The sequence below is a fragment of the Tachypleus tridentatus genome, chromosome 11, assembly GCF_004210375.1.
Source record: "Tachypleus tridentatus isolate NWPU-2018 chromosome 11, ASM421037v1, whole genome shotgun sequence".
Lineage (NCBI taxonomy): Eukaryota > Metazoa > Arthropoda > Merostomata > Xiphosura > Limulidae > Tachypleus > Tachypleus tridentatus.
In genome coordinates, this window is record NC_134835.1 from 89,316,427 (window position 1) to 89,371,945 (window position 55,519).

The window sequence follows — 55,519 nt, forward strand, 5'->3', positions numbered from 1 at the left end:
GAAAGAAGTACACTATTTCCTTGTCTCATTAATCGATACGCCCGTCGCTAGTGCAGCGGTAAGTATCTGGATTTACAACGCTAAAATATGGGGTTCGATTCTCGTCGGTGGGCTCAGCAGATAGCCCGATGTGGCTTTGCTATAAGAACAACACAAACACACACAATAGTCAATACAAAAAGATTGGCTGATAATAGTTTTACATACAAAACTGTTAATTAGTTACATGCATTTAGTTACCGATTAATTTCCACTGCATGTCCTACATCATTAAAAATTTACTTGTAGTCTTTTGAAAATGCTTCAATACAATAATTAATCCATCGTGATAGATAGAGGGACGTAAATAAATACCTATTATTCGATTACAACATTTGATTAGCTATAAAAATATAAGGAGGTAGGTCCGCTTTAATAGTTTGATACATCACAAAATATAAGGCGACAGAAAATTTACTTAACAGATAAGTTATATGCATTTATATGCAATATACAGAGGGACAAACTTTGTAGAGGTAGAGTGTAAATAAAACCACTACAGCCACTGGCTGAAATAATCGTAAATTTAAAATTCTATTTATCTGGTTTTATCGTATAATAACCACTTTTCTTATACATAAATATCTATATTAAAATTTTAATATTTTACTAGTTTCTTTCTTTGTGTAGAACTCAGACTATAACATTTGTATTTCTATATTTCTCTGTTTACGCCTAGTGATACAGCTAGATCGCACGCATTTCCTTCATCGTGAATTTTAAATATTTTTTTGTTTTGAAGTTTTCTTACGTTCTTGTTAAATGACAAATTTTAACACAGATTTGTCATTCTCTAAAGTTACACTGTCGGAGCTATTTTATCGGTCAAAATATGTTTTTAGGGAAGGCTTTACATATGCATGGTTATAATGATGTTATCTTGCTCAATGAACATGAAATCTACAACAATATTTGTTACATATGTAAAATATGTTCCTATTCATTCTTTAATAATAACTTCATTAACCGTGTTAGTTAGAACGTTTAATGAATATATTTTATTGTTTTTACTTTTCAAAATTATGCCTTTATTATAGATGTTGTTTTGCAGTGCTAACTTTGGATTAGGATGTAAGAGGTATTATTGGGTTTACAGCCGAAATTATCGTTATTAGTAAGGGTATATTAATCAGTGAAATAATGCATTCTAATTCTTATAGAACGTGAGTAAAGTATGTCTAATTAACTGTTATCGTTACCGAGTTTATTTTTACTTTTGATCTCAGTGGGTAGCTTATTTTAATCAGTATTTAGTTTAATATACTATTATCATTTTTCAAAAAGCTATACTCACATTCAAGTGTAATGTGGCCAAACCGTAGTTATACCAAATGTAACTAAAAGCAATAAAAGTACACAGGTATTGAATAAGCTCTCACTTTCGAAAGCACTGTACAGAAGCGAGTTTTAGGCTGGTCACGTGATAAGGTGGTCCGTATAAAATGAGAACAGAGAACTGTGAAGAAACAAGTTTTGAGCTAGAACGAAGTGAATGAAGTAACAGGTGGAACTCAGGTCTATTGAGCTGTGCATTTATTCCTGTGTATAGTGAATTAAAACGTTTTCACACATTTTATGCAGTGTGACTTGTCACTATTATTTTCTTAAGTCTCAACAGAGAGTTTCTTCAATTTTTTGTTCGCTAAGCCTACGGAATTCTGGAATCACGTCGTATCACTGGGGTAAGATGTAAAACTTTATATAGTAAATTATATCAACTATACGTGTTTGCTCTCTTCGTTTTACGAACATGTCTTATAACAGTGTCTGATGTCACAATTAAACTGTGCGTTTCTTTTAGATTAAATTAAATCGTAGAACTCGTAGCTTCACATATTTCAAACGTACGAGGAAGTTTGGAAAAAAAAACTAGTGAACGTTCGTTTCTTGTTTATAGTTAATCATAAAGTTACACAACGAGTTATCTGTACTGTGTTCCAACAACTGTTATCGAAACTCTAATCCTAGCGTTATAAGTCTGCAGAAATACTCCTGCACCATTAGTGATACTAGTCAATAAGTTGTTATTTTAACCCTTGTCATATTTCGATGGATATTTATATTAAACTAGTGTTGATTAAAAAATTTACTTTGACTCAATGAACAGAAACTAAAGTTTAGAGATAATAATCGAAAGGCTGAACTGAACAAAGCAAGCAACGTAACGAACCTGGACAAATTTCTAACGGAAATGTTTTGCTTGTTTTTGAATTTCGCGCAAAGCTACACGAGGCCTTTTTGCACTAGCCGTCCCTAATTTAGCAGTGTAAGACTAGAGAGAAGGCAGCTAGACATCGCCACCCACCACCAAGTCTTGGGCTACTCTTTCACCAACGAATAGTGGGATTAACCGATACATTATAACGCCTCCACGGCTGAAAGGGCGAGCATGTTTGGTGTGACGGGGATTCGAACCCGCGACCCTCGGATTACGAGTCGATTGCCTTAACCACCTGGCCGTGCCGGGCCAATTACTCTTGATTTAATGATGAAAAGCCATCGAGTTTAACTTATATATAATACTAAAATTAACATCTCCCCAGTGGCGCAGCAGTAATTCTGAAGTCTTAGAACTATAAAAGATGGGCTTCAATACCTGTGGTAGGTACAACAACAATAGCCCATTGTTTAGTTTTTGTAAATACAAAGCTAAACAATGTTTACCTACAAACAAACAGCTTGTATAATTAATTAAAACAAGGATTTCTAAAATTTCTTGCAACGTTTACTCACATTGAATAATTATCTTTAGATAATCTGGTTACATAATTTTCTTAGAAAAATAAGTTTGTTTTCTTTCTACGTCATCAACTTCATTTCAAATATTATATAAACATAATTACACACAATAATATGTTTTTTAACAAATGGAAACTATCACTGCACAAACTTTTTGTTTCTATTTACTTCCAATTATGTGTATGAGCTTAAATGTTATGTTAAAAAAAACACCCATTGGGATCCGTCATGGCTAGGTGGGTTAAGGCGTTCGACTCGTAATCTAAGGGTCGTGGGTTCGAATCTCCGTCGCGCCAAACATGCTGGTCCTTTTAGCCGTGGGGGCGTCATAACGTTACGGTCAGTCTCACTATTCGTTGGTAAAAGAGTAGCTTCAGAGTTGGCGGTGGGTGGCGATGACTAGCTGCCTTTCCCCTAGTATTTTAACTTGGACTTAATGGCTGAATTTTATGAAACTTTATTCAATATGTTATTTTAGTGTAAGTTAAGTATAAGTAAAAATGTATCAAAATCTACATATTTCAGCATTCTAGATGACGAAATTTCGGCCTAACAATTTTTATAATACAGTTCATTTGATTAGAGGTAAAATATCAATATTTTAGAAATTTTCTTTTATTTCTTATTCAAAAATCCTTCATTAAAATTATTACTCATTTTAATTCTATTCAACAATACTTTGTGGTCTACAATGTCGCGTCGGTCTGCGTGTAAGAAATATTTATTTACTACTAGCGTTGTTTAACTTCCTGAGACCTCGATAGTTAAAAATAAATTAACCCTATGTAGCTCTCTGCTGTTTGTATTTATTTATTGATTTAAGTGTCCAAGTTTTTGTAAAGTGTTGGGTCTGTGATTATCTAATATTGATAATATTAGGGAGGGACGAATGAATGACTAATGTTGGGAACAAAAACTTTATTTCTTCTGTTTAAACGTTTACTTTGAAATTTAGTTTATTGTTTAACCTAAAGACGATGGATATTGTAGGAATGGACTTTCTCTTTATGACCCATAATAGTCTAAAACTTTGAAGGTACTGGATATTTCACAGTGACTCCGCCGGGAACAGGTATAAACTAGAATATTTTTAAGCCTATATATGTAGATTCCTCGTTTTAACGTACTTAATCTAATATACTTTTTTTTCTATACAGAAAACATGGAATCCTATTGGATATCATTGTATCTTTGCTTGGTAAGTTTCAGTTTTCTCTTCAGACTACGTGTTTCTTTTGTGTCTTTCGAATAATTAATAAAACATGCTGTTTCGGCATGGATCTATTATTATTGCAACCTATCCATTCTGGTGTGTTACCCTCTATAATCCCATTTATGATATGATGTCATTCTATTAGCAGGCTAAAGAATTTTACAGCGGCATTCACAAAGTGTTTTTCAGTGGCTAATAAGTGTTCAGGGTGAGTTGAATAAACGTTTTAATGGAGTTTGGAACTATAATATTCTGCTTAAGCAAAGAAATCAGTTACACTAAAACTTCAAAACTAATTATATTTCACACATGATTTCAAACCAATGCTGACACTGTCACGAAGGCGTCGACAAGAAACTGTACAAGAGAGTACGGGCATCATCTTATCCAATACACTTGATAAGTGTCACGTTCTAAGCTTAATATCTCCAAACATTGTTAAAATAATCAATTATTAGAGGTTTCATCCATTAGGATCCCTCTCCTTGTTTTACAAATATGTATATTAAAAAATATCTTTAACATCTTTGAGAAAACTTCGTAGTGCGTAAATTTAATTTGATGTTTATAACTAATCAGACGTCATGCTAAACTTATAACGTGTTTTCATTGTTTATACTTCTACTGAATGCAAAACTTTCACATTTTATTTATTCATGTTGGTGTCATGGTCGCCTGCTTTGAAGAGTATTTGGTCTCCAAGGCCTTTATGATAAAATGTTCCGAAGTGATAATTTCTAAACATATTCCATTTTACGATCAGAAACGTAGTAAGTTAAGGGTTCGGGATAATTTTACGCCTTTTATTGCAATTTATCTATAATTCACTCACATTTTTGTCTATAACTGATCCGTAGCCTTTTCCATAACTAATAGCAACTTGGAATGGACAAAATATAAGAAAAGGAAATTTTAAGTATGTTGTGTTATGTAAGTGTTCTTCTACTAGTCTTTCAAATGGCTTATTGGACAATAATGTTTCATAGATTTCTTGGAAAGAGAACTTACACATATTTCTAAGATAGAAATCTTGCATCGATTGTTTTGAAAAGGTAATCTTACACACATTACTAGGACAATAATTATACTTTTTGTTATGTCTTGGTTACTGACACGGAAAGCTTGAAGGTTTTACGAAAAGTTTTAACAAAATTACATTTACAATTATAATACGAATTAGCGAATATGATCGACACATTGAAAATGTCTCGTGAAATCACCTGTTGTTTGTTCCTTCTTGTGCCAAGTAGTTAGCGTGATCAGACTGCGAATGTGTGAATTCATGGTACATGTCCTTTTGCCACAACAGCAACATGAGTGACATCCAGGTTTCACTGTTCGGTTTGATAACAGTGGCCGTTGGTGCTGCTATTGAGGAGTTCTATTTCCTCGAGTCATTTGTATAAATTTCTTTGTACAAGAATATTGAAACAATTTTAAGAACATCATCACTTCTGTAATTTAATATGATACAGAAAGATAAAAAAAGCGCCACAAAATCAAGTTACGTTATTGATATACCTGAGATGTACTCTTACTATCCTGCTTTTATACTAGTGGCGTGTCGTACATACCTGAGAAGGTGTACACTAACTATCCTTCTGCTTTGACACTATTTTTGGAAATCGGCAAAGCAACTAACTATTAGTAATACTAGCTTAGCAGGTCGAGAAAAAGATCGAAGAATTTCTGCAGAGTTTAATACATTAACCAGCTCAGGTTTTGAGGACAAACATTACGTGTCAAAACTTAATGGTTAACTTATTGATGTTTAAGCAGATTTTTACTTAAACTATTAAAACTATAACCGCTACAACTTCGTGATAACTATTTTCTCGCGAAAAAAGGTATTGCAGTATTATAACCAGTGTCATACCTTCGGTATTTACGATGGATGATTAAAGAAATAGACAAAGCTATCTTAATGTGAACAACATAATCAGGTTATGTACTAAAGGCGAAAACTGAGGTTGTCTACTGAAAAAGGTACAATTACTCTGAGAGGAAATGTTATAACAGTACATTGTTTGTTTGAACAGTCTGTACCTATTTAATATCAAAACTAAATAGAAACGTATAATCAAACAGTTTAGTTTAATTTCAATACCCTTCACTCGTTACGTAATATTAGATTACACAAACAATAGATATTGCATATATTTTGAAACATGGTATACCATAATATATATTCCATTTCTTTTATTCAGTAGCTAAAAGGTAAACACAACTACTGGCTGAATCCACTTCTTTCTAAAATTATACGATAATATTAGTAAACCAAAACATTACTAACGCATATAAAGTCAGTTCTTGGAATGTGTAGCTTATTTATTGTTATGTTAAAATCTGTAGATCGTAAGAGTTCCTAGTAATTAATAGTAGCTTAAAGTAATTACATCTAATTATTTTATGATACAATTTTATTGTAAGACATCAATTTGATTGCACAGAGAGACAGGATGCGTTTATTACTTTATAAAACATTCAAACAACAGTGTTTATTATTCATCAATTATGACTCTGCTTTGTTTTAAACTGTATTGGTAGTACTTCAGTGTCTTCTAGTGGAGATTACCTTTCGTTCACTTTTTGAAGTAATGTGTCATATCTCTACGTTTAAAGATAAGTAGGAAAGTTACAGATTTTTTATATGCTTCTCTTACCGATTTACTTTTGTCAAAACAATGTAATATTTCAAAAATTACTAATATTAAAAGACACCTCGAAAAACATTTGGTATTAATTATTTATTAGAATAAAAAATAACATAAAACAGTTCAAGTGGCAATGGAATCTGCTTAATGCATATAATGTATCTTAGTCTAATAAGACTTCCTTTTTGACAAGGTACTATAATTCAACTTAACACCGTATTGTATGTTATTATAGATTCCCGAGTTTTAACATCGCCGCAATTCTCACACGTAAAGACACCTATGAAGAAACGGGACAAAAATTACCCAACATCTATCTAACATAATAAACCATGACGTAATACTAACAGCATCAACCTTGAACACTTTCACTGTTGAACTTAAAACCAAACATGGACATGTTTTTCCATGGTAACGATACCAGTGTTCATCAAAGCATACAAACTGTGTGTGTGTTCTCAGGGAACGAAGCCAAAGGGAGAGGGTTGGTGCTTAACTTTCTTGTAACAAATAAACCTGCTTTGTGTGATTTATTTCTCTTTCATCGACACAGGGATAAACGTTTTATAAGAGAAAGTGACATGCCTTGGTAACAAAATGAACAAATGGTTCTTCAAACAATACCTTCCCGAGATTTAACTTTTTGATAGTAATTTTAGAACAAAAATCAAATATAAATAATTCTAGGTAAAAATTAGACGTCAAACGTACATTACATTAAAATTAATAACCATATACAAGTTGTCTTTCTTTTCTCTTTTTTTTTTCAAAATTAATTTAAGTTGTATTTATTGTTTTTGACACAATTATTATTTTTACAGATGGCGTTACTAATCACACAAAGTGCAAGTCAAGGGAGTATTCAAGCTGGTAAGTTGCAAAGTTTTAATCTGAAAATATTCAGTGGGTGATGGACATAATAATGGACATAATAATTCATCAAATATGCTTAAATTAGAAAAATAAGACAAAATATTAAATAAGTAATACGGTTCCAAAAATAATATATAAACAAGAGAGAAGACTAAATATACATTTTCAATACAATTGAACAATTATTCTCCCACTAACGTATTGATATAATAAATAAAAATAATTGGTTAGAATACTAACTGAATGTTTTAGACGGCGCAAAAGACGCCTACACTTTTCTAGGAAAATCATTTTTTTTTGTAGATGGATAAAGTAGATTTTAAAAACATGAAAATAGTACTTATGATTTTTTAAGTTAATAAATCTTGAAGTGAGTGTGCTATCATCAGCTAATTTGTAATAATTGTTTACTATTGAACGTTACCATGGAAACGTTTTAAATGAAGAACAACTTGCAAATAAGAGCATGGAGAGAACGAATGCTAATTTTTTTTTTCTTCTCTGTAAATTTTGGTAGGATAAATTTTCAAAAATTACAGTTGAGCAGAGTGTTTATTTGGTGTAGTTGTTGTTAAGTCCAAAGCTACACTATTGACCATTTGTACTCTACCCAACACGGATATCGAAACCCGCAAATGAGCATTGAGCTTAGTCTTCACGTGCAAACTTACCGTTAAGCCAGTGAGTGAGGGAGCAAAGCAGAGGGTGTAATGCTCAGATTTTAACTTTTTTAATGTGATGCTTCAATAAACCAGTTATTCTGGAATTGGTAAACATACTTCAGCCGTAAGCAATATGTACTGTTTCTGGCGTTCTAATTCCGTAGAATAGTTTTAGGAATGAAACGATGTCTTATTACACACTCAAGTTAAATTTTGCATGTTTCAAATACAAGGTCACGACATGCATTTTGATGAACCCTTAGCCAAGCCAGACACAACACTCAAGTGCCATGGTTATTGGGACATATAAGGGATTGTTCCCTATTGTTGATTGCTACTGTTTTCATGAATTTTTCAGCACACGTAGGCCTTTCTTATCCTGTGCTCTCAGAAGGATCTTAAAGTGTTGGTTGATCGGTGGGCTGTCGTTATAATGTTTTGCTACTTCTGAGGTTTAGTTATTAGGTGATCCGTTCTTCTGGCCTCCTGGCTGTAGTTGTCGTTACAGTGTTTTGCTACTTTTGAGGTTTAGTTATTAGTTGATCCTTTCTTCTGGCCTCCTGGCTGTAGTTGTCGTTACAGTGTTTTGCTACTTTTGAGGTTTAGTTATTAGTCGATCCTTTCTTCTGGCCTCCTGGCTGTAGTTGTCGTTACAGTGTTTTGTTACTTTTGAGGTTTAGTTATTAGTTGATCCTTTCTTCTGGCCTCCTGGCTGTACTCTTGTTTACAACTCGAGCATTCATACCGTTTACTATACAATCATGGAAGTTGATCTTTGAAAAGGAAAAAAAAAAAAAAATTAACTCGTATTGAGATCTGAAAATACAATTAAGTTTCATTTGCGGGTCTTTACGTCGTGATTTTTGTGCAAGTTATTTCAGAAATTTGTCATTGAAGAAGAAGGTCGCTAGGAAGCTATGAAATTTTCATAAGTCTCTTTTATTGTGTTAGTTGTTATTTTGAACCTGAACGGCAACTTATGTGATACAATAGTTTAACATCCATGTAAGTGATCCTTAAGTTTCACACAGAGATACTCATAATTGAGAAATACTGACCAGAAGGATCACAACCAGTCAACAATAATCAGGTAGCGGATTTGACCCTCATAGGTATACAGCAAAAATGTGAGGATCGCGGCTCAAACCTTGAACCTTTTGATCAACAACCTTGTATGCTAAATGTGAGATCACGTCCGATCCGCTCACTTTTTGTCATGAAACAGTTGACAGATTTTCATATACAGTTTGTGCCAACGTCTTACTTGTATTTCTCGATAATATTTCAAAACTCGTCAACTACTTCTGAGAAACCTAAACCAAGCAAGGAAACATATTTATAAATATATATTTAATAAACCAATGGATGCTAAAATGCAGCTCTGGTTTACCTTGTATGTATACTAGAAATTAACCAAATTACATTCCACTCATGTTAATCTACAAATATTAATAAATCACGACTTTATTTTTATCAAATGTAAAAAGAAAGGTTTTCATTTACTTGAAAAGTATATATTTAAATGTTTCACTTAGTTTAATATCATATCAGCTTCCTATTGTAGTGAAAATGTGATAGCCTATTAGATCACATTAGTAAATGACCGTACTTTTGATTCAGATTCATATGCGACTTAGCCTATTTTGGAACCGATACACAAGATTAAAGTAATTTAAGTTGATCATCATTGTATAAATGGAACTTCGAACTCTAGGAAATTATTCCTTTAAGTTTTTCCTAAACAAACTAGGGTCTAATCCTATGAGGAAAAACAAACAAGTTATGTATAACTTTTACAATTATTCGTTATAGTTACCTTATACTGTGAATCTGGCAAAAACTATTCATTAATAATAATTTCGGAGCACAGGTATATTCCATTAACACCCATTTGAAATAAAATAAAACGGAGGTAAAATTTGAATAAGATCTATTGGTATCAGGCCTTAGATATCATTGATAGATCTAGTTACGTTAGCTAGCTATAAAGTAGCTTGGATTCTAACTCAAAAAAAGAAATCATTTTCTGATGCTGAACTAGTAAAAGAAATATTGGTTATGGTCATTGAAACTCTGTTGGAGGATTAAGATTTAAAAACAAAAGATGATATTCTTCAAAAGGTGCCCCACAGTGGCTCAGTGGTATGTCTGCGGACTTACAACGCTAAAAACCGGGTGTCGATTCCCGTGGTGGGCAGATCACAGGTAGCCCATTGAGTAGCTTTGTGCTTAATTCAAAACAACAACAATTTTCAAAAGATAAATAATGTGCAATTAAGTCGAAAAAAATTGTCCGCAGAATGCTAGAGTTAGCAAAAGAGATAGAAAATCAGTTGCTTTAACAACTAAAAGACTGTTTATATTTTTCTTTAACACTAGATGTGTCAACAAATGTTAGTAAGACTGCACAGTTGATATTTTGACATATTTAGAATGATTTGACATATTTTGCAAAGTTGAAGAGTTTTCTAGAAAATAACAAGGACTATAATTTCTCTGGCGCTAAAGATGATCTCTATGTAAACTGGATCAAACATCTATCTCAAAAATTTGAAGCACGTTTCTCCGAATTCAAAAATTTGAAATTGGTATTTGAATTTTTGCATGATCCATTTCAATTTCACTTAGAAAATTACAGTAAGGAAAGTACATCTTTTTGTATTTGGATAAGTGTGGATTTGAAGACGAAATGCTTACTCTGAAAGTTATGGAACACATAAAAGTTAAACAAAAATGTTCTATCGGAGAGATGTAGCTCATTCTTCCGATATATGAGTCTTCCAAATTTAAAGATGGCAATTTCAAAATAATTTTCCATGTTTCGATCCACATGGGTGTGCGAGTCAACATTTTCTACGCTAGATTTTCGCAAGTCCAGATACAGATCTCAGCTTACTGACATAAATTTAGAGGCAGAGCTAAGATACTCATTCGGCATAGATATTAAGCCAAATTTCACGAAACTTGTTGATGAAAACCTCCATCAATTTTCACATTGAAGGTCAGTTAAAATGAAATTATTTTGATTAAACTAACATCTTTCAATTTTTTTTAACAGTGTGGCCAACGTTGTTTTCATTAGCCACAGGTGTGGCCACTATGAACAATAAGTTGCCCACCCTTGCTCTAGGTCATTCTTGGCCTTTAACTTTTTAACTTTCTGATATGTGTATCTTGATCAGTGATTTTAAGTACATTCTAGTTCTGTTCTTTGATCATTAGGCTATATTGCTTAAAGTTCTTTAACCAATTTTAGTTTGTAAAATTTTATCCGCATCATCTGATGTGATAACAATTTCAGTTTTAGATAAGTTTTTATGAATGTGGTTAACTTCAGTTTGTTTGTTAATGTTTTTTCTGCTATCATTTGTGAGTATTCTTCATTAAGCATTTACTCACCTGCGTCAATTCTATATCTGGGGTCAGTATTATAGAGCTAAAAATTGAAGACAAGGCCTAGCATGTTAGTGCCCTCGATTCGCAATCTGTGGGGCGAAGAATCGAAACTGGTCGCTGAATGTTCGTGGTAGCGTTATAATGTGATGGTAAAATACAGTATTCATTTGTCAAGAGAAGCTCAAATGTTGGCGATGGGTGTATATCAAATTTAGATGCAGCTTAGCGTAGACAACCATCCAGTAGCTAACTTTGGACATATTTCAACAAACAACGACGAAACAAAATTAAATGCATGAGCACACAGTTCAACCGTAACCTAGGTAACACTTTTGTAAAAATAGAAAGAGGTCACAAATATTTAGTTTATAAAAAATAAAAAAAGCTGAAAATTTCCTTTACATACATCTCTCTTGGAATTTTGTGGAATTTCACCAACATACGAAATCTTAACTCGATATACGAAATAGGATGTTTTTAAATTTATCTTTGGTTGCCATAGTTCAAAGCCCCACTAGCATATATATTTACGAGTTTCGCTTACATTAGTTTGTCTTTTTAATGTTACTGTTTCTTGTGCAAATATAGTTGTGCTTGCAGTCTCAATAATAGATTTTTACAATGAATCTTCAGAAGAAAAGGGAGGGGGAGGACTAGAAACGAATAAAAAGTAACACCTTTTATACTTGCTCAGTATATGTTTGGAATTCTCTCCTGATAATCAGAAGTTTGGACAAAATCATGCATTTTTGTCGTGTAAGAATTCGTGTATTGTGAAACAATTTAATATTTATTGTGTACACCAAAAAAATAAAATAAAAACAAATCCAAAACAAATAGTTTCGTGATCATTGGCATCTGGGATGTCTCGTTCCTGTTGCCACCAGGGGACTTCCAAAACCTATCCAGCCCTCCTACGGCCATCCTCCGTGTCGATAATTCCAACAAACGTTTCGTAAAGGGCCTACAGTTTAAAGAGGTGCGTGAGGTAACACCTGGCGGTAAGACATTGAAGGTAACAATAAAAACGCCCACGCTTGGACTAGAATTCTAATTCTTAGAAGTGATAAATAAAAGGTTGTCTTGTGAGCTTTCCGCTAATTGGTTTTTGGAAATAAGTTGTTGACCTATTCTTTGAGTTTCCATGCTGTGAAGCTTTGTTCCATGGTGGCTCAGAGGATTTATAACACTATAAAAAGGGTTTTGAAACTAGCTCTGGACAAAGACAGAAGGGCCTGGCATGGCCTAGCGCGTTAAGGCGTGCGCTTCGTAATCTGAGGGTCGCGGGTTCGCGCCCGAGTCGCGCCAAACATGCTCGCCCTCCCAGCCGTGGGAGCGTTATAATGTGACGGTCAATCCCACTTTTCGTTGGTAAAAGAGTAGCCCAAGAGTTGGCGGTGGGTGGTGATGACTAGCTGCCTTCACTGCTAAATTAGGGACGGCTAGCACAGATAGCCCTCGAGTAGCTTTGTGCGAAATTCCAAAACAAACAAAGACAGATAGCCCACTGTGTACCTTTTGAAAACCAACAAACCAAATTTTTCAGTGAAGCACCTCCAACAAGTTACAATGTGAAAATCCTATGCACAAATATTAAAGTTGTGTCACTCGTCTGACTGGTCCTACTGGAGACAAGATAATACTCCAGAACTGCTTGGTTGTGTCACTTAGCAATTTGAACTTAGCTTCTCAGTTGACAGTGGTGTCCCCTACCACCAGGGAACACGTATTCAAGGTCGTGCGAACATAGTTCTTTTAAGAAGCAGTCAAAATAAAAGTATAAGTACGGCAAAAAAATGAAATAAAATACTGCTAGAAGATATGATGACAAAGAACATGATCTGTTGATGTTCAGTATATTTTTAAAAGCGGTGCTAACCAGTCAATAATTTTGCAGTTATTTAGTCTGTTAAAATGTTTAAACAGTTTATAAATTTGTTTGTTGAGGTGTTTTTGATTATCAGGTTTTTGTAACTCCTTAGTCAGAAGATATCAGAATTCGGAACAAATTGAACAAACCAGTCTTTATTTTTACATAAAAGTTTTACAGGCATTTGTATAAAAATGCCCTAGAGCCATGTTTCTCAGCCTGTGGTCTGTGAACCCCTTCAAACAATACAGAACTGGTTCGTTGTTGATATTTGATAGGACTTCACCCTTCTTAATCTTGAGATGGGGTAAAAAACTGACTATCAATAAAGATGTCCTAAAGGTTGAAGTACTTTACTATTTTAGCTATTAAATAATGAGTCCCCTTAGGTGTTATTGTCTTGTATGTATGTGTGTTTTCCTATAGCAAAACCACATCGGGCTATCTGCTGAGTCCACGAGGGGAATCGAATGTTATTGTCTTATACGTGAAAGTTTATTAACGTTCATACAGGTTATTTTGACTGTACCTGTTTAATTATAGCTCAAATTTAAAATATAAATAACTCTTTCCTTGTTATTATAGATTCTGAATATAACTTTTGAATATATATTGAAATGTCCTCTCCTCCAGTGGCACAGCGGCATGTTTGAGGACTTACAATGATTTAAACCTGATTTCGATAACTGTGATGGGCAGAAAGCTGATAGCCTTTTGTGCTCAATTACAAACGAATAAACAGAGACATTAAAATATTTTATTTCTATGTATAATGATTCAAGCACAATAAAGATGCATGGATTCAGGGTTAGATGGACGAGGATCAAGAAGATGTAATTCTCTTTCCTTGGTGTAGTAAGAAACATATTGCAGTGATAAAAAGCGTATACAACTTTGTTTACATAAGTGCAGGTAAAAGCTCAACTGCACGCAAAATATTAATGTAAAATAACATGCTTTACAAAATACGATTGATTGATTGTTATAAATATATGTTCACGTGATGAACCACGAGGAGAAACTGATTTTATTGGCTCTGTCTTTTCTGCAGGCTGCTATGAAACCGTGGAGATGTTTACTTATTAAGAAGGGAATGAGTTAGTTTACAGTTGTAAACGGTTTGAATGCTTATTGATATACACTCCAAGAACCTCATTATGTGAAAATGGGATTTATCGATGAATGGACACACAAGTAAAATTGTTGAAACATTATTTATTCATCACTTTCCTTTGATAGGTCATCATCCGTTTTAATGTTCAAAAGGATCGTCCTGCTGTGTACTTTGTAATAGAGAGGACAGTTAATAGCTTTAAGAAGAGTTCTTTTGTTAGAACATAAAACTCTATCTATCGCAACCAATGACTGGTTCCGATGACTACGCAGAGACTGCTATTTTCTCCAATGTCCCAAAGGATCCAGTTTTTTCAGCTGGGCGCTGGTCAAAATGCTAGATCGTGGAGTCTTAATTCTGTTATTTGCGTCCCATTACCAACCACATACACACACAAACAGAGAATCGCACTTTTTGGTTGGGGTGTATTATAAAGGTAGCGACCTTATCTCTATTTTTCCTCTACCTACCACTTTATAATTGAATACTGTTAATGTAAATAGCCTTTATGTAGCTTTGCACAAAGTTTTCAAAGTTCTAGACAAGTCTCGCTCATGCATAGGTGCGCCATAAAGTATTTTATTAGTAGTGAAATGATGTGAGAAGGTAGACATAAGTCCATGAAGTTGAAAATGTAGTTATGAAATCTCCCAGTTCAGTTACGATACTTACAGAACACAACTTTTCCCTCCTGTTCGGAGGGGCATGCTTAAAGTCATATGACTACATTTGTATATCTGATTGTACTTCCCAAAGTGTCACAAAAACTTTTCTTGTGTTTTTCCTTTTAGTTTTCTCTTCAAGAATCAATGTGACTGTTTCTACCATTTTGTAGTGCCAGGGGAGATCAACTGTTGGAAGTTGCATTTGACAAGACAGCAGCAATGGCGTATTATGAACTGTAATAGAACCTCTCAGTAGTTTAGTCAACTCAGACTACTGAGTTGTACTGTTTAGCCCAGACCATTTACTTTAGCAGATCATTGAAAATCTACATTTGAAACAAAATATTTCAAGTATGGCTAACAGCTAGGAGTAGTTTATGGAAAGTGATTTGGAAAATCGTTTTGTTTGTTTCTAGATTACAGGGGATGTTACATTTTAAAAAATATTTTATGTGGTATAATGATAGCAACAGAAGAAAAAGAAAGAAATGGAGTGTAATCCTCCTTCCCTGAATCCACCATGAGGATAAGGTTTGTAATAATACTCTTAGTTCTTGTCGTTTTGAATGTTTGTTTCTGATATTCGCAGAAAGCTTTACAAGGCTAGCTGTCTCATAGTGTTTTATAGTTTCAACTTATAGACTAAAAAGAAGACACCTAGTTAACACTAACCATCGCCAACTTCTAGGCTACTCTAATCAAATAACGGGATTTTACCGTCATTTTTATAACGCACTCAGGCCCCAAAGTGCGGAACGAAATTTAGCGGCAACGGAATGTGAATTACTGATGCTCGTATCCACTGGCCAGAACGTTAAACGACTAGGCTACGTCTTTTTACAGTTGAGATAATAACACGTGTTAACTTGGATGAAATATGAATGTTTTTCTGTAACAGTAATATAACAAAGTGACTGATGAAAGCTCATAAAAAAAATAATCACAAAGTTCTCAGAAAGTAGGCGTGCTTATCAAACAACTCATAAACTAAATGAACTCATTAAACTACACCATGAATTGTTAATACCAGGCTGATCTCACAAGAGGCCAACTGAAGTTGGCATAACAGCAGTGGCTACTATGAGTACATAATGATAAGATCGGGAAGTATCTTCTTCGATACGCCTCTACGGAAGGGTTTGTGGGATAAACGATCCAACACGGTCTTTCTTGCTGATCAGTAACGGTCCTACTTTGAGTTTATCTTATGTGTTATGATCAGAGATTAAGATATCCCGTACTTGACCGTGGTGTACGGTGTGAAGATGGAGCAGCGAAAGTTTCTACCATTCTTTCACAGGGTCGAGAACCGGTAATGGCAAGTCAGCGTACCTGAAAACTAGCATGTATTAGGAAGGGCATTGAACTAAATATCAAGTGAAGATGAAGCTTGTTGGGATGTGAACGATTTATATATTGTACGATCAAAGCGCACGCATACACTGTAGCTGATAGAGATAATAATTCTTATTTTCCTGTTTTAGTAGCATATATATACCCTATGTCTTTTAACTGATGTCCTCTATTGACCAAACTGGTTATAATAAACTATGTATGAGATATGCTTATAAAGAGCTGATTTCAACGCTATATCACTTTATAAACACGATATAAGCTGACAATAGCTGGGTGTTTATCATTGTTTTCGTGATACCAATTGTGTATGACAAATGTACTTTTCTTCACTTTTCAAACTTTGCTTTCATAAAAGATTAAATAAATAATGATAAGAGAATAGCTAACTCAAAAGTCGTGTTTTAAAACAATAAGTTTATATGATTTTATTTGATCTTTGCTAGTAAAACGTAATGAAAGTTAGTGATTTTTCTTGATATGATACAGTATTTCAAATATCACCCTGGTACCGATTTACACAGGAATTAACACGTTACTATCTATGGCTAAACGTAATGAGCTTCACTTCTCTAGTGGCCTGACATGGCCAAACGTGTTAAGGCGTGCGACTCGTAATCTGAGGGTCGCGGGTTCGCATCCCCCTTCGCGCCAAACATGCTCGCCCTCCCAGCCGTGGGGGCGTTATAATTTTACGGTCAATCCCACTATTCGTTGGTAAAAGAGTAGCCAAAGAGTGGCGGTGACTAGCTGCCTTCCCTCTAGCCTTACACTGCTAAATTAGGGACGGCTAGCACAGATAGCTCTCGAGTAGCTTTGTGCGAAATTCAAAACAAACAAACAAACGAAATCGCTTCTCTAAAATTTACAGAATAATTTATTTATTAACCCTTACGGTTAAAGATAGTGAGCTTCTTTTGTCTTTAATGGAAAGAATCAAACAGTAGAAAAGATAAACACTTTATGTGATATGGTAAATTCAAGTATATTTTCGAAACCTTCAGTTCAGAGCTAATGTACTCATGCAACTGTACATGTTGGATTTTTCACACTTTCGTGATTTAAGTAAATTAATATTATTAACATTTTAACTAGGTATTGTTAAAACTCTGCGATAAAGATTCCCATAGATTTCAAGTGTTAGACGTTTTCATAATATTACTGCTCGTGATGTGCACGTTCTCTCTTTGGTTTTGTTTGTTTTTTTCGTGGTTTTCAGATCGCACTAGCTTCTTTCTCTTACATTGAAACTTTGATTGTGTATTTTCATTACATAGTTTGATTTTGAAATAGAAACTAATTATGTTTTTTTTCATTAACATTAGCTACATTACTTAGTAATTAATATAGGTACAAGGGTGTAATTAATGCGCTTTGTGATTCAAGCCTAGGAAAATTATATGACGTTTATTTATGTGAACTATTTCAAAACAATTAGAAACCTTGTAGAATGTTCACACTTCATAAAACGCTGCCGAACAATGAAGCCATCACCGCGTGAGGCTCAGAGGACAGCTCATATGAATCCTGTACACTATTATGAATGGCTATTTTTCTTTGATTTTTAGATTCGCCTTCGGTACCTGGAGTTAACATTCAGTGTCTCAGCAACAACATTCAAGTTACCATAGCAACTGGAACTAACTTTAATGGGATGATTTATCCTAAGGGACTTTCCAAGAATTCCTCTTGTATGGTGGAGTATGCAACTGTCGAAGGGCATGTCACTTACAATTTGCCATTGCATGCTTGTAACACTATGAATACTGATCTAGTAAGTACCGACCCTCTTATAAAAACTTATGTAATACGACAGATACTGTTCTGGTAAGTATCTACTCTCTTGCAAAAACTTGTATTCTTCTAACACCACTAACACAGATTTGGTAAGTAATTACTACTTTCTTTTTGTAAGATTGTGAACATAGTATTGATATCTGTTTTCTTACAAAAACGTACATACTTGATGACTCTTATAGTGTCATATCACCAATGTGTCACCAGAACAAATGTTTTTTTCTTTAACTCATAAACTTAGTTTTATGAAAAATATTCAATAATATTTTTACTCGTTTTATCAGCTATTTTTAGACAAACAAAAACTTTGTGGACGCACTTACTAGTTAAAGATACAAATAACATTAAGCTATTTGTGTTAATCTTAAATAGTGATATATTGAACTTTTAGAAATTATGGGAATTTAAACTTCGTTAGTTTTTCATGACCACTTTTTTATACGTTTGTTGACTTAAAAAAAGTTTTATGGATACTTGAATTATGACAATACGGAGGCCAATTTAATTTGCATTGAGGTTGTTTGAGACTGATGTTCGGTAATCTGTCAATATTAAAAAAAACAAAAAACGTCTGACTTCACACTTGCAAACGCCATAGAAAAAAAATATGTAATTGTTAAAGACGTTCGTTCAAGTTACTGGAAATAATCGAATAATTATTTATTACTTATTTAAGGTGGAAAAGACAGAAACTTAAGATCTGTAGTGTTGTAAGCATTGGTTAAGAGTTTATGACTGTGTTTTATGTGAAACAATTAAACACGTATAACGTGTATATAGTGAAAGGTATAAAAAAAGACCATTTCCAGTGGTGTAACATTGGTTTCAAGAGTGTGAAGAGAATCCTTGAAGGTATTGTATCAAAATAGAAAAGTCATACAAAGGGTGGAGAGCATGTCCCCTTAGTCGTAGATATGTTGAGCTACGATAAACCAGTGACCTACTCGTTTATATTGGTTCAGTTGAACTAGTCAGAATACTTATGGTTGTAATTCGCTGAACGGACATTATAAAACAAATTAGTTTGGACCATTAATGCGAAATATTGTATTTTTAAAATCTATTCAAAATAACCAAAGTTTTTACAGAGTGCTGTCACTCCCGTAACTTTCTAGTGTTTTTCATTTCTAAATGCCTTGTCTGTTTCATGTTTGACTACGCAACTGAAAAAAAATGCAGATATAGACTGGCTTTAAGTATTATTCAAAGTTGTTAGGTTTAGTATGCATTCATGTTCAGCAGTTATGACTGGTACATCAACTATAACAAAATTCTTAACCTGATATACATTTTGTCATTATATATACTACAGAAATGGTATAGTTTCGGTTTTAAAATTTAGTTTGTGTTTGTTTGTTTCACAGAACGATGGCGTAGAATATTTCAACACTGTTGTTGTCCAACCACATCGAAAGCTGGTGACCAATCAGGGTCGAGGCTACCACGTAAGATGCCGATACCAGATGAAGGAAAAGAGTATTATTTCAAATTTCAATGTTAGGTAAAACTCATCCTACGTTTCTTGATACACAGCTTCAATTTTCGTGTCAACTAAAAAAAAAATGTTATATTAATTAAGCTCTAAGTAACTATTTTGTTTCATAACACGTCACTTAACAATGACTGTAGCCGTGACATGTAAAAACAGATACCCAAGGACGTGTGTTATTGAATCATAAATAACATCAGAGAGTAAACATTTACAGTATATACGTGTATATCTTTTCTAAAGAGAAGTAATTAGTTATTACGCTTGTATTTATAAATTTAAAAAATCACCTGTGCACTTCACAATGTACCAGTTCTTAAAAAAAAACATTTGAATCATAGATGTTTGCTTGGCCTTGATTGCGTGCGTAGGAGATCCGTCAAACAGAAGATGTGTGCTATTCTGTGTAAGTTTTTTCTGCTGTTTTCTTCAGTGCACCTTGTTAAATTTGAACGTGAACTTACATCCGATCATTCCCAACAAATTACTGTAATCATGATCGCCCGCCTGTGCTCATACCGGTCACTGATGACTTGTACCATGTAACCAATTTTTTTAAAAACTAACCAACCGCCTGTGTGTAATTTCTTTCAGAGGGAGGGGCCGAGAGAGGAGGTAATACTGGGAAGGAAAGTTATTAGCGTCCTTCATGGCGGTGAATATCCTTGAGACGCCGTGAAAGTTCATTCACATTCCTTGAAGAGGTAGTGAAGTCAACCAGTGAGGTTGGCCACGGTCCGGTGACGTTTGCAGTTAGCGAGAGCTACCCAGTCACTTAAGCGCGGCTGGTAGACACATTATCAGTTAGCCCACGCACATCTACCTCACAATAGTAACCATGAGATGACTGTGTTATTGTTGTTCACAATATTAATTTCAACACGCTATAGAAATGGCTCTTTCTGCACATTACATATTTAAGTCATCCGGAAGTGTGGATGCAAAATGTCCTTCAATGTCCGCTTCCCCCTTCTCTGGCTATTGTTTCTTTGCTCTGTTAAACTTGCGTACTAATATAATTATATCTCTGTCCTCGATGGGACTGCAGTACGTTTGCGGACTTACAACACTAAAATATGGGGTTCAATCTCTGTAGTAGACATAGCAGATTGATTGCCCAGTGTTGCTTTGCTCTAAAACGTACAAATAAATACAAAAGGTTTCACCTTTTAAATGTTTCAGTTACCTATTTTGATTTCCTACTTAACTGATCACTCAATTCTTTTGCTAATGATCACAGTAACTGCATCAGTAACTTTGTTAGTTGCGTATTTTTAGGCGGAGTCTTTGTATCAGTACGTTAATTCCAACTCCCAGTCCTCTTCTCAGTAAATAGTCGGTAGTGAATCCCACCTGATTATTATATTTCTTGTCTTACTTGGTTATTTCAGAACATTAAGTGAGGCTTTCTGGAGTAACTTGTTCATGTTTAAACATTTCTAACCATGGTTTCTCTCTAACTAATTTTAATATCTAGTTTCACATATTTATTGTATTTTTAGTTTAGCACACCTTGAGCAGCTTCCAACTATCTAATTTTGTTTCAACATGGTAAGAGAAACTTCGCTCATCTCTTGCCTTGTCATTTCATGACTACTATATTGGTGCATCTCAACAATTTTTCTTCTATACGTGTTTCACAACATATTATTGTATTAATTCGGTTTCAGCATATTGACTAAGGTTCTCATGGCACAGCTTACTTTATTTCATATTATTACTTTTTTTTACTTCATATTATCTGAGACATTATTATTTTGTAACACTTCTACTTTGGCTTGTTAATTATTTTTTTAACATTATTTACTTAAACTCGCTTAATCTGCCTTATAATCATTTTGATGTCAGTGTTTCTTCCTTGTCTATATACTAAGTATGGTTTTGTGGCAGTTTCTTATCTTTGCTTTAGGTTCGAAGTTATTATTACTGTCCTGTTTCGTTTCAGGTTATCAATTACGACATTCATGTTTCTGCCTTACCACTATTTCAGATTATTAAATGTGAGTTTACTTTGTTTATGCTATTCTTGTTTCAGGTTACTAGATTTCTTTGTGTAATTTTTTCTTTTTTTTTTTTTTTCAGTATGTTGGGTACAACCCCCATGTACGCTACTGCCCCAATGCCGGTCTGTACCATGAAAATTTTCCGAGGAGATTTTGATCATGCAATTGTTGCTGAAAATGTCAAGATTGGCGACCGTCTCACACTGGTCATCAACATCGATCTACAAGGTAAACTTTAAGTGTAGACTATATTTTACTTTATTACGTATGTTTAGACTTTTTATTTCACGTAGAAAGTAAATATCCTATTCATTTAATCTTTGTAATTGTTGTGTGTTTTTTGATATATAAGGCCAGGTGGAAATACAAAAATACTTTGCCATCATTTAGACATACAAGTTAAACCACATTTCCATATAAACAACTCTAAAAACAAGAAAGACTAACATAAAAAAATAAAATTTTATTATTTTTATACATGCTTAAAACAAATCAAATCGCGGATCAGCGTTGATGTTTTCTATTAATGGGTGATAAACCGTTGTACACGTTCTCTCTTCTTCTGAGACGGGAGGAGGTTACGAAACGTTTAATATTTTGTTATCAAGACGGCGTCAACCAATCACGACCCACGGAATGGCGGTATCTCGTGATCAAGTAATCCTTTACAGCGCTTTTAAGAAGTATTTCTTATTCCAGATATCTACGGTATGAAGGTGACGAACTGCTTGGTTCGTGATGGGTTAAATTGGGGAGAACAACCTTTAATCAACAACGATGGGTAAGTATCTGCATTTTTCTTTTCGCGAACCCCAGTGCACTCTGGCCAAAATATTATACACGATTAATCATTACGTATTGAATCAGTCAGCTTATCAACTAACACTATTTTAATATATTGTCATGGCTCGAGGATGTCTTACTTTAAGGTTTGTGTAGTGATGAATATACTTATAAGAATATGCATTTGAAACCATATAAAATTCTGGTTCAAGGACTCAACAGTATTCAGGTAAGATATCTTTGTTGTTTATTTAATAACAATGCTCTTGTAAAATTCTCAAGAAGAGAAATGAAATTATATTAGAGTTTTTCTTTGCTCTGCGTAACTTACAATCAAGTGTAGCGTCTGGTAGGGTTGATGTATATATTTTTAAACGTGGTTTTTTAGATATGTACTAGGGCACTTCGAGAGCAATGGAAATTATCCGCATTGAGATTTATAGGGTTTACAGTATTTTGATAATATTGTTTTCCTTTTAACAACAGCGACAAAAAGACTTAATTCGATTGCAGTTTAGTTTAAAGCTATGTAATGAGTTACAAAGCTTAACGTATGTAGTGCTAGTTGAAATAAGAACAGAGTAATAAAGTGTATGCAAAATTTCAGGAAGTCCAACGGTGAGATTCTGTACTGTTTATAAAATCCAAAGTATAAATAGTAAGACTTAGAATTCGTACTGCAGTTTGGTAATGAATTTTTAAATAACTAGCTCTTTTATTGTACAAGAAAGATTTGAAAGATTATTTATTTATTTTTGATGTGGCTTATTTATTTTGTGATTATTGTAGATGTCCAGTGGACACCGAGATAATGGGGCCTTTCGACTACACCGAAAACAAAACCCGAGCAGTTGTGAATTTTCAAGCTCATAAGTTTCCCTACACATCCTCTGTTTATTATCAGTGTAATATCAAGCTGTGCTTGAAGAGGGACGGAGGCTGTGATGATGTGGTAGGTTAGGTGTAGAATCTTCAGTTACATACAAACTAAACGAAATCTGCCTTGTAACACATGGCTTACACATAGGACAAACGCTTTATAGGTGTATCTAACAGAATGTAGTTTTCTTTAACAACACATTTACATGTTAAAACTCTGTACAGCATTTAAATTACCATATTCCCAGTGCTCTATTAGCAAGAATACACTGCAGTAATGTATTTCTATTTGATATCATTATTCAACACGTTTAAAACAGATTGTTTTAAATTTAGTGTAACTAAAACATTATACATTTTAGCAAGATGCAGATAATATACATTGGTTTAACGTGGTTTAGCTGTTGTTTTCGTTCACGAACAATTAGTAAAGTGGAATGCAACAATTTGAGTGAAATTTAGTGACTTTAAGACTCGTGTGTGAATCACGTTTAAACGTCACAATTTTGTACTTTGTTTTCGCCATTCTCTAGCCCCCGCAGTGTCACCCCAGTGGAAGGAATATCTTGAAACGCCGAAGGAAGAGGGAAAGTGAAGTGGAAGAAGATGGTGATCTTAGAAACTTGAGGCAAGAGGAGCAGGACGTACGTGATTTAAGTGTAGAGGTATTTTCTGGTCTGCATGTGAACGAAGCAGAAAACTTGAACACTGATGACGGTAAGTTATAACCATTGGTAAAAAGAATTACTGAGAGGATATCTAAACCGAATAATGTATATTCTTTGTTAATTTATTTATAAACTATAAAAGAACCAGAATATTTGAAAAGATAAAATGGCGGAAAAATAATGGATGTTTATCTGTACTTAAGAAGCTAGTTGTTTAGAATTATTTTATCTTTCTCCACAAGTAGGCCCGGCATGGCCAGGTCGGTTAAAGCGTGCGACTCGTAATCCGAGGGTCGCGGGTTCTCATCCCCGTCGCACAAAACATGCTCGCTCTTTCAGCCGTGGGGGCGTTATAATGTTACGGTCAATCCCTCTATTCGTTGGTAAATGAGTAGCCCAAGAGTTGGCGGTGGGTGGTGATGACTATCTGCTTTCCATCTAGTTTTACACTGCTAAATTAGGGACGGCTAGCGCAGATAGCCCTCGAGTAGTTTTGCGCGAAATTCAAAAAACAAACAAACAATCTCCACAAATAAAGCCTGGAATGTCGGGTCTTCCAGTATAATTAAAAAGCCTCACGAATAAAGAATCGGCTATAGTTTTAGGTGCTTCCAACAGTGATAAGCATGGTGTGGCGAGCGGCAGTAAAACTTTGTTCCAAATGTTGGGTCTGTGGGTGGGATATAAAAGCTACGTTAAACTCCATCATCCGAATAGAGATCAATAGCTCAAAATCTGCAGGTGTAATAGTTTGGAACAAACAAGTGAAAGAAACCAGTAGCTGAGCTAAAAGGAAAAATAACAAAAAAAAACACGTTTCAGGGAAATTTTATCTAAAACTGTGGTCTATTTTTGTTGCTCTAATACTTAGAACCTCACATTTATTAACACAGTCTAATATAGTTCCGTGGATGAGAGAATGGCCTTATTCTATTTATAAATATTCTCACTTTAATTGAGTCCTGAAACTATGAATGTTATCTTTTTTTAAATACATATAATGGGAAAATGATTACTCTTTTAATACGTTGAAAATATTAAGAAATCATTGTTATTTGGATCAGTTTTTGTGTTTCCACTTTAGATGGTAAAGAGGCATTGTTTCAGTCAGCACATATGTATGAGTGCCGTTAATGTCAAACATTCCAATTCGTACTCTTTCATGTTTATCCTTGTTGATTTGAATTTGTGTTTAAGTCACTAGCAGATTACGTTTCTAATGATAACTTCTATTTTCAAATAAAAGATGAGAGATATTTATTGAAAATATTTTGCGAATACGAATATAATATAAACTCCCAGCGTAACTAAACCATCCCAGTAAATATCTATCTTACTGTGTGAGATATAACGGTGAGGTTTCGCACTTGGTTTGAAAAATGTGAATTTCAGAAAACATTTTTATCTTGAATATATATAATTTGTAAAACTAACGTTATTCAAGTTACAACATTATATATTTTCACGTAAAAACTGTAGAAATGTCCTTTAAAGCCCCTTAAGCGAAAAATAATATTAACGTTTTCAAAATTCGTTCACACTTTTTATGTTGCATATTACTTTTACAACTATATTAATTTGTCAACAGATTTTGTGTCTCAGTATTATTGGCTCTAAAGAGATAACTTAAATAGCGTTTTGAACTTTGGAATCCATTGCTTAAAAAGCCACGTGCTTGATTAAAAAAAATCACACAGTTAACATTTTAATCATGTGATCTTTCTTTACTGAACAGAGCCTGGAGTAAAAGCGCAGCCTTCAGTTGCTGAGAATGAGTTTTGTGTTTCTACTAGAAAGTTTGCTATTGGTATTGCCATTGCTGGAGTTTTGTTAATGTTAGCGGTAATGCTGCTCGTGGCCTGTATCCTTCACCGCCGCCGCAGGAGAAAAGGGGCCAGCACAGCTGGCAGTTCTATCTATTCTGGACCGTACTCTAACGCTGCATACAGCAGAGACTGAATCTTGACAAGTACGAATGTGAACGGACATGGGAAGAGGTCAAAGCAACTTTCAATCCAAGCAGTTAGACTGACCCGTGATATTTATGGACAGATGTAATCTCGGTTCTCAGAAGTTGTTAATAATTTACAATAACTTAAAAAATAATCGGCATAAAACTAAAATAAGTATTTTGAAATTAATTCATAGCGAAAATTACTTTAAAATGTTGAATGTTGAATTTCGTAATTAGCTTAAAATCAATGCTCATTTTTTTATTTTTTTTATACCAGAAAAATGAATGCATGTACTTCACGTAGCATAGGTTTTAAAATATTCAACGGTGTTTTTGTAATTGTTCGGGGTATAGGTTTCCGTGGTGTTACTCTTCTTGTTCGTAGTGTACGTTTCCATGGCGTGTTGTTACTATTCGTGGTACAAATTTTGGAATATTCTACGGTGTTTTTGTCCTTGTTCATGGTATAGATTTCCACGGTGATACTGTTATTGTTCATGTTATAACTATAGATCTTTTCGGTTTCCTTGACTTTTTTTATAATTTGAGTTTAATGTTATTTGAACTTTTCAGTGTATACAGTATGAATAATTCTCTGAATTATAACGACAAACCTTCAAGGCTACCAAAAGATGGAGCTAAACCGTTTTTAGCTTTACACTCTATCTAACCAAACTTCGTGATTATTGGGAATAACTTATTTTACAACAGGTAAAGTTACTTCAGTCATAGTAACTTAAGATAAGAAGCAGTGCCAAAGTTATTTTAATTAATAATTACTCTTTCAATAAGTTAGCCTAAGATATTATGTTAATCAAATACGTTTTCATAGCTTATGGTGTCCTGAATGTTCATGTGAATTCTTGAGAAATATTGTCACTCATAGGCATATTATTACAATTAATACGATCTGTCTGGAAGGATTTTTTTTAACTGTTAAAAACGCCAATTTAAGATAAAGACTTTTTAACTGTTAGTTTTCTACCTTTGGGTATTGGCTGAAATTTTGAAATTAAAAAATAATTCACGACCGAAATTTGACACAAAAGCTGAAAAGAATCGTATTAAGTTGTTTTATAATATCCTGTTTCTGTGCTTCATATTTTATAAAGAGGAAACTTAAATGAAAAAATCGTGTCCTTTGAGATGCAATTTGTAGTTGTATACGAATAAAACAATCGAATATAATTTGGAATGATAAACGGCTATTGTAACAGCGACTAAATATTAGTAGATAATTGACACAAGGGTTTAATCTTTGACCATATAAAGGATAATTTCTTAACAATCTTAAAGAGCAAATTGTGTTAAGTTGTCATTAAGTGTGCACCACATTTAATTCAACATTTTAATACAGCTCTCTCTAACTGCAGCTTTAAAAATTTCTAAGTTAGCTTATAGTGTGTGACGAGCAGTTTTTTAGTTAACATTAACACAATGTAAACCGTAGTATTTTCTGTTGAAAGTCTAATGCGATATATAACTACCACACAGTGATGGAAAAGAAAGGTATAACTGAGATTTTAATAAAGCATAAACTATTATAGTGTCATAGCTGCTCCCTTAAAATATATTCATCTTAAAAAAGTAAAAATAAACTTGAAAACAAATGTTAGAAGTAGGAAATTGTGTGTTACGTTTTCTGCTAAATGTCTACAAGAAAATATACGGTTCTTTAACCATTATCTTAAATCATGTAAAAATAATTTATTTCAGTCCTATCCGTTTTTTTTAATAATAATTCGTGAAGGCTAACATTGTATTCGACAGTAAGTACCATTTTGTTGTTTGTATATTGAAATGAGAACCTGCAAAACTTGGAAATCTTTATTTTAAATGTGTATCCAGATATACTTCTACGTCACGAATAATGTTTCTTCTCCAAGAGTCGTTTTTTATTACATTTTTAGGCTTGACGTTGTAGTATAGAATTGTTTTTTTAGTTTCCAGACTTTTGGAAATCCCCAAATGAGACAATAGGCAAATAAAACGTAACTGAAAGTAAATGAGAATTGAGGTTTGTGATTGTATATATACATGTATAGTAGTCGGCCCAAACAGGCAGCTACATAGAGGTGAAGGGTTCAGTGAAAAAGCTTATTGAGTTACTCAAACATTCAGCTGTGATTTTAGTCTTAAGGATTGGTGTAGGCTTTGTTTATATTTTAAAGAAAGAATCTCTTCTGCCAACTCTTACAGCTCTTGCTGCAAAGTGACTGGTGATTCATATATTTGTCTTACCAGGAGGTGGTACGGAGATTTTCTTTAAACTCTATTTCTAGACTTTTTATAATAAATTTAAAGACAGTTTAATTTAATGTACGGAATTAGAATGCCCGGTGTTTTTTGTTTTTTTTCTGTCTTTTGTTGAGTAATGTTTCCATAACTATGGTGCTACGTGTAGTTGTACACAACTTTGGATGTAAGTTCATTATGATATGTGTAACATTTCAAATAAATTTTTACATTTGATTCGTTTCTCTGTTGCGTTTCAAGTGCCGTAAATTGCTATGTTTAAAGGACTAAAAATTGATGAAGTGTTTAAAGTATACTTAGAATATAATAATTAATTCTTAAAAACGCGTAAGTTTTTTTTGCAAACTCCTAAAACAGCATGTGACTAAAATGTCTCTATAAGTAACCAACTTTTAATGAAGGTTATTCTACTGTAACTGACAACTTATAAATGATATACCTATAAACTTGCATCATCGTAAAAGTAGAAAACAAAACATTGGTGAAGACTATTGTTTTTTGCAAATTACTTTACCTATTTTACCTATGAAAGACCTGATTTCCATTCTAAACCAGTCATTATACACTGGAAAAATGTCTAAAAATCATGTTGAACCTTAAGTTGCAATTATAATTCAAGCAGCTGTGACGTTAGATTAAAATAAATGTTGTGAATGCAATCACAGTTGGACTGGTATTGATGTTACATCGATTAGAACGAGAAGTCTTCCAAAATTTTAGGATCCGATTAAAAGATGACAATAAAACAGCGAAACAAATGGAGTGTAAAAGTAAGATACTTTGTTATTTTCATTGTAACCAATTTCATTCTCTTAGACTGTTAAGCGATCGACAGACTTAAATATAATTTATCAGATCTCAATCAACAAAAGTCATAAGAATTATTTTAAAACATTAATTTTTCTACTAAATATGCAGAATGTCTTAGAAGTCATTAATAGGTTGACATATTCTATCTTCATGAACATTGAATCAAAATTTTGGAGATTGCCTTACTTTTATCGAAGCAAGAGACCAAGTCCTAATTTCATGCACAATGTGATAGTTTTATATTGTTAAGTGCCACCAAAACATTGCAATGTGTATGACGACTTGCAGTTTTAGGGTTAACTCCAAAATAATACCGATCAAAACCCAGGGGCGGATTTAATCGTCAACTAAAGCTGATCGGGTCCCTATTTGTTTTTGCTTAATGTATAATTTTGATATGAACAGAGCCCGCCATGCCCCATATGTTTTTAGCTAACAAGGCACTTAGCTTAATAACACCCCTTGTAAAAATGTAAATTTATGATGTTCACTGGAATGTTGAATAAGATTTTGATAAAATTGCTTTTGTATTTTTAAATTAGTTATTTTAAGGGAAAACCTGAAACATTTTCTTTTGCTGTTTTAAATTAGATTTAATCACATGTCAGGTAGCACTGACTGATTTTATTATCAACTTTCGCAAACGTTTAGCATGTTTAAGTCGAGAGAATCATTGATGTTTCAACTATCCACTAAGGATTAATTAATGACTGCTAGAATATTCACAATGTGAATAGTGGCTTGTTACATTTGAAAGTCGATGTGCCGTGTTTAGCACCTGTACATTCAGTTCACAGTTTCCGACCGTCCAATAACGCAATGCCACCATGGATGTGCTGACAGCCGGATGATATAATAATTTTTCGGGATAATAATATTCCTGGGGTGAGACTACTATACAGAATCGTCAGTGTTCTTTATGAAATAATAAAAAAAACTTATTATTTGGGACGGTAACAGACCTGAAACACAATCTAGAGCACTACCCTAGTGAAGCCTGAGATTACAAAAGAACCTTTTGACCCCCAAAAAAGCATTACAATGAAGCTCGACAATTAATCTGATACCATTAACTAACAACGCCAAAGCTCTTAAGCTTTTATTCACATTTTGAAATCAACTTCTATTTTTAGGAGAAAGCTTCGTTGAATTACTTTGTTTTATTTTGTAGTTCAGATCCTGATGGATTATTTTTTTAAAGCACTAGTAATTCTTTAGCAAAACATAAAATGCGGGATAAGTCCAGTAATTGAGTAATAGTTTAGTTTGTGCTAACAAATCTTCCTTTAATTTATATATGTTTCTAAACTTCTACATTTTATTCATACACGTTTTCTGATCATACAGTATTCTCTAGTGGATGGATATCCAGAAGTATTGGATAATCTAAATAAATAAATCAGGCTAAGCACATACTATTTCCATGTGCACAGGTTGAGTGCTGTAATTATTGACCATAACTTCGTGCTGATTTTGATTATTATCTTTACTATTACAATTACTCATGTTTTGAAAATATTATTGAAATGTCAAAATGTCATTGCTACTAACCGTTTGAACAGCATTTGTTCATATATAAACCTTGTTTGTGAACTACTTTTATTTATTACTTGCTATATAAGCACTTTAGAAGCAATAAAACTAAAGTAAATAATCCAACCAATCCAAGATGGCGCCACAATAGTATTTATTATTTATCTATGCTCGAGAAAAAAACAGTTTGTCATTCGTTGTACTATAATTAAAAAAAAAATCTTGGTTTGTAATTAGCCTCTCTACTTTTATACACAAAAGACTACAATGAACCTTTTTCATATTTTTTTTGCCACAGAGTTTAATAGAGAGATAAAACACGATTTATTATATCAACATTAATTTCTCGCAGTATTCACTCCAAACATCACTGAAAACAAATAATTTACGTTACGTACAATCAACTCTTGTCAAGAAATAACAGAAAAAGAACAAAAAGTGTTAGAGATCGTTGTGAGTTTTACTCGGAAAGTTCTTTGTTTGGATATTTATTTGGCTTGGTTTATTTCGAATTTCATACAAAGATAATCGAGGGCTATCTCCGCCAGCCGTCCATACTTTAGCAGTGATAGACTAGAGGCAACGCAGCTGTTAACTCTTGGGATACTCTTTTACCAACAAGTTGTGGGATTGCCACATTATAACGTCTCCATGGTTGAAAGGACAAACATTTTCGGTGATAGCGATTTCGACCCGACAAAAGTAGCTCGCCATACTCTGGGGCCGTAGATAAACTATAAGAATGACGATCTAGTTAGTACTATTATTCGACCAGATAGGTGTAACCCAAGAGGCGGGAATAGCCGTTCTGTTCACTAAGTTACATTCCTTTTCCTAATGTCTATCAGTTCAAAATTAGGAACGGCAGTGTACATATGTATCTTATTGCGAAAATTTCAAAACGAAATTTTCTTTGTAACATTGTGTTAGAGTCTCACTTTCTTTTTACTAGAAAAACTTTCAGTAACGATATATTACTATGATTGGTAGAAAATAAATAATGAGTTAAAGGTTAGATTAAATACGAAGACTGTCCAAGCAGGGGACATAAATTAAGGGTATAAATGCTATATTTTATTTTTAATTTATCCATTACGAAATGTTTTTCATAAAACCATAATTACGTTGTCGATATATGTGACAGATATCTGCGACTTGCGAAAATTCATTTAGTAAACTGTTTATTAGTATCATTACTGTAATAATAATAATTTATGTCTCTGATTTGTCAGCATTTAATAATAACGAAAATCACGCACATAAAAGAAAAATCATACTCTGTGCTGTAGATCAGTAGGTGCGTTATAAGTGTGATGGTCAAATACCACTATTCGATTAGAGTAGTACAAAACTTAGCGGTGAGTAATTTTGACTAGCTGCCTTTAATTTAGTATTTATATATTCAGAATTAGTGATAGCTAGCGCAGCTAGCAAATGTATAACCTTACATGAATACTTGAAACAGAGCAAAGCAAATGTTAAGTGAAAACAATCGTCACAATATTGTTAAAGCCATTCGCATAAGAGAGGATTAAACAATTAAGAATTTGGCGCTTACGTAAGTGAAGTTAAATGACACAAAAGAGCGAATAAAACTACGAAAGAGCATTTCTAAACATTTCCCATAATGCTTTAACCCTTGTGTCTTTAAAATGAAAACGGAAATAAATATACGCCTATAAAAATATAGTAGTTTTATCGCTCCGACATAAATAAAACAGGAGCTTTTAATAACTTGAGAGGAACCGCTGTGTAATGTTTGAAGCCTTTTACAGTTAAAATGCAATGGTTAATTTAGTTGATATCAGTGATTAGGAAACTGTGAACTTTATAATTACGGAAAGCATGTTTGTTGACTTGAACAACACCTTATGCACATAATGAGCTAAAGGTTAGGTTAAATCCGAGGGTCGCGGGTTTGAATTCCCGTCACACCAAACATGCTCGCCCTTTTATTCGTGCGGGTTTATAATGTTACGGTCAATCCCACTATTCGTTGGTAGAAGAGTAGCCCAAGAGTTGTTGGTGGGTGGTGATGAGTTGCTACCTTCCCTCTAGTCTTACACTGCTAAATTAGGGACGGCTAGCGCAGATAGTTCTCGTGTAGCTTTGCGCGAACTTCAAAACAAACCAAAGATTAGCTCAAAGATCCATATAATTCATACGTAACTGTTTCTAATTTTGAACTGCGAAATAAAGAAAAGACGATTAGTAGGAAGCACTCGTCGCATGAAGTAGTAACTACTTTTGCCGAATGACACACACATACACCAACACCTGAAAGTGTGACTACTATCATTTCCAAAAAGCAAAGATTGTTTTACAAGAAAATAATTTGCCATTATCAGTCTTGGTGGAGTTGTCAAAATATTTTGGATGGAATCCTACATCATAATCCCTTAAAACAAGTTTGACCAATTTTTTCTCAAGCTCAAAGAAAAAAAAAAAAGTGTTTGTTTTCGAATTTCGCACAAAGCTACTCGAGGGCTATCTGTGCTAGCCGTCCCTAATTTAGTAGTGTAAGACTAGAGGGAAGGCAGCTTGTCATCACCACCCACCGCCAACTCTTGGGCTACTCTTTTACCAACGAATAGTGGGATTGACCGTCACATTATAACGCCCCAACGGCTGAAAGGGCGAGCATGTTTAGCGCGACGGGGATTCGAACCCGCGACCCTCAGATTACGATTCGCATGCCAAATGAAAGTGTAAGAGATAAGAAACCATAACTTTCAAAAATTCTGAAGAAGAACGGGAATATTCTTTGCCTTTTACTGTATGACAGCAGCTGATAAACAATTAATTAATTAATGATGAACTAAGTTCTGTTATATGGCATAGGATGCGGAAAAATGAGCTTTGCCTATCTACAAGTTTATTACTCCTACAGAACTACTTTGCATCCACTACAAAGCGACAACAGTACCGCAGTACGCTGCTTGACTATCGCTGCCTTAGAACATAAGTGCCAAATTAGATGGCCGTAATTAGCTTCATACGAAAAGCAAACAAGTTAGCATATGTTGTCATGCGTACAACGTAAACATGTGAGCTTATGAACAAAAATAAACCAATAATTTACCTTTTAAACTGACAAACAATGAACTTTAAATATATATATTGGCTGAGAACGATAATTATATTCGGTATTTTAGCTTTCTTTATTTTTTGTTTGTAGATTTTTTTTACGTGTAGGTGTTCCACTATTCAACTTTTGGAACATTTCTAGCTAACTGGAGGTAAAACTTTAAGAAAGTTTCATTGCCAATTTAATGTTCAAAACTGACATTTTAAGCAACTTTAAAAAATGTATTTTATTTAGTGCCAACAACTACACAAAATTAATTGGAATAACTGTTCACAAGACACTTTGAGCTAAGCTAGAGATCTCTTGTTATACGTCTTTATTTATTATTAATTAATTTACATGCTAAATGAATTGAGACCAGTGTCAAAGCGCAGTTTCTTCTCCCCCCGATTGTAGATTTCTTTAGCATTAATGTTTGTCAGGTATCGTTGTGCCGTTCGTCTACCTGTTGGCAGTAACCACTTTTACTTTATAACATTTGATTAACACTAGTGCATCTCTTTCATTACCATTAACACTAGGTATCTAATTTAAATAGTATGGTTTTGATATTACTTCTGCTCCTGGTTGAATTTGGGATCAGTCTCGGACAAGCTTTGCTACTGTCTTAAGTTTCTTCTAGTTATAATTTCCAATTCAATTTTATTTAAACAGCATCCGCCATTCCAACACGTTGTCGAATTAACTGCACTTCCATATTTCTGTCTTTTTGTCATTTGACAACTGTGACCTCTGTTTCATCTTTTCTAAGTTTCCATGTTGTTTCATCGACGACATCCTTCGGAGATCTTATCAGTTGAGCCAAAAGAAGCGCCTTACCAGCTAGGTGGTACTAGTTATTATTGAATGGCATACTCATGTGATCTAATAGGTTACTAACAGATCACTCTTCAAGTATCTCATAGATTTGACTCATGTTCTTCGGACAAACCACCCTGTTTCCAGTTTGGTGATGTGGTCCAGGTATTCATCTAAAGTATGATCCTATCATGACCTTCACTGTTCCTCGTAAACAAACAAATGTATTTGCTTACGAAAACTATGGTTCACTTTCTGCTCTGAATGTGACTAACCGCCCAGTTTGTGGTTATGGCTATTCAAACACTAGATATCCATCTCTCCACACGGCATTCACGGCGTTGTAAGTGTCAATCCCTCTTGCATATCCTTTCCATGATTTCTGCTGTGTAAAACAGTTGTGATCTTTCCATCCAAATCCTGTTGCCAATCTTAACTGTTGTTAACTTAACATCGTATACATAGATCTGTTCTATAGTACTGATGTTCTCATAACTGGTCTTCATATTTTTTTGGCCTCACAGACTCATGAGTTGACCAATTCCAGTCTGTGCTACGACATTGTTTAAGGCTGTGGTAACCCTGAGTAACACTTGTCTGTTTAGAATCCTTGATTTTTCTTGTACTAATCTTGTACTACAGAATTAACTCTTTACGCAAGGCTGAAGTTTAGAGTATTTGTGATAAGTTTAGCAAATTGTTTTACGGATTTAAGAAAATGTCAGAAAATTGTACATCAGATTTGAGATAATAAAAATAGCTTAAACTTGTACACTCTAATACGTCAATTGTCAATAAGTGTCAGCTTTTGTTTCCCTCTCAGAGTTTACAGTTTCTAAGAGCTAATTATTTATGAGTGACATGTATGTCGGTAATTTGTTTCTTTAGTGAATCTTTACAGCAAAATTTTTATTTATGTTTAAACTTATTTCGCTTTTTATTCTTTTTGTTGTTGTAGAATAAACCAATCTGCTTTAAACAAAAGATACTTGTGTTAGGTAAGTAGGATTTCAGGCAATATAAACATATTTTCCTTACAAGAAGAACTTTCATGTTTCCAGTAGAACTCATCTACTGATTAATTAAAAAAGAATATTCTAAATGAATGATTAACATATAACACAATTTAACAATAAAGGACAGGAAGGAATCTTTTGATTCATTTAAGTCATCACAACGGCTAAATAAAACTAAACCGTTAAAAATTCAAAACCAACCCTTACTATTTATATGTTTATCAAGCTTTTCCTTAAACTCCTTTATATTAACTGCGTCTACCACATTCAAAATCAGCCTGTTTCATAAGTCAACCACCTGTTAGAAAAAGTAAAGCTGTCATAACTGAAGATAACTTTTTCCCTGCCAAAATTTATATTTGTGTTTTTGGTCTCACAATTTTCACCATTAAATGTATAATAAAATGATACACCAATATTATCAATTCTCTTAACATTCTTGAACATCTCAGCCAGATCCCCTCTATCTTTATCTGTTTCAAGAGAAAACAAATTCACAAGTTCAGAAATTTTAAACTATCCTTAAATGATATTTTTTTTCCATTCCAGGCATCATCCTAGTAGCCCTCATCTGATTTTTGTCAACAACTTATTGTTCCTTCTGATAAGCAGAACACCAAGATCTTTATCTTCCATGACACTGTTAATCTTTTCCCCAACAAATTATAGTTGCAGTTCAAATTGTGATATCTCACGTATATTACCTTACATTTGTTATACTTAAAACCATCTGTCGTTTATTCGCTAAACTCACCTAATAATCCATTTTTTATAAAGCAGAAGCAACATGTTCAGAGCCAGAAACACCTAAAACCGTAAAAAAATTTAAACAATCTATTGTATAGCAGTAGCAACATTCTCAGAGCTAGAAACACCTACAACTGTAAGGAAATTTAAACAGTATTTTGAAAATTCTTCATCTATACTAGTGGTTCCCACCCAGGGGTGCGAGTAGCGTTTCATGGGGTGCGACATAACATTTTTTCTTTTCCAAATGTTTCGTTTTTGTTTATATATCATTAAAAACTAATTATAGAAAGTTGTTTTTGCTACCTTCACCTTTATTCTTAAATAAGTAATTACTGTGAGGGGCGCGAGAACATATTAAAATTTTTTAGGGGTGCAGGGCATAAAAAACGTTGGGAACCACTGATATATACCATTGATGTTAATCAAAAAGAATAATACTCCTTAGACCTAACCTTAAAGTACACAGTTTACAATATTAATCCAGTTTGACTGAACTCAATCTATACCATTATTCTGCTTTTTTTTTCCCCATTTAGTTAGTTCTATGTTCAATGAACCAAACTACCCACCTTCCACAAACACCTACAGAGATAACTTTTTAACAAGCCTTTTACGTGGCATCTTGTCAAAAATTAGTTTGAACGCATGATACTACAGGCAAAGAACGTTCTTCTGGGCCTGTTATTTTGTTCTTGTACCTATGCGTGACTCATTCTTTTCAACTTCCATCAAATCTCTACGAAGATTACACTAAGTTATTTATAAGCTTATCCCTTTTCACGTAATACATGATCTGGCGCATGAAAATTCATTATTAAAATTATTATTTTAGGCATCGACAGGCCTCGGCCAAAATTAACGATAAAGGACACGATAAGAGAAGTTCACTGTTGTTCCTATATTAAGAGAAGTAGCATCCTATTGACAAAAGCTCATCTCTTCAAGTTACCTTTACCTTTACGTGCTGTGTAATCAATCCTACTGAAAATTATATCATTGTCTTTTCCATCATACAGAAAAAAAAACGTACTAAATATGTAGTAATATAAACATAAAGAATCAAATTAAAATATCTGCTCAGAAGGGCGATAAGTAGAATAACTCACGCAGAAGATTACTATTACATATTCATGCGCTATCTCATCTTTAACTCCGCATAAATATTCTGTGAGAACGTCAGCCAGTGTGGTGATCTTCTTTCCTAAGCCACCCTTAGTTCGAGATTATAAGTGTTTTCTTGCACAAGCATTCCAGACACTGGCGAGAGTGTTGACCCCAGTGTTCTCATAACCCTCGTAAATAGTTGGAGCGCTGTACCCTTCATAGGTTAGAACGTCTATTCAGATCGTGACCGGTTTTCAGAGTGCTTCCCAAAATGGACAGTTCTCTAATGAAATAGCTTTCGCTCGAGAAATAGACAGTAACAAGTGAATGTAAATAACCGCAAAGGTTGTTCTTTAACCCTGAGGCTGGTTGCATATATTAGCAATAATAACCATGAAATGTCCAAGATGCTACTACAATTCATATGTGATATCATTATCAAACAGTAAGTCCATTATATAACACCGAACAATAATTTGGGTAGAATGCCATAATATTACTCACATCATGTAAAGAAACTTAGGTTATTAAACCATAAGTTAAAAAATAGCACCACACGCATTACAATCAAAATGTGTCAGAAGTTGTTTAACACAAACATTACTTTTCTGTATAAGATACGCCTGTATTTATAACTAATAACCACCACTCAAGGCTATAACTTAAAAACAAACTTTACTAATGTAATACAGTAAAATATTTGTATCAATTTACATAATGCATCTAAAATCCAAACTTAGTGTTTACGATAAAAATAATTTATTAGACTGTAAAGAATTATTCGTTTGATACATTTCGCACAAAACCACTAGATGGCTAGTTGTTTGCGCTCGTCGTTTCACAAAACAACTAGATGGCTAGTTGTTTGCGCTCGTCGTTTCTAGTTTAGAACTGATGTATAAGAGGGAAGGCGGCTAGTCAGCACCACCTAATCGCCAACTCTTGTGCTGTTTAAATCGAATAGTGAGATTTTACGTAATCTTATAACGCCCTCAGGTATGAACAAGCAAGAATGTTTGGTGGGGTTTCAAACGGACGACCCTCAGCTTGTGAAGCGAGCTTCCTAATCACCAGGCCTCATAAAGAAAGAAAGAAAAAAATTTACACTGTAAGATAGGTTGTATAATTTAGGTTTGGTTTTCAATAAACAGATTTGGCGTTTCTCCTTGTATTATTTTCTTTTATTCTGCACTCAAAAGCTTATATGTTTAGGTGGCCGTTCTTCATTAGGTTAATAGTTAAGGAGAACAAATAAAAAATAGGTGCTTTTACCGCATGAAATGTTTGTTTTGAATTTCGCACAAAGCTACTCGAGGGCTATCTGTGCTAGCCGTCCCTAATTTAGCAGTGTAAGACTAGAGGGAAGGCAGCTAGTCATCACCACCCACCGCCAACTCTTGGGCTACTCTTTTACAACGAATAGTGGGATTGACCATCACATTATAACGCCCCCACGGCTGAAAGGGCGAGCATGTTTGGTGCCACCGCCACATAAAATGATACGTTTGATTAAGATGTAAGGTAAGAAAAACAAATGGAAAGTAACTAATGTCAAACGAAATCTCAGTTAATTTTCGGATACAATATATTACATTTTCTTAAAATGATTAAGACAAGTTGAGTAAAAATTAAAATGCAAGCGCATATTTGCATGAAATGTTCAACTACTATATGAGGATGTTAGGTAGGATGGCTTGAAAAAAATTGCGGATGTTGTTTGTGATGTTGCAGGCTAGATTAAAAACGTGGTACATGCAGAAAGAAATGAAAACTCGCTATTACATAAAAAGAAGAATAGTTTTATTTAGCTCAGATCACTGAAACAAATCAAAAAGTGAAAACCAAAACTATCAATTCAGTCAGTGAGATAAACGTGTACGCGATCACGTTGTTGACCTATCATGAACTGTACTTCGTGAAAGATATAATCGTAATTGGTAATTTTTCAATTGTAAAATTCTAAACCAGTTTCTTTTTTTTGGGGGGGGGAGTAGAAAAATCACGATTGATAATGTTTTTAGAACTTGTTGTTGGATATTTGTCTGATGAGACCCAAGAAAAAATTACTTTTATTTTGTGATTTGTAAACCAATTAAATTTCTCAGAAATGAACAAAAGTGATTGTATGCTTGGTGAAAGTAAACATTATGCTTTATGAAGTTTTTTGTTGCTTCAGAAGAAAGTTCCAGCTTTAAACGATAATTTATTATGAACTTATACGTTACCAAATAAACGCCGTCATTCAGGGCTGTGCGAGTACTTTAAATTTAAAGTCGATTTTTTTAGGTTCGTCTTGTAATCCAAATGCAAAAAGAAAAAAAACAACAAGAAAAAGAAAGTGTCTTTCGAACGTTCGAGCACTCGATTAGGAAATGTAAGCTCGAGACAGGAAAAGAAGGTAAAGTTTTATATAAGAATAAATAAAATTTATCATGAAAATGCTAAAAAAGATAATATTTTCAATAGATCGATTCTTTCTCCAATCGTGCTGTTTTTAAACTGTTAGCATCACGTTCTAACCGCTTGTTTGCGGCCTAGCCTTCATTATAAGGGCTTATTATGGTAAATGTTGGGTTTCGATACCCGCGATGGGCAGGACACTGGTAATCAATTGCGTGGCTTTATGCTTAACAGTAAAACAATCAATTGACATTTTAAAATATATTTTAGTATCTTATATCTTGTCAAAATTTGTCAAACATTCGCCTTTTAAGATCAAATTGTGTATTATTGTATTATATATTTAAAGGACGAGGCGTTGTTGTAGTTTCTTAAGTTTAGTGCAAAATTACGTAAGAGCTATCTATGCTAGTTGTACCTAATTTAGAAGCCATCAATAAATTTATAAGTGGGGTACTCTAATGAAATAATGGGATTTGTCGTTACTCTACAACGCACTTACGTTTCTTTCGTTAATGGGACATTTTCTGGTAAGCTATATAAGACAAAAATTGGAAAATTTATTAATCATTCAAATTGTCTTTAGAAATTATCTTGTTAAACATTTCTTTTTACTAGTATTACCCATTAGTATTTCCAAAGCAAATACATGCCCATGTGGTTAAAGCACTCAACTCGTAATCCGAGGGTCACGAGTTTGAATCCCCGTCACATCAACAATGCTTGCCTTTTCAGCCGTGGAGGCGTTATAATGTAACGTTCAATCCCACTATTCGTTGGTAAAAAAGTAGCCCAAAAGTTGGCGGCTGATGGTGATGACTAGCTGCTTTCTCTCTAGTCTTACACTGCTAAATTAGGGATGGCTAGCGCAGATAGCCCTCGTGTAGCTTTGCGGGAAATTCAAACCACACTGAATATCCACTTTGATATTTTATTTATATTTTAATGTAAGTATCACATTTATAGATATTATATTCAGTAAGAATAATGAATGTTGAATAATATGTTTTTGTAAGAGAAAGTGATAGAGATCCGTTATTTTGTGATTGGTATAAAATACTCTTCAACACACTTTGTAGAAATCCACTGTCTTATTTAAAATCTTGTGGTAATAAAGAAGGTAATGTAGTATTTAAATCTGCGTAAAAGTTTCATTGCTCAAAATTCCAGGCAGAATATCTGTGGAAACAAAGCATTTCTTCAGTATGTTTATTTTGTCAATTGACAATAAAAATATAACTGCGCCGTTTTAATTATTTATGTGGAAAAGGAAGTTCAGTTTCAATTGAAAAACAAACCAAACGAAGTAAATAAAGTAGAAACTTTAGTAAAAATAAATATTATTATTTTAGCACAAGGCATATTATTTACTCAGACTCTTCTATGATTGAGCGCATCTACGGCTTCTTATGGTTTTAATAATTATTATCACACGAACATTATTTTATTATTTTTTGATTGTAGAGTGTGTTTATATAGATTTCTAGTACGATCATCATTATTTATTATTCTGATTATTTCAAAGCATTTCAGCTATTTTCCCTAATGACCAAAAGAAAACTCAAACTTGTCTAGAATTCGAAATATTCAAGTTAATCCTAAAATTACTGAGGTAAGCTTCCCCAACGATCTTTCAAACACATATTTTAAACTACTCATGTATGTCAGTGACTTAGTTGGTAATATAGACCCTTGCTTACATAAAAAAATCTAAACAAAAGAAAAACATATCATCAGTACTGCAGTTAATATTACTAAGTTGCACAGAGGTCCTCTTTGTATTTTATAAGGAAACGTTAGGGATTTTATTCAGTTTATCTGACACTTCTTTACACCATTTACTCTAGTAGACAAAAGTATACAATTACCCGATGTTCTGCAATTTGTGGGTCCCACCAGTAACGAATGTTATAAAAATAAGTAATTAATTTAGGGTTAAAGCTTGAGTTGGGACTTGAATGAAAAATAACAATAACAAAAGCTCTACACCCTTAACATACCTCCGATAGGACAGCTGTAAGCAAGCGAGTTTACAACGCTAAATTTCGCGGTCCGATTCTCCGCGATAAACACAACAAATAACCTAATGTGGTATAGTTCTGAAACAGCAACACCTTTAACATTTTAAAAATTAAATATAGTGTAGTTCCAAAACTCAAGAAAAATGAAATAGAATGGATAAATAAATATTCATTTAACATAAACATTAATAATACATTTCCCCTTTTTGGTTTAAGACGTTGCACTTATAAACACTCATACATTTTTATCGATCTGAAGAAATGTATCTCAAATTTCTATTGTTTGATGTTTGTGTGTTTTTTCTTATAACAAAGCTACATTGAGCTATCTGTTGAGTCCACCGAGGGGAATCGAATCCCTGATTGTGGCGTTGTAAATCCGTAGATTTACCGCTGTATAAGCGGGAGACTGTTTGGTGTGAGATACTAAAGAAGTATTTGGGGCCGGCATGGAAAAGTGGTTAAGACATTCGTCTCGTAATATGAGAGTTGCGGGTTCGAATCCCTGTCACACCAAACATGTTTGCTTTCTCACCTGTGAGGGCGTTATAATGTGACGGTCAATCCCACTATTCGTTGGTAAAAGAGTAGCCCAAGAGTTGGTAGTGGGTGGTGATGACTAGCTGCCTTTCCTCTAGTCTTGCACTGCTAAATAAGGGACGACTAGCGCAGATAGCCCTCGAGTAGCTTTGCACGAAATTAAAAAACAAACAGATAAATCAAGAAGAATGTGTAGAGAAAAACATCTGTGTTTTAGCACAAAATGGCTTATTGTTGTTTGACAGTACTAGCTCTAGCTAATATACATTTATAGTTAAGATGAAAATAAATAAGTATATCGCCTGAGAGGTATATTACATAATGTAAAAGCTGACAGAAACATGAATCAATTACGTCCCAAATTAAAATCTATTTATTATAGACGACATTTTAGGCAGAACCTCTTTATGTGGTATAATATCACGATGCAAAGTCCAATAAACAATAGTCTTTCGGTGAAATAAGAAAATTGCCTTAAGTCACAGTTAATTATAAATACTATTAAACAGTGACTAGAGTTTAGTGTTGAAGTGGTATTGTTGTTGTAGCTATAAAACAAGAAAGAACAGCATGTGAACAGGTACCAGTTTCTAGTGAGATTCCAGAATTTATTTATCTTGAATATGATTTATAAAAAGAAGAAAATTATTTTTTTCCATTTGAAAATATCCGAGGGACTGAATATTAAGATTACAGTATTAATAATATTACAAACTCACTACTAATGTCTTATGTATAATTGATTATAATCACACTTTACCAGCTCAGAAATTTGTTCAACGTAAATTTTTTCGTAACAAATGGATTATAAGAACAGTGTTCCGACCACCACCGTGCTTGTTGTTTCCTAGCTCTGGTATTGAGGAAAATACGTTATCAGCGATGATTATACACCAAAGTGTGGTTGAAATACTGTAGCACATTTTGGTTTTTGGAAAAATTGTGAGTGAATAAAATGTGCAGTATTAGGATTATCTGTTTTGAATTTCGCGCAAAGCTATTCAAGGGCTATCTGCGTTAGCCGTCCCTAATTTAGCAGTGTAAGACTAAAGAGAAGGCAGCTAGTCATCACTACCCACCGCGAACTCTTGCACTACTCTTTTATCAACGAGTAGTAGAATTGACAGTCACATTATAACGCTCTCACGGCTGAAAGGGGAAGCATGTTTGGTGCGACCGGGATTCGAGCCCGCGACCCTCAGACTACCAGTCGAACGCCTTAACCCATCTTGTCATGCCGGGCCTTAATACCGACTCACTGAACATATTGTTGAAAGTTATGCTTTCCGCCATGCTTGTACGCAGACGGAAAATTGAGAAATTAGAGTAATAATGGCTATTTACATTTAGTGCAGCATAATGTGAAAAAAATGTTAAAGATCTTGAATAGAACGTAATGGTACAAGATACATCCAACATTAATGTAACTTATAAACTTACCGATATATGTAGGAACATATTAGTTAAGTATATATACTGTGGGATACAAACTGAGTGCACAGTCGCGGTCATTTTGAAACAGTGTGTGTTAGGCAATGCTTGTGTTTCTTTCCATACCAATATCACTGGCATCGGTGATCGGAGACACTCTATGTCGCTATTTTTGTATTTATTATTACTACTAATGACACACACACACACACACACACACACACTTGTATATCATATGAACCAGAAATAAATTATGATTAAATAACAAATCATGTCATTTATGTAGAAAACATAAAATTAGTTTCTATGGACCAAGGGTAAATTCGAGAAGAGGTTAACGTATCCAGCCTGGGCCTTCAGTATTTTTCATCAAGCAATGGTAGATGAGGGTAAGGGTGTAGATATGGTGTATCTGGATTTTTAGAAAATATTTGACAAGTTGACACATAAAAAACGTGTCAAAAAATCTATTATTGTAAGGGATAAGCTAGCTAATTGACCAGAAAAGTAGCTATATAAAAGAAAGAAGGTGATTTTTATAAATAGAGTTAATTGAAACTAGATTAATGTCATAAGCTGTGTACTTAATCTTATGACCTTTAGTCTTTTTGATTGACACTAGTATCACAGATGAAGAAATCATCAATAAATTATGAATACTTACATTTGCTAATGATATTAAGGTGTTGGGTGTTGCTGGCTGTGAAAAGGGTGCTGCTACTTTACAATAGGATTTATATTGTTTAGTGAGTTGGGCGAGTAAATGACAGAGAGGTTTTAATTATAATAAATGCAAGGTAATGTATGTGAGTTACTATCATAATATAAATGATAACTAGAATTGCGATGTAATGACCTTAACAGTGTTATAGAAAGAAAAGGTCTTTGTGTAGTACATGATCAGCCAACTAAGCACTGTGCTAATGATAGGGCAAATAATGTTCTAGGTTGTATCTATTAAAATATTAAATACAAGTCTAAAGAGGCTATAATTTCGTTACATTGGTCACTGATTAGGCCACATTTTGAGTCTTGGGTTCCTCGTCTTAAGAAGAACATTGGGTTGACCAATTAGTGTTTCATTCTGATTTTCATATCGCTGTCAGTGGGTGAATAAGTACAATAATTTATTATAATACACATATTATTTCCAATAGCTGAGCACTTTCAGTGTTTTATTGGGATTCTCGTATGGCTGTTAGTATGTGAATAATTACACTGATTTATAACGAGTCTCAGATTATTTTTCATAATTTAAATAGTTCATTAGAAGTTTTTAACCACACTTTTCTCAGCTTTATAACCGTTTCAAGGCTGCTCCAAAATTGATTTTTGTTAGATTTTTACATGAGTTTTAATACAATCTATTTAACTTTGATTGAAGTGTGATGACAGGTGAAGTAATTCAACGTCTTTATGATACAATAATATGTGTGGGAATGTAAGTGCAAGAAACAACCAGGGCTGGTTGAAAAAGGTATTTTTTTTTTAACCAAACATTTATTTTTTTCCTGTTACTAGGTTTACACTAAAGCTATTTGTTTATCAGGAATATAAATTAAAATGGTTTTTCTTTAAAAAACAACAACTCATAATCTGTTAAATTGTACTCTCATATACATAGCTCAGTGGTAATGTTTTAGGCTTATAATGTCTGAAAATGGGTGGGCATACAACAGATAAACCATTTTATAGCTTTTTGCTTGATTGAAAAAACAAACTCACATTAGCTATGATCGTAACATGGAGTTAATTCATCTAATTTTACAAACCAGTTTTTAAATGATAAAATTAGTTTATTGTGGCTAAGGAAGGTCGTTTTTATTTAAAGTTATATTGATTTATACAGTTCTAAACATTCTCATAGTAAAATGCTTAATTCTCGATTGCTTACAGACATACAGACATCCTTACTGTACATGAAAAATATGACCGAGCAAAGTCTGTGAAGTACATGTTTTCTTTTTTCCTACACACGAACAAATATCCTTGTTGCACATGAAAAGTTTCAACGAGAAGAGTCGTGTAAGGTACGTGGTTTTGATTTTCAACATATTTTTACATCATTCTGATGGGTTAAAAGTTGACTTCATTAACGCATTTTTAAATTCGTAAACTTAATTGCTGTACATGTAAGACACTGGAGTATATTTCCTTTGTTTGAAGTTCAAAGTCACGAAAATTACAATAAAAATCTGTTATTTTTTTACTAGCGTCTTGATTGTACCATTAAAGCGATATTGCTTCTTTACGTTCGTAAAGAACAATGGTAAACTACTTTGTTGTTTATTTTTAAGCAGAGGAAATTTTATTACCTTGTTGTGAAAACTTTTAGATTCTCAATAAAAAGGTCAAAAAATTACATAAATAACTGTCAAATTATCTAGTTCAATTCTACCAGAGCTTTGCTCAATTGATAGAAAAACTCACACGATATATAAAAAGCAAATTACTTAGTTAGAGAAAGTATTTTTAACAACTGACATAGAAAGGGAAGAAAACACGAAACTTTAAAGCTAATGACGCATATATCTGACAATTTCCTAAATTTTTGTTGTGATTCACAGAGTAAATGATAGTTAAGGTTGATTTTGAGCACGTTTGTCGTCTGAGCATACCTTCACGATTGCCGTCACAACAATTTTCGCATGAAGACTACCACATCCTGTTCCACTTCACTGCTTTACTCACAAACATTATAGATCGAAAGTTTTAGCCACTAAGTTTTGATGCAAACAGTTTTGGCCAACGGGCGCATTTTTATCGTTTTTGAATCACAATCATGCCAAATACGACCTTCCCTAAGGGAATTTCCGATCCCCGAAGTTTGGTACATTGAACTTCAGAACGTAGGACGAATCTTTCGTTACTTGAAGCCTCTTTAATCTTCCCCAAGGTATAGACCAGTGTTAATCACGACAATAAATGCTATTAAGAGGATTAGTCACAATTCAACTGACTGCAAATTCACTTGGCTCCAACTGTGTTATTTCTGTCAAAGAAGAAAAATTTTCTGGAATTCCAACTGTATTATTTATTTCCCGACAGTATTATTTGCAGTAGAACGTTGGGCAAGTCATTTTGAAAGTAACAGAACAATAATTTATTTTATTAGATTTTGTGTTACATACACATACAAAACTTGTTCTCAAACGAGCAGATGAATGCCTATGATCAGGCGTCCTTGATGAAGGCGTAAGCTGAAACTTTGGGTGATAAAAAAAAAACAAACAACCGATGTTTCTTCAACATATGCTCTGAACCTTAAAATCAAATAATGAAAAATGTATTTTTGGTAAACAGTTCATTAACAAGTGTGAAGAATATAGATCTACACATCATAGCTTCTATTAATATACTTATATTAATATGTTTTATTTGTTTTAATGATTTTTAATATTAACGAAAGTTAATATTTATGATTCATTATAAGTCAATTATAGAAAAATGGGGTCTTGAAAAGAATGAAGAAAGAGATGAAACCTATTATATAGCCACTATAGCATAAAATTCACATTCGTCCCTCAGATTATATTCAGTTGAGTTAATTCTAATGTAAAACTTAAGAGTTGTATTATATGTTTTGTGTAAATTGAAACGTATCATTTCAGTACTTTGGATGTATGAAAAATTTGAGATTAGGCTTTTCTTTTGTAATCTGTTATCGATTAATTAAACTAATTCTTCTGTCGGTGTGTACCTTAAATTTACCACTGGTTATTTATAAAAATCAATCCTTCTGGTAACACATATTAAACGTATTACCGGTTATTTTAAGCATTTGTCCTGATGATAGCACAAGTTAAATGCAGTATCGGTTGTTTAATTAACTGTCCTATTGATAAAATACACTTAATGCAGTACTAGTTATTTCAGCTAACTGCCCTATAGGTAAAACACCTTTAATGTAGTTCTGGTTAGTTTCCTCAATTACCATATTGATAAAATACCGTTAATGTAGTAGCAACTATTTTAAAGATCTGTCCTATTGGTAAAACATATTAAATATAACACCGGTTATTTCAACTAACTGTCCTATTGGTAAAAGACATTAAATGTAATATTGGTTATTTCAACTAACTGTCCTACGGTTTCCGAATCTTATTATTTCGTAATTTCACAAAACATATATACATTTTTCATGATATTAAGTTTTGAGAATCAAAGAGTACTTTGTAATATAGCATAAACTATCATAGTTTGTTATCAACGAACTCTTTCTGGTTAGAAAATGTCTATATTATTTTTATAACTTATAACCCATACTAAAAAAAGCTAAGTATGACTAACTTATTTTTTTTCCTTGTATTTTAAAAGTTATTTAAGTTTCAGGTATTGTTTGATTAAACAACTGTTTAAAGTTCAATAACAATGTGTCACTTGGTTAAAAGGGTATTATATAACATACGTTTGTTCTCTCTTGTTTTTATTATAGTTTGTTTTGAATTTCGCGCAAAGCTACATAAGAGTTATAACGTCCCCACGGCTGAAAGGGCGATCATGTTTGGTGTAATGGGGATTTGAACCTGCTACCGTCAGATTACGAGTCGAGTGCCTTAACTACGTGTCCATGCTGGGCCTTCATCACCGATCTGATTCGAGCCTTGTGACTTCGTGCTTGTCGACCCAGCCGGTCTCTTGCAATACGAATAAGAATTGTACAATATTTGATCAGTAGTGTCCTCTGATGGTCTTTAACTAAATATATCAAAAAATATTTATGGTTTTGATTATTTTCTGTACACATTTCTATTTGAAAATACGTAATTTAATTATGATGCTTTTCGGTCATTTGGCGGTAAACCTGAGGATTTATGACGCTAAAACCGAGGTTTGATACTTGAAGTGGGCATTGTACAGATAGCCTATTGTGTATATTTGCTCTTAACAAGAAACAGCCAAACGTCAATGTGACGTAACGAGAATTAATACTTATAACTGTAATAGTTTTCCAATGAATTCTATAGGTTTATTAATTAGCATTTCTTGTCCTATCTTCATAACAATAACAAAAAGACATTTACTAGCAGTTCTTTTTCAGACACCTTTTAATAAAACCACGTCAAATCTGATTAAGATGCAATTTTTAGTGGCAGCTAGCCCACCACGATGACTAAATTTAAGCAGCTGTAAGATATTTTATACACTAAATTGATTTTAATCAACAGCGAAATGATAATTACTAAGCATAAAACTACATACGAAGGTAATTAAAGCAATATTTACAAATTTACCCATTTTATTCTTTTACTCTATGAACGCTTATGTCGCGTCATCTGTTAACAGAAATATGAAGTATTATATTTACCAATTTACTTAAACGCACATTTTATGCTATATTTAAACGCACATGTAAACAAAATTTACATTAAATCTTTCTTTTAATCCTTCTGTAACATTAATTATCAAGGTTTTTTTTCAATCCCTTTATCATATTAGGAACGTTTGAAAAAAATCAACACATAATTAACCAGATACTTTGAAATGATAGAAAAATATAGTTACTCTATGATACGTCTATTTCATTCTTGCCGAAAATCAATTATAGAAGATCGTATAAGTTATATTCAATTATGAGATATGATGTAAAATATTTAACTTAATAAGTTAGATATAGAAAATAAATCTCCCCCTACCCTCGAATATGAACTGATTGTTATTTATTTTTCGTTCACTTTTGTATACATTCAAATGCCGATAATGGATCATCGCTCAAAGCTATTAACTCATTTGCTGTTAACAAGCTTTTTTAAAATTCTATTTCACAAAATAACGGATGTTGTTCATCGTCCAAAAGTATTAAAAAATTATTTTGAGACTATTTCAATATGGAGTTATGCAAATGTTACGGCTAGAATAAAACATCAAAAACCTGTGAGTACAGGTTGTTCAGATACTTTGTGTCCCAGAGTTACAGGTGTTTGTTGTTGTTGTTTTAAAGTACGGTTCAAATGAAACCGAAATTTGGGTTTTATCTGAGCAACATCTCAGAGTGTCATCCAACGAAATTTTATTAATGATAAAAGAAGCTATCTGTAACATATTTGAATTTCTGTAGAACGTAGCTTTGGGTAAGGCACCTAATCATTAGCGAGTGAAATTCTCCCAAAATTTATAAATGAAGAACATTTTTATTTGGATTTCTAGGCTAATAATTATAGTTCGTATTGACTGCTCTGGCTACTGTGAAGAATAGAACTTTTGTGTTGTAAGTCCATAGACTTACCGCTGTCCCACAAGCGTACAATATGCACAAAGTGTATTGCACACAATTGTACGGACAGTTTTGCAACTGAAAATATCGTCACATGTATTTCCTTCCCATTTTTTTCTCTGTTTTAATTTATAAATTTCAGCGTAAAACCACAAAGAGAAAATTGGTTTCTTTTCATCGTTGGGAATCACATCTTGAAGTCTAGTTTTGTCAGTTCGTAAAATTGCCGCTAACCCACGGGGAGTCATTTATTTTAACAAACCTGCAAATGTAATTGGCTCTAATATATGATTAATAAGTTAGTTAAAAGTAAAAATCACAAGATTTATGACATTTGTAAAATATTATGTTGGTGATCTACAATTTCTAATGTTACTTAAATTAATAAGTGCTGAAAAAATGACCAAAAGGTAAGTTGAACTTCATGTTTATGAAAATAAAGTTAATGTTTTACATAAACAGTAATGTGGCTTTACTAAACGCTTTCTAGTTATTAACATATCTAAGAATTAATGTTTTACTTTAAAAGTGATTTACCAGAAACCCAACCTGAAATTGGAATGTATCTCAACTACTTTTATATCAATATTTTTTCAATTCATATTGGTTACATATTTATTTTGATCCTTCTAATACATTAGTTATTAAACGTTTATTCCAATCCTTCTAGCATATTAGTTATCAAACATTTCTTCTAATCTTTGTAGCACATTACTGATGAAATTTTCTTATAATCTCTCAACCATATTCATCATCAATTGTTTTCTCTAATCCCTCTACCACATTAGTTATCGAATATTCCTTCTAATCCTTCTAGCATATTAGTTATCAACTGTCTCTTCTAGTCTCTGTAGGACATGAGCCATTAAATGTTACTTTTAATCATTCTACCATTAGTTATCAAATTTTTCTTTTAATCCTTCTGTAACATTAATTATCAAGGTTTTTTTTCAATCCCTTTATCATATTAGTTGCCAAATAATCCTTTTAACATATTAGTTATCAAATATTTATTCTAACCGCTCTAGAATATTAGTTATAACATATTTATTCTAATTCCTTTAGCATATCAGTTATTAAAACATGCATGAACGAGTAGAGTGTTTCTTGTGACACTAGTTCCACAGTTCTCTTACCGTTTGTTAAGAAAATACAATACTTAACTTAATGTCTTATTCTGGGCATACTTTTATATGGCAATACTTAATCTGTGAAATAACATCATTCTACTGTCGTGATTCCATCGCTCACTGATTCCACTCGAAACATGGAAATAGATAATACTGATATGTAAAATAGCATATTTTGAATCAGAAGTGAAAGCGTTGTCTTAAAACTTATATATGTATTCCTTAATAACGTAATAAATTATTTGATTAGTGGACTGAAATTGTAACAGAAGTTAATCAGACTGTGAATTTGTCTGTTATTAGAATAATTTCCGAACGCAATTAACGTGCACATTCCACTTAGTTCAACAACAGCTTGAGACAGGTTGATATCTTAAGTTAAATTTAATTCTATTTGTTACAGGTTTTACACAAAGTGTTCCAGTGTAACCTCTTTAACCACACACACTCACCATGTGTGGGTTTGAAAACACAAACAGTTAGATAAAACTAAATAAATACCTTTTATAACAGTTTTCCTATTAAATTTCTTGTCAATACAATCCATATAATTATTAAAATAAAATTCAATTGCTTCTAGTTCAAAATCTTAGCAATCAAAAGAACCTTGTGCTTAATAACAAACAAAATAAATTATCTTATTACTAGAAATTTAAAATAAAACCTAGATTTCAGATAACATAGTATAAGACGAAAAAAATCACATTATAAAGCATCATATAATTTGAAAATCTATCAATATTCTTAAAGGTAAGACACTCTTCTCTGAGGTAGGATCTTTTTAAAACTCAGATTATATTCTGTAGTAAGAAGTTCTGACGCTATTTGTTACGTTACTTTATCACAGTTCTCCTCTGTAATTGTATCTTCGTGATATTAGTCATAAAAAACGCTAGAAGAGATTGTATTATAAAATAATAAATAACAATTGCTTAAATCTGAATTAAGAAAACTTTGTAATAATTAGTCCAAGCTCTTTTGTATAACTAGGTAATTGATACATCAGTCGATAAATAAAAGTAAAACAATGTCTTTAACTAGATATATGTTCGATTTAACTGTTTTGAAACACTTTAGTCACTAGCAGATGACAATGTTTTATCACCATGGTCATTGTAAAATGCAGAAAAAAACTGTTTGTTTTTGAATTTCGCGCAAAGCTACACAAGGACTACCTGCGCTAGCCGTCCCTAATTTAGCAGTGTAAGACTAGAGGGAAGACAGCTAGTCATCGTTACCCACCGCCAACTTTTCGGCTACTCTTTTTACCAACGAATAGTGGGTTTGATCGAACATTATAACGCCCCCACGGCTGAGAGGGCAAGTATGTTTGGTGCGACGGGTATTCAAACTCGCGACTCTCAGATTACGAGTAGAGCACCTTAACCCACCTGGCTATGCCGGGCTCAGATTCATACATTATTCATTTAAATACCAAAGTTATAGTATACTTATTGGTTCTATCTCAGCAAAAGAAAAATACAATCCTTTGTTTACTGTTAAGCACAAAATTCTGCTGTGTCCACAACGAGTATCGAAACGCGGTTGTTGACATTATAAGTCCTCACGTTTAACACTGAGCTCCAGAGAGCAAAGAAGAGAAATAAACACCAGGAAGACTTATACATCGTTACAACTTCAGAGATTCTTAAAGGTAAGACTAAATACTTATGTCAAAGTGAAAATGATAAAATAATTATCTAGTAATTAGGAATTAAGATAAAAACGTTTTACAAGAAACAGTGTTTAAAATTTATACAGGAGGCTAACATTTTACATTTCATGAGAAATCCCACTACATAATTACATTTCAGATAATTAGAACTCATATGTCATGTGTTAGAAATAAAGCATGAAATGAAATATGTGAACAATGAAGATTATAGATGATATAAATAGCGTCTCAATCACTACTACGTCTGTCAAATCCTAGCAGCCCTGATAAGCCTGAGCATGAGGCGAATGTATTCGTATGCACTGAATATAGCAAATGCAGTTGAGTGATGAATGACATGTTAATACACTTGTCCTTACTTTTATTCGTACGTTTTAGGAAAAACAGAAACAAAGAATAGCTTGTTGGTTTGCCAGTTCTTGTGAATAATAAATAAAGTTAATTCAAGATATATTTGATAACAGTAATAATAATTTGGCATTAAAATAAGGAAATAATTTGATGTTAATAAATCATGAACTTTGTTCTGATGCATAATAACTGAAGTAAAACTGATAAAAAAATACAACTCACCAACTTAATCTTCTAGTTCATACCAAAACTGTTGTCTATACTACCATAATGTCTTTCGTATACTTTTCTGCACTAGATGAAGTGTGGTTGAAATATTAATTTACACCCTTATTTATTTACACTCATGTTTTCTTATAATATACAAATACTATAAGATATTAATACGGAGCTTAAATAACACGTGATTTCAATCTTTTGTCGCAAAGAATACGCATATAGTCAAGTTTATGAGTTCAAAATTAAGGACAGTTTAACTTAAAAAAAAATCAATATTTACGTGATTAAAATGAAATAGAGTGGGTGTTTTCTTATAGCAAACCCACAGCAGGATATTTGCTAAGTCCACCGAGGGAATCGAACCTCTGATTTTTGCGTTGGAAATCCGTAGACTTACTGCTATACCAGCGGAGGACAAAATGAAATAGAAACCCTATAACACTTATCTAGGGTTATAGGGTTTTTATCAAGACTTCTTGGACCTTGTTTTTAAAACATCATGAATATTTACGTGGTGGTAGCTCATGATAACTAAAGTGTTTTGATAACATAAAATTATAAAAATATAGAAGTGAGTAGTGATTTTAAACTATGAAAGTTTAGAAGTTTCCTGACTTGATTAAAGAAAATAAACTACTTGTACCTAAAATGATTTAATGTTATAGTAAAACTTTCAATATAATTCAAAAATGCGCTTTCACTCAGATAAAATTTATTTTCAGAAGCCCATTGTGGAAGTTCGTCTATGTAATCTTTTTCACGCGCGAGTTGTCTGTTTTTATAAAAAAATATTATGTTCTACGTTAAAAAGATTTTATCCTATGTTTTTATTCGAGAAAAGCCCGAAATCTTTTAAAATTGAACTAAACCATTTTAGAATACTGAGCTATAGCAGCAACTCGTTTGTTTCTCTGACAATGTCTGATTTTATTGTGTTTTTTTATTTCTAAAATAATTCCGTTTGACTGAAAGAATTTTTTTATGTAGATAATTCTGTTTGTGAAAACAACTTATGTTGTGAATTATAGAAAACGATTTTCAACTCTTGAGAAAAGTCTGTAATCTCTGTAGTTGATTAACTAAATTCAGTTTTTGTTTGAAGTTGTCATTCCTCACTACTTTGCGTGCACCGGAAAATGTTATATATGTTTTAAGATTTAGCTTTTTTGCTTGATCTGTTTGTTTGAAGTTACGCACAAAGTAATACAATAGGCTACCTGTGGTTTGCCGACCACGGGTATGGAAACCCGAATTCTAGCATTGTAAGTCCACAGACATACCGCTATGCCGGAGAGGGGGGTCAGATTTGGCTTAAGAAAATATTCCAGTTTCATGTAAGTCTGACCCAACATCCATTTGGTGGTACAGCACTATAATAATGACACTTCTAATATTAGCCAATAATTTGTTTTGTATTTAAAAATCATATATTTTTCTTTTTAAGCATTATAAAACTACCGACATACTGTATCGTATTAAGTTATTTCATTATTTTACCTGTTATAGCAGTTATAATATAGGATTGGCTAAAACATTGCTTTAAACCATTATTTTCTAAGTAAACTACACGAGGAACCACAACAGTGGTTAGTGGGAATAACTGTAATATTTGCGTTTCTTTTTGTTTAGATTGTTTTGTACAGTAACTGTATGTGTATTTGGGATCGTGTAACCATGAGTCAAAGTCATGGATCTACAAACAATTTTGTGCATAAATAGTTGAAAAAATATGTTAAAAAATAGGGCCCGTCAATAATTTAAGGTTTTTCTTCGAGTACATTTTATTACTAGTTATTGCAACGTATCTAACATAAGTTAAATACTCTCACAACCTAACATTTTGGAGTCTCCTGGTGGTTAAGCGATAAGCTTACAACGCTAAAAACTCCGATTCCTCGCCTTGGACGGAGCGCAGATAGCCCATTGTGTGTTGCTGTGCGCTTAAACAAATAATTGAACAAACAAATCAGCAGAAGGAAGAAGAGATGTTTTATTAAACCTAGGAGAGTAGATTAGCCTTGGTTCTGTTGTT

The 55,519-nt window shown here is 33.2% G+C and overlaps 1 protein-coding gene across 2 annotated transcripts; it reads left to right on the plus strand.

Annotated features, from left to right (window-relative positions):
* Positions 1-1,513: 1,513 nt before the first annotated feature.
* Positions 1,514-28,620, plus strand: LOC143232726 (cuticlin-1-like). Of its 2 annotated transcripts, XM_076468476.1 has the most exons (10): positions 1,514-1,721; positions 3,936-3,976; positions 7,467-7,515; positions 18,147-18,352; positions 19,740-19,876; positions 21,947-22,095; positions 22,567-22,648; positions 23,440-23,602; positions 24,063-24,246; positions 25,933-28,620. In XM_076468476.1, the coding sequence occupies exons 2-10, from the start codon at positions 3,941-3,943 to the stop codon at positions 26,154-26,156; spliced, it is 1,230 nt and encodes a 409-aa protein (XP_076324591.1). In that variant the 5' UTR covers positions 1,514-1,721; positions 3,936-3,940; the 3' UTR covers positions 26,157-28,620. The 2 variants fall into 2 exon arrangements, with proteins under 2 accessions (XP_076324591.1, XP_076324592.1); XM_076468477.1 differs by lacking the exons at positions 1,514-1,721; positions 3,936-3,976 and adding an exon at positions 7,138-7,234.
* The last annotated feature ends 26,899 nt before the right edge of the window (positions 28,621-55,519 follow it).

What these genes read in the sequence shown, in the direction of transcription:
- LOC143232726 (XM_076468476.1), top strand. Translation starts at nt 3,941, where the DNA reads ATGGAATCCTATTGGATATCATTGTATCTTTGCTTG. An exon ending in ACACTATGAATACTGATCTA is followed by an intron (nt 18,353 to 19,739) that starts GTAAGTACCGAC and finishes TTTGTTTCACAG; the next exon opens with AACGATGGCGTAGAATATTT. An exon ending in ATTTCAAATTTCAATGTTAG is followed by an intron (nt 19,877 to 21,946) that starts GTAAAACTCATC and finishes TTTTTTTTTCAG; the next exon opens with TATGTTGGGTACAACCCCCA.